Source organism: Pleurodeles waltl, chromosome 9, assembly GCF_031143425.1.
Source record: "Pleurodeles waltl isolate 20211129_DDA chromosome 9, aPleWal1.hap1.20221129, whole genome shotgun sequence".
Classification (NCBI taxonomy): domain Eukaryota; kingdom Metazoa; phylum Chordata; class Amphibia; order Caudata; family Salamandridae; genus Pleurodeles; species Pleurodeles waltl.
The window spans coordinates 1,130,808,358-1,130,880,446 of NC_090448.1; positions in this window are offsets into that span (position 1 = coordinate 1,130,808,358).

A 72,089-nucleotide genomic window follows, 5' to 3' on the forward strand; every position below is an offset into this window, starting at 1 on the left:
TGATCCATGCACTGCCCCCCCCCCCCGAAATGGCCTCCTGTATGGAGGGAAATGTGGAAGTGAGGTAATTCCGCTGATGTTGCGTAGCGAGAGACGGTCAGGATCCGCTGTGCAATGCCTCATTGGATAATATTGGGCCCTATGGGGTACAGTGGCCAATGGTGATGTACGCCGGCGGTGACGGTATGCACCGCCGTGGACGTCACTACCATTTTCTATCTGTTCACTCACTTGCTACCTGACCTTCAACAGGAGAGGACCTACACTGCATGTGCTGCTGTGACCTGTGTCTGGAACCTACCAAGGCCCATGTGACTGGGGAAAGGGCCCCTGCCTTAACTTCGGATGAGTTGGAGAGACTAGTGGTACACAACAGGTGAGTACACTGTGAGCACGATGCATGGGGCATGAATGCATGGAGTGCTGTGTGTGAAGGCCTCATGTAGGGGTGGGATGGTGGATGGGCCCTGGGCAGCATGCAGCATGTATGCTGGGCAATGTCTGTGTGTAAGGGGATGGGAAAGGCTTTGGTGGGCCAGGACGGTCTAACTAATACCTTTCCCTGTGTATATTTCGTCTGCAGGTCAGCGCCCATCAAAAGAAGTGTATATGGCGTGCCATCGCCAAGGACGTGCGGACCCTGGGGGTCTACGGCAGGCTGAGCACCCACTTTTGGAAACAGTGGGAGAACCTGAGACGCTGGGCAACTAAAGATGGCGAAGGCCCAGCTGGGGATGGCCTCCCAATGAGGAAGGTGTGCCCTTCGAACCCTGACCCCTCTGATGGCCCTCATACTGCCAGTGGCCTATCCGGAGCTGGATGGGTGCTTGAGGGCATCACAGCAGCCACAAGGGGGTGAGAACAGTGCCCATCATTACTACTTACGCATGGTGGGGTGGTATCCGGGTGGGAGATGTGTGTCTGTGTGTGCTCCTCGGCCAGGCCTGACATTGCCGATTAGGTTCCATGTGGGGCATGTATCTGATATGAAATTCTTCCAACCAAGCTAGTAGGCATCCACTACTGGCAGGGCTGTGTGGGTCCCAGGTATGCTGCAATTGGTGCTATGTCTCCCTTCCCATGCCCTGGTGACTAGCATTGTTACTGGTAGTGCATTGCATAGTGCATAGGGCTGTTCCATGTGTATGAGGGTGATGTGTATGCCAACAGTGGTGTAGGTGCAGCCATTGACCCAGTGTATCCTTTGTCCCTCCCCCCGTTTTTTTGTTTCGTCATCCTGTCCTCATGTGCATTAGCATCATCTGGCGGAGGAGCAGAGGCACAGGACCCAGGAGGCAGAGTCCACCGACGGTGAGGGCACTAGCGGGATGGAGGGTGAGGGGAGCACCACAACGGAGTCAGGAGGGGACAGTTCGGACACAGATACCTCCTCCGATGGAAGCTCCCTGGTGGTGGCGGACACCTCTGTGCCCACCGCAGCTACAGGTACAGCCGCCACCCCCCATACCAGCACCGCCCTCCCAGCAGCCCCTCATTGAGTTGCCCGTGCCCGATCACCCAGGAGAGTGGGCATCTCCTTCACCCCAGGCACCTCAGGCCCTGCCCCAGTGAGCCCTGCTGCCTGAGCGAGGAGGCTAATTACCTCCTGCGATCCATCTCTGTTGGGCAGTCAACCATTGTGAATGCCATCCAGGGGCTGGCAGCCCAAATGCAACAGACCAATGCATTTCTGGAGGGCATTCACACTGGCTTGGCGGTCCAACAGAGATCGATCCAGGCTCTGGCCTCCTCTCTGATGGCAGCCACTGTCCCTGTTTCCATCCTCCAACTTCCTCTACCCAATCCCATTCCCCGCAACCCCAACCTATCCCAAGCACACAGGCAGACCAGCATGCACACATGATAAAACACAAGAGTGGCACAGGCAAACACAGGCACCACACTTCATCCCACAGGCACTCACACAAACACCATCCCTATGAGGACATACCAATATCCACTGCCTCCACTGTGGACCCCTTCTCATCCTCCTCCATCTCCCTTCCAGTTGCATCAACACCCACACCTGCATGCACTACATCCTCATCCACTACCTCCATCACCAGCACACCTATCAGAACACACACCTCACTGGAAGTCACCACCCCAACATCCATGCACACATCCCCTGTGTCCTCTCCCACTGTGTCTGCCCCCCCGGTACACAAACGCAAGCAATCAGACACCAAACAGCCATCCACCTCACAGCAGCATCCAGCCCATGCACCTGCACCTGCACCCAAACACAGCAGACAAACACCTCCTACAACCACTCCCTCTTCCTCCACTCCCAAACCTTCTTCCTCTTTCCGCCCCAATGTCCCTAAGAAGCTTGTCCTCCCTGCCTTTGACCTCTTCCCTACCCCTCCCCTCTATCCTTCACGTCTGGCCAGGGTGGGTAAAACCCAGGCAAGCACCTCAGCCACCCAGTCCAAGGGCCCAGTAGTGTCCACAGCAACTCGTGGTGAGAAAGGATCCTGGGCACCAGGCAGCCACATGGAAAGGGTGCCTACCCCAAGTGCTGCCAGGAAGGGCAAGCAGCCACCCCCAGCTGCTGCAAGGAAGGGCAAGGTGCCACCCCCAGCTGCTGAAAGGAAGGGCAAGGAGCCACCCCCAGCTGCTGAAAGGAAGGGCAAGGAGCCACCCCCAGCTGCTGAAAGGAAGGGCAAGGAGCAATCCGCAGCTGCTGCCAGGAAGGGCAACGGGCCTGCACCAGCAGGCGGAAAGGACAAGGGGTCTGGTGCTGGTACTCAGTCGGAGCCCCTACCACCAACCATGGTGGTGCAGCTGTCCCGCTGAGGTGCCTGCCTATTTTCGAACTGATGCCCCTGCAGTGTTCTCTCCATGTTGTTGCTGTCGTCAAGTGGGGTCTTGGACTTTGGGATGTGGCCCTGTGGCCCACGCACATTGAGGACTGGGTAGTGTCCCTTGTTTGTACATATGTATATACATTTTGATTGCATTTTCGTATTTCTACTTTATTTATATTATTACATTCACTTACATCTATTCCTGTGGTCCTTGCACTATTCCTGAGAGGTACGGAGTATATCTGTTATGTTACTGCATCTGTTTGTGTGCATGGTGTTGGGGATGGGGGTGTTGCGTGTTGTGTGTGTGTGTCACTCTCTTTTTCCTCTCCCCCACCCCTTTGTGCAAGGTGGCTGTACTCAACGTGGTTGTCGTCGCCATCGTTGGTGTTCGTGGTGGAGCAGGACGTAGAAAAGCATTGGGAGGATCTGCAGTTGGGGCTCCATGGTGGCGTGGTTTTTCCTTGAGTCTCCAAAGGTGAGTTGTTTCCCTTCTGTGCAGTGTTTCCTTCAATCTTTTGATGTCAGTGGTACCGCCCCGGAAAAGGTGGTGGATTGGCTGTCATAATACAGTGGGCGGAACATTAGCTTCCACCTGGCTGTTGGCGGCAACCGCTGTGGTGCCTGTTGATTCTGCCCTGGCGGTCGGTGTGATAAAGTGCCTGTCTGTCTGAGCTCTTTCCGCCATAGTCATAATTTGGCAGTATTTACCGACAGCCTGTTGGCGGTATTACCGTCGCTTTATCACCGACTGTCAGGGTTGTAATGAGGGCCTTAATCTGCCTGTGCTCAAATTGTAAATATGAATGTTGCTAAAATGTTTAGTGCAAACATGCCAAGTAATGCACAACATCCCATGGGACTCCTTTGAGTAAAGAAGCCTATTATAGTAAATAGAGGATTCTATACAGCAATTGAAATCATTCAGTTTCAACTTAATTGATCAATAACAGCTCTGCATGTCCACTCTTAAAAGAACAAACTTAATGTAACTTCAAAGCAGGAGTACACAGATGAAAAAGCTGGACCAAAAAAGGTTTCAATGATACACGTATTACATTCATACATGAATATCTCAAGGTGTGACAGTGTGAATCAGTAGTGCAGACAACGCAGAATACATTAAACTGTTTCAACGGACTGCAATCCTTTTAAAACAAACACTGTGAGTTCCCAAAGGTTGTATGTATCTCAGAGTTCAAACGAAAGTGATGGGGCTCAAGGAGTTTAGCCACTGTTGCATTTCCATTAGGGATGGCAACCAATTGGGAACATTGTCGACATTTCAACCCCAACCTATCTCCTCAGGACGTCGTCATCTAACGACCACACCAAAGATGGTCTTGTTTGCGGTGTCTGATTTCACCAGATGGCTAGGGCTAGGGATGGTGATATCGGGCTTGCACTGAAAAGTCGCCACGTCTTTCACTAAGACTGGGAACTCAACATGCTCCTTTCATTGATGTGCTCCAAGCACCTGCATACAGGGACCAAGTTAGGCCCACTGAAAAAGAGTACATTAAGGGCCAGATGTAGGAAGCCTTTCGCGCCTCGCAAACTGCTAAAAACGCAGTTTGCGAGGCGCAAAAGGCTGAACGCGATGAAGAATCACATTTTGCGAGTCAGTACCGACTCGCAAAATGTGATTCAGACTCTCAAATAGGAAGGGGTGTTCCCTTCCTATTTGCGACCGCATCACGATGTAGAGTTGCTTTGTGACCGTGAAAGCGGTCGCAAACCAACTCGCAGTTTCCATCCACTTGAAGTGGATGGTAACTCATTCGCAAAAGGGAAGGGGACCCCTTCTCCTTTGTGAATGCACACAAAAATATTTTTTCAGAGCAGGCAGTGGTCCTATGGACCACTGCCTACTCTGAAAAAACCGAAACAAAAAGGTTTCGGTATTTTTTCTTTTTGCAGCTCGTTTTCCTTTAAGGAAAATGGTCTGCAAAGAAAAAAAAAAACTGCTTTATTTAAAAGCAGTCACGGGCATGGTGGTCTGCTGTCTAGACTCGCTATGGGGTCGCAAACTGTGACCCACCTCATAAATATTCATGAGGTGGGTCTTTGCAACCCCATAGCGAGTTGCAGAAGGTGTCTGAGACACCTTTCTGCATACCAGTTTGCGAGTTGCAATTTGCGAGTCGGAAGGACTCGCAATTTACAAGTCGCAAATTGGTTTGTAACTACATCTGGCCCAAAATCCTGATTTCGGAGCATTGCAAGATTCCACATCGAGGATGCATCACACAGTGGCGGCTCTGACAAGCTTCGAGGCTTAGATGCAAAGTCTTGCTTCATCATCAAGGATACAGTCGACGAGGTCCTTGTGAAACAAAATCCTACATCAAATATGCATCGCACACCAGTGATTCTGAAGAAGCTGCGGGGCTGTGATGTGGAGTTCTGCGTCATTGCAGAGGATGCCATCACCAAGGTACTTGTGATTTGAAACCTTGTGTCAAGTAGGCATCGCTGCGGTTCCTTGGAAACTGCAGGCTGTGTTGTCAAGTCCTGCACCAGGGATGCATTGCACAGTGGTGTTTCAGAAACAGAGCTGCAAGGAGGTGCGCTGTGGTGTTCTTCCCACAGGACCACAGCTACTCTGGCAGAGAATCTTCAGGTCCACTTCCAATGGTCCAGAATGAGGGAGGCACCACTTGGGGGCAGGACTCACAGCAGACAGAGTCCAGGTGCTAGGTTCAAGGTGGTTGGAGCCTTTCTCGTCCCTGAAGCTTCAGATCAGGAGGCAAGACAACTATGCCTTGGGGTAGCTCTGGTGGTCCTCGGATCAAGATGCAGGTCCACTTCTTCTTAATGAGGCAGCAGGGCAACAGAATAGCAGTCCTTCTGGCACAGCAGCTCAGCAGTTTTTCTGAGTATTCCACAGGTCCAGCAGTATACTGAAGAGTTGGGTCTGAGGGTCCAATATTTATACCAAGTTCCAGCTTTGAAGTAGGAGAATGCTCTGGAGGTTTTTACCCCCAGAGGTGTTTAGAATTTTCTTACTCCCTGTCCTGGTCCCAGCTTGTTTGAGGTCACAAAAGGCAAGTGGCAAATCCTTTGTGAGTGTGCCCATGCAGAGCCCATGCAATGTGCAAGTGTGGCAGGTGACAACTCACCCCCCTCTTCATATCAGAGATAGCCCATCCTGCCAACACCTAATGCTCTTTATTTCACTGTCTGGGAGCAATACACAAAGACTGCCAGCTACAGATAGCTAGTTGACACAGGATGCAGGCTGCAGACGCCAAATGGTTGGGACAAGAAAATGCCAACTTTCCAAAAGTGACTTCAAATCTAACTTTACCATTAAAGAAGACTTTACTTTACAGCTCTTTAGACACCAAACAGAAAAGTAAATCTTAAAAGTAAATATTCCACTTTTTTAGCACACTACACCATGCCTTATGGCTGTTTATGGCCTGCCCTAAGGATGGCTTATATGTATTGAGAAGGATGGATTATGCCTGGCAAAGGCTTTTTGCCTGTCCGAAATGGCAGCTTAAAACTGCACACACAGCCTGCAATGGCAGGCCTGAGACATGTTTAAAGGGCTACTTACGTAGGTGGCACAATGTGTGAAGCAGGCCGACTACTAGCATTTAATTTACAGGTCCTGGGTATATGTAGTAACAGTTTACTAGGGACTTACTTGTAAATTAAATGTACCAATTGGTGGTAAGCCAATATCACCATGTTTAGACGAGCAAGCACAAGCACTTTAGCACTGGTTGGCAGTGGTAAAGTGCACAGAGTCCTAAGGCCAACAAAATCGTGATCAGCAAAATTGGAGAAGTAAGGCAAAAAGTATGGGGGAAGGCCACCCTAAGGCTGACAGGTCTAACACCTAGTTGATTAGTAATAGTTGAATTTTCAGAGTGAACAGATACATATTTAAGGTTAATTTAAATCGTATCAAACTTGTGCTCTCTCTTATCAGTGCTATAGTTCTACATTCTCAATCTAATGATTTCAAGCTTGCTTCTCATACTTCTGAAGTTCCAGGCAAGAAATAGGATTACAGAATCTCAAATGAACCTTTATAAGTACTAATGGTATTGATCCACAATTGGTGTTACCTTGGCAGTCCTTAGGTAGTACACTGTGAGTCGGAAGGGTATATGGGAACAATGCCTGACTCGATAGTGCTTTAGTCATGTTTTGGTTGGTTCCAAAGGTGTGGATAGCTGATGCCTTGAAAACATATGAATGTATTGTTATGCCTTTCATCTCCATGTTGGGTAATATGGATTTAAGGCTATTCCATTGTTCATTTCACTGTAATTCCATCCAGGAAGAGTGGCGATTCTTTCTGGAACTTTCTTGACCTTTTCACAGCAGTAAGACATGGCTAAAGCCATCTATCTTGACAAGGCCTTTCAGGATGATAAGGGTGACCTTCCCCAAACTCCACCTTACCGGTTCTCAAACTAACTGAAAGCAAGCAGAATGAAGCTGGAAATTGGTGCCACATTTACTAATCATCAAAGATAAGTTCAGACTTTAAAGCAAACAGCTAGAATGCTGCAACCTAGTAAAAAAACCCAGCCTTAAAAATATCCTCTTACCAAATGACAGTGTTAAGCAACAACAGCAACAGAATACAAGAAAGAAGAACACATGAAAGAGACAAGGGTATGACGTGATACATGAGGATAAATGCAACATAGGCAGCTTACTGGAAGTGTTGTGGTGTAGCTCTTACACGTTTTATTCAGCTTATTTATTACATTGGGCAGTTTACTACCACAACCTGTGAGTACGTTTACTCCATCTTGACTTGACTGAATAACATAGTGAATATTAGAGTGTAAGAAAAATGTCTCCTTTTTATGAATACTTTCATGAATACTTCCATTACTTTTTTTGATCATTAAAAAATAATCATAAAAGCACAAGCCATACATTAAAAATACAAATACATTTAAAAAATAAAATTACATCTGTGTAGTGTCATCCGACTATGTGCATTAGGACCCCTGTGGTTCTAGGCAAACTCAGCAAATGAATTATATAACCTGCTGGGAGATGTTAATCATTTATTAATGGTTATGCCATAACCAAAGTGCAGTGTGTGATCATATTCTGAGGGATAAGGACATCTGTTATGGAGCTCTGTGTTTGGCATGTTTATTTGCATGATCCCAGACTGGGGAGGACGCTACAACTGGAGACGAGTAGGGAATACGTGCCCTGAATAAATAGGACTGCTCCCCCTGAGAATTTGCAATGATACAGCAAACTGCTTGGATGAGAAGCAGTTCAAAGTTGGCGTATGTGGGGTCAAAGCCCTGATCCAGCCCATATATAGCCCTCAAAGAGGTTAAAGGAGGGCAGCATTCGAAAAGCCTACCAGAATCTGCTGGTAAGGCTGAAAAACTGTGTTGTGCTATAACACAGAGCCATCATCGATACAAAGAGAAACGCTAAAGGCAGTGACAACCACGAATGATGCAAAAAGCTAAATGCAACAATGATCAAGTTTCAGAAATGGAACTGTTACCCACCCTCAAGAAACAAGACAATGATCTGCGACCTCAGAGCAGGCATGATGACCCAAGTGTGAGCACCTTCTGCAGGCAGGTCGCTCCCCGCTCCTCCGCCCAGCGCCACCTCCTCACCGTCCTTTCCCTTTTCTCTTTTCTCCTTCCAAATTTCCTGCCACTGCGTCCCCTGCGGCCCCTCCCGCCTCCCCCCCTCCTCCTCACCGTCCGTTTTCTGATTTCCCAAAGGAATCCCCTGCTGCTGCGTCCCCTGCGGCCCCTCCCGCCTCCTCCTCACCATCCGTTTTCTGATTTCCCAAAGGAATCCCCTGCCGCTGCGTCCCCTGTGGCCCCTCCCACCTCCTCCTCACCGTCCGTTTTCTGATTTCCCAAAGGACTTCCCTGCCGCTGCGTCCCCTGCTGCCCCCCACCCTCCCCAGCCTTCCCATTTGTCCAGCCCTCCCTCCTCCCAGCTGCCACTCCCTCCCCCCCATTTATGACAGCCACGGCGCGGATGCGCCGCTGGCGCGCCAAAGGCAAGCCCATCTGCGCCCCTCCGCGCCAAGACCGCGCCCAGCGCCAGTCCCCCTGGCCTTCTCAAATAAACCTTCTCCCCCCTCACCCTCCACTCACTCAACCCAGGCCCTTGCCCCACCTGCACCCTTTCCAGCCCCACACACACTCACGGCCCCTTCACCTGCCTCACCTGTCATTTCTCCTGCTCCTCACCCCTCACACCACACACCAAACATAGCGACCCCCGACAACAAACACAACACCCCAACACAATACACACCTACTCTGCCCCCACCCCACCAACCAGCCCAGCCACACACCACCCCACAACCAGAACACACCCCACAACAACACCCTCATGCACCACACCAACACCACCCACCTCAACTGCCTGCTCCTCAACACCAGCTCCCTTCTCAAACATGCCATAGAACTCTGGGTCCTCATCACATCACACTCACCTGACATCATCTTCCTCACGGAAACCTGGGCCAACCCCTCCTCGGAACCCGACATAGCCATCGCCACCCCCAAGGGATACAAACTCCAACGCAAAGACCGCCTCAACAGGCCAGGGGGTGGCATTGCCATCCTACACAGGGACACCATCAAGGTCACCACCAGCTCCCAAGACACTATTGACAACACAGAACACATACACTTCCTAATCCACATTAACAACAACTCCACCCTCAGAGGTACACTAATCTACAGACCACCAGGACCACGCCCGCCTTCTGCGACACCATCACCGACACCATTAGCTCGCTCGCCCTCACCTCCACAGACTACATCCTCCTCGGTGATTTCAACTTTCACTTGGAGAACCTACAAGACAACAACTCAACATCCCTCATAGACAACCTCACCAACCTCGGACTCAAACAACTGGTCACCACACCCACCCACTCAGCAGGACACATGCTCAACGCAATTTTCATCTCAAGCCAACACATAGCCTACACCCACACCACCGAACTCCTCTGGACTGACCACCTGTGCATCCACTTTGCCTTCACCAAAGCCCCCACACACCACCATCAACACACCACACCCTACCGCATGTGGGACAAGATCCCCACAGAACGCCTGAACTCCCAACTGGCTCACAACCCCCCCCACACCAACAACCCCAACACAGGAGCACACAACCTCTCGAAATGGATCACTTCCTGCACAGACACACTAGCCCCCGTCAGAAAACACATCGCCACCCGCAACATCAAGAACGCCCCATGGATAACCCCTGAACTCCAAGACTCCAAGCACAAATGCCGCAAAGCGGAGAAAATATGGCGACAAGAACCCTCTACAACCAACTTCTCCACCCTCAAAGCCACCATTCGCACCCATCTCCAACTCATACGCACCGTCAAAAGAGACCACTACAAGACACTCCTTGACAACAACTCTCAAAACAGCAAAGAACTCTTCACCATCATTAATGAACTAGCCAAACCCAAAGCCAGCAACATAGACCCTTCACACACACAGCCCCAATGTGACGCCCTCTCCAACCACTTCCACCACAAAATCCTGGACATCCACAACAGCTTCATACCACACACACCCACCACACCCACCCCTCACTCACCCAACTCAACCCCCACTCATGATCCCCCCACCACACTCACCACCTGGGCCCCCACCACACACGAAGAAACCAAAAAAAACATGAACTCCATCCACTCCGGATCCCCCTCCGACCACTGTCCACATCGCATCTACAACAAAGCCAGCCCAACCATCGCCCCTATACTCCACGACATAATCAACTCCTCCTTCGACTCCGCCACCTACCCAGACCCCTGGAAGCACTCTGAAATCACCGGTCTCCTAAAAAAAAAAACAAAGCCGACCCAGAGATCCTCTCCAACTATCGCCCCATCTCCCTCCTCCCTTTCACCGCCAAGGTTGCCGAGAAACTAATCAACACCTGCCTATCCCACTACCTCAAAGAAAACAACACTCCTGACCCCTCACAATCTGGGTTCCGCAAGAACCACAGCATGGAAACCGCCATCATCGCATGCACTGACGACATTAGGACCAAAGTCGACAAAGGCGAGTCCGTCGCACTCATCCTCCTGGACCTCTCCGCAGCCTTTGACACTGTCTCCCACCACACACTCCGCACACGCCTCCACAACATAGGAATTTGCCATAAAGCCTTAGACTGGCTCACCTCCTTCATCACTGACCAGACCCGGAGAGTCCGCCTCCCACCTTTCCACTCCACCACCACCAAGCTCAGCTGCGGAGTCCCCCAAGGGTCCTCTCTCAGCCCCACACTCTTCAACATTTACATGATCCCCCTAGCCAACAACCTCCGATCACACGGAATCACTATCCTCTCCCACGCAGATGACACCCAACTCATCCTCTCCCTCACCCGCAACCCCACCACCGCCAAAACCAACCTACACGCAGCTCTCCTCGACATTGCCAACTGGATGACAACTAACCACCTCAAGCTTAACTCCAACAAAACCGAGATCATCATCTTCGGCCCCAACAAAACCGTTGGGACGACTCCTGGTGGACCACCACCCTAGGACCCGCACCCTCCCCAGCAAGCCACGGACGCAACCTCGGCATCATCCTGGACCTCTCCCTCTCCATGACACAGCAAATCAATTCTCTAACCTCCTCCTGCTTCCACACACTCCGCACTCTTAAAAAATCCTTCAAATGGATTCCCCCAAAGACCAGGAAGACAGTCACCCATGCACTCATCAGCAGCAGACTAGACTACGGTAACGCCCTCTATGCTGGCACCACACTCAAACTCACATGCAAACTCCAGAGAATCCAGAACACAGCCGCACGCCTCGTCCTTGGCCTCCCCCGCCACGAACGAATCGCACCACACCTCAAAACCCTTCACTGGCTCCCCATAAACAAGAGAATCACATTTAAGATCCTCATCCATGCACACAAATCCCTCCACAACACCGGCCGTACATACCTCAACGAAAGAGTGAACTTCCACACTCCCACCCGCAACCTCCGATCATCCAACCTCGCTCTAACCACAGTCCCCCGCATCCAATGCACCACCACAGGAGACAGGTCCTTCTCCTACCTCGCCCCCAAAACCTGGAACTCCCTCCCCATCAACCTCCGCAAAACCAAAGACCTCCTGCTCTTCAGAAAGAACCTCAAAACATGGTTGTTCGAACAGTGAGCCTCCTACACCCTCCCCCAAGCGCCTTGAGACGCTCATGGGTGAGTAGCGCGCTTTACAAATTTTTTTGATTGATTGATTGATTGAGTGCTTGCAGAACTCACAGATCCAGGTAAATAGCGGCAGCCATCTGAACAGCGAATACTCTCAACGGTAGCAGAAAAGAGTGCAAAGTACAATGAACTATGTTTCTGAAACCACCACCACCATTCAACACTGCAAAGAAGCAAAATATTGGAACCAGATGTACTGCATGGTTCAAGATGTTCAATTATTTCTTAGATGCCCTATAAGAAGTAGATGATAAGAAAATCATTAAGTATTTAAAGAACATTGCCAGTGATGGAGTGAAGGATGTGCTGAAGAAAATTTCACGGACTGATGCAATGATGCTGATCACAACAGATCAAAGAGGCATTGGGTACTAAATTCAATCCGATGAAGAATGTTGACTATGAAAAGTAAATTTGTAATGAAGTGAAACAGCAAGCTGGTGAAACGATGGATGAGTTTGTTGAAAGACTTGATGTGATTATTAAACACTGTAAGTTTAGTGAATGTAATGTTGAAGAAGCCATACAGCTCAGAGTCATTGATGGCTGTCTTTCAGACTCTTTCAGAAGACGCATGTTGAGAGAGACAGTCAGATTAGAGAAATTATTAATTAGATGAAAGAACAGATGGACAAGCTGCTAATATGGAAGCTGGAACAGTGAATAAGGAATCAGCGTTGGTCATGAAAAGTAAGCAAAAGTACAAGGTAGATGGTAGATGCATGCAAGTCGACGCCTTCAAAGAAGAAAACGTTGTCTTTCCGATGTGGATTTTCATTTTACCATGAACGTAAATGTGTAGCCATATGACAGACGTGCAAAGGTAGTGGGAAAGAAAACCACTTCAGTTTGCAAAATGAAAGAGAATCCAAATACATTACAGTGAGAAGAGAAAATGGATGCAAGAAGGTTCCCGAAGCATTCTAGCCAGGCCCACAAGGCCAAAACAACAGCACCAGTTACGACAAGTAGAAACCAGACAAAGTCAATAGTCGGTAAGCTCATCCTACAAAGGCTCTTCAACATCATCATCAAGCACCAGTGAAGAAAAGGGATGTGCGATGATGATATTGACCAAGGAATGAGAGGCGCCTGTCAGTTTGGCTGCTTGCAAGGAAGAACAAAAGACAAAGGCAAACAATCAAATGAAAAAACTGAATTCAATTGGACACTGACCAAAGATTACAATACAAGTCAACGGTTGCTGTACAACCTTTATTATAGACAGTGGTGTGTCGAATAACATCATGCCAGTTAAGAAATTCAATAGCCTGTCTCCTGTGCCACACCTCAAACCATCAAACATGAAGGTGTACACGTAGACTTCTTCTAAACCTTTGCAGAGTCAAAAGTAATTCACAGTGACAATGCAACAGTATCAGTGCAAGCACCAAGCCATGTTCTTTAAGGAACTTCGTCCAGTGCATGCCTACTCAGTTTTGCCACTGCAGCTAACATGGGACTGATATCTCTCAATTACAACCTCCTCACACAATCTGAAATTGTGAGTCAGTTTCCATTATTGTTTCATGGGCTAGGAAGAAACAAGACAATGAAAGTGCAACTTCACATTAATGAGGACATTTGCCCTGTTGCCCATTGGCACCACTTGCAAGAAGCTGTTGAGAAAGAAGTAAAAATGCTGCTGAAGCATGACATAATTGAGTGCTCCGCGGTCGTAGACCATGGGGTTTACCCATAGTGGGGATGCTAAAAAAGGACAGTAGAGGTGCAATGACCATCTGTGTTGAAATGCACCAGGCCAACAAAGCAATCGACAGAGAAAGATATCCTGGTGCACACATTGTGGACATGATCATGCAACTGAATGGTGCTAAAGTCCTCTTCCATCTTGACCTGAAGGAGGGATGTTATCAACTTAAGTTGGAAGAGAACTGCAGCTACATCACTACTTTTGTGACTTATGTTGGTTTGTTCAGAAACAAAAAGTTGAGTTTTGGAGTGTCGTCAGGTGCAGAAATAATTCAGGCTGTTATACGATGAATAATTCAACCTGTCACTCATGCTTTTAATTACAGTTATGACATACTGATATTTGGAGAAATGAAAAAGAGCATGAGAAGGGCCTTGCATAAATGTGCCAGTTACTCGCTGATGCAGTTCTCACTCTGAACACAGATCAAACTTAAATTCTTTGGGCACATATTCACTGATGTGGGAATGACTTCTGACCCAGATAAGGTGCAAGCACACTCAGCTACTTGCCCCCCACAAGATGTCACCAGGCTGAAAACCTTCTTAAGCATGGCCAGGTATGCTCATGGTACATTTGCAACCTTGCTAGACTTGACAAAATGAAATGTCCCTTTCCAGTGGTCTGCTGAATGTGATCAAAGCTTCAAAGCATAAAACATGTGATTGAGAATGCAACAGAGATAGCCTATTTTGACCATGTGTTACATACTGAGATCATAGTAGATGCAAGCCTGGTGGGGCTGGGGGAAATCCTCACTCAACATTATGGTCATCCGAATATTCAGAGACACATTGTGGCCTTTGCCAGTTGAAGCATGTCTGACATAAAAATGTGCCTATTCTCAGCTTGAGAAGGAAAGCTTGGCTATAGTGTGGCCTATGAACACTTTCATGTGCTTTGATACAGAAAACGTTTCACTGTCATTATAGATCACCAGGCGCTGCTCACTATTTTTGGAGACCCAAAAGCTAAGATGGCCCCTCGCATTGAGAGTTGGAGGTTGCGACTGCAAGAGTATGACTATGCAATTGTAAACAAGCATAGTAAAGATTAGAACCATGCTGATCACTTTTCACGAGTACTACTACATCATCACAGTGCGACAGCCAAAATGACTGAAGAGTACTTCAACTTCATTGGGAGATTGAGCACACCAGCAGCCCTATCCACTGAACAGATTATTGCTGCAACCATTGCCGGAAGAGGATCACTCATCCTTTTGCTGCCAATGTTAAATTTAAAAAAATCAAAAATGTACCAGATGAACTGTCTCTGACCAAGGAAGGTGTTGTATTGAGAGGCTTGAGAATCGTCATACATGAGAGCATAAGATAGCAAGTCATTGAACTAGCCGATGAAGGACATCATGGCATTGTGGACACCAAAAGAGCACTAAGAGCCCGAGTGTGATTCCCGTGGCTAGACAAGTGAGTTGGAGGGAACTAAAAGAGTGCCATATTTGCAACTGCCTTTCCTTCAAATTGACACATCCATTGACAATGTGTGACCTTCCTAAACAGTTTTGAAAAGAGTTGCAGTTGACTTCTTTGTGCCCTTAGGAAATGGACATCATCTCATGGTAATCACTGATAAATAGTCATGCATTCCTATAGTAGTGGAGCTATCATCAACAATCCATGACAAGGTCATTGAGCAGCTGGATGATATCTTTGCAGCGTTGGATATCCCTGTTGTTCTCAAATCTGACAATGTCCAGAGTTCATTAGTAAAGAATTCAAGGAGATTCTAGGCAAACTAAATGCCAAGCATCACAAGAGTACACCTCTGTGGCCCGAGCCAATGGCGTTGTGGAATGATTCATGGGTACCCTCAATATAGTCTTACAAAGAGCATTGATTGAGGGGGTCAATTTAAACTAAGTCCTGTGTCAACCCCTCCGTGCTTATCATTCAGCTCCTCACTCCACAACTGGTGAGAGTCCTATCACTTTGCTATTAGGGAGAGCAACCGGAACCACACTGCCACAGTGGACAGTGGACTGACCCTTGAATGTTGATAAGGTTTGTGTCACAGACTCTTCTTGAAAGTGCAAAATGAAAACATATAACGATCAACATCAGGAAACAGTCTTCGATGGAGGTGACTGGGTCCTGGTCAAGCAGAAATAAAAGTGAAAAACAGACACTCTGTTTGCTGTTGATCTTCAGAGGGTGGTGATATGCAAAGGGCACATGGTGACGGTGCATCTTCCTAGAAAGACCATGACACGGGACTCATCACACTTTAAGCAGCTACCTTGTCGTTCATCAGCTCATGCAATTATGGGTGAGACGATCCCGCCTGTCAGTCCAGATCAGGAATCAGAACCTGTGCCATCGATGCACAACCAAACTGCATCTCAACCACTTCAAACCACTCAAACTGGCTGACTAGTGCAAGTGGCTCAGCGAAGTATTGAAGGAATTTAATGTTACTGTTGTTTATACTTTTTATTTAACAAAGGGGGAGATGTAGTGTTGTGAGACTATGTGCACTGCCACCCTTGTAGTTCTAGGTGGACTCAACAGAGGAACTACGTAGCCCTTTGGGAGGTGTTCAGGTGTGGTGATTAATGTTTATGACATGATCAAAGTGCAGTGCATGATTGTATACTGAGGAAGAAAGACATCTGTGATAGAGCTCTGTGAGTGACGTGTTCATTTGCCTGCTCCTGGGAAGCGGAGGACGCTACAATCTGATCAATAGTATATACAACTGGTGGCTTTAAAACATGAGTGATTATCTTTCACACAGGGCTTATACTTAAGAAAAGAACGTACACTAAAACAGACCACAGGTGAATTGAGCTGTGTAAAAAAAAGCAACGCACGCTTGCATCAAGGCAGCTCAGAGTCTCTCAGAACACAGAAATTAAATATCTTTTCATGTAAAGTTGCTAATAATTTCTAGAGAACATAAAATGCAGTAAACTCAGGGCAGTATACTTGTCAGAAGGACAAGTCAAAATGAAGCAGGAACTGTAATGGCCAAGAGGGAAACATAAAAAAACATCTGAGAATCCCTAATCTAAATCTAGTTAGGATTATTCTATTCCAACTGTTACACACCAAATCGATTCTAGATATGGCAGCACCTCCACTCTTTCCAGGAGATCGAATCAGGACATATTGAGCTCTGATAGGTTTAACTACTTCCGTAGCTTCCTTCCTGCCACATGGATGCCAAACATCGTCTTTCTTCACCAGCTACGATCCAAACCATTTAAATCATTTGGATTTGGGAAAATTGAATATCTGCCTTACCTATTATAGACCTGTCCAATGTAACAAAGCCACAAGATCTGTGGGCCCCATCACAGGACAAACAGTCCTTTATGACCTCTGGTAACGCGTCCAGCCCTTATAAATTACCTGTACCTGGACACGTTGGAGGTCAGTGAATCTTTTAACCGAGTCGGGCTCTCCTCATCCTAAAATAGTCGAGTCACTCAGATCAATAATCAATAACTACTGTAATCGGTAATCAATACCCAATTAATAGGTCAATATAGCACATCAGAAATCAATAACAGTTTGTATTTCGGCGCACCATGACCTTTCAGTCATGAATAACTACACCAGTTTATTAAAAGTTAGTGAATTTATTTCCCTATATTAACAAAGCTAGCACGATATATATATGTCTCAACACCAATTGATATATGTATATGAACATTACTAGCTGTCCATAACGGTGGAAGAAACGCAATCTACGCAAAATCTGGATGATGATACACTCTGTTATAGCAATGCAAATCACCAATGTGACTAACTGTATTTGACTAATTGCATACATTCGGTCAGCATAACAAGATTTCAATTCTTCATGATACATTGAATGAATACCTCGACTAACCTCTAATTAGCATTGGCATGTGGGGCTTCATGCGAAACGAATTTAGTCAACACAAATTTGGAAAACTTCTAGCTAGGGCCCTGTCAAAATAGCAGTTGGTACCTAAAAGGAAAAACACAATGCATAATACATTTATCCTTTCATATTTACCAAATACAATCAGCATTCAAGAAAAGTCTTCGTCCTTCAGGTACCGGTTGATCAGCATAGGGCAAGTTTCGAAGGGGCAAAGTTAAGGGCAAGTTTCCTTGCAGCGGCAAGGAGAATGGGGCAAAGTTACTGCATAGGCAAGACGGGGCAAATCAAAGTTAAAGTCTCTAGGGTGAGAATTCTTAAGTCTCTTTCTCTCGAATAGAGAAAAGGGTATCAGGGTGTCGTCCAAAATGGAGTCTGGCATCAGGCTTCAAACTGGCATCGAGGAAAATGGCTGACTTCTCTTGGTCCGGTGGGTTTAAGTAAGAAACATTCCAAATTCTGCAGGGTCTTCCATTGGAGGGTTCATAGGTTGGCTTCAAATTGTCCAATGAAAAATTGCCTTTTACTAGAACTTATTTGTGCATACATTAGCCTTGGAGCCTTGGAACACAAATTGTCTCATGGTTTGCCAATTATTTTACTATCTGTACCTTCATTGTCCGCACCTGCAGAGACTGACCTTGTCTCAAAGGGGATGTAACCGGCCTAGCACGAAACCTTGGAGATAAGTGTACCAGCCAGTTTCTACTGGAAAAATACAACTTCAAGCAAGACTATATGTTTCATTAATTCAAGGAAAAAAAGAATCACGCAGTTAGAATTTGAAGCCAAGCAACTAGGCCAAAGCCTATACTAAATTTAAGCTAAGCAAAACAGTTTTCAAACAAGAAATCATGGCATACATTTGCGATTATGACTGATTACTACATTTTCAATACTTCATGATTAATAAAGCTCGTTTACAATGATGGCGAACTACCCCGAGGGCACATTTTCCCTTGTATATTATTTCTTTTACTAACATCACTCTATATTATATGTTTGATTATGCAATATGTATGAATATATGTAGGACCCTCTTTTTCTGCGTCATCAATCCCTCCTCTGATGACTAATTATGTCATCACATCAAGTCTACCCACAAATTTTATTCCATTAAAATTCTGTATAGTAATTTGGCACTTCGGTCAATTCCCTTTTTCTTTTAGTCCCTTTTGATTTTTCTCTATAAATTTCCACCATTTTGTTTTCTATCTTCTCCTCTCTCTTTCTTTTGTTCCTTGCTTTTATTATTTTAATAACTTTCCTTATTCCCCAAGGACCTAATAAACAAATTAATACTATTAATATTCCCTTTACTATCTTTAATAACAATCCGTTCCAAACGTTGCTGAGCCAATTTCCCACAGAAGCAAATCCCTTTCCAACCTTCTCCCAAACTCCGGGCTCTTTCAATTCCTTCAAATCTACGCTTTCTTTGGTTAAGTTCGTAAGCATTTTTCTAATTTTTCCACTACTGTCTGGTATATAAGTACAGCAGTGACGTGTACCAAGCATTTTGCAAACGCCGCCATCCTTTGCTAAAAGAATGTCTAAGGCAAGCCGATTTTGAAGAGTCATAGCTCTTTCTGCAGCAAGTTCAGCATCCATCAGGATTATAGCTCCTGAAAACTTTGTCAGCATGTTATCCACAATAGTAGACAACTTTCGTATTTTGATTGAATTCAATATGACTCCTACTGAAGGAATCAATGCTCCAAATATGTCTCCTACCACACCAGAAGCTGTCTCCCTTTTCCGAACACGATGTGATTCAGACAGCTTTGGAAATTTCTTTAAGTCATCTAGTTGGTAAACCTTTGGGAACACTATTCCCAAATAACACCTCCCATACCATCCTTTGGGAAGACGATAATCGGCGTTGAGTCCACAAATATAATATACTCCAGGAATAACTGGATCTTGTCCATTCAGCATGAACGTCCACTTAGACTGAAATGCATATGTATGTTTACATTCTCTCGTTCCCACAAAAACTGTGTCATAATATGATGGAAATCTATGTATACAAAATCTGCCTACATGCAATGTATCTAAAGCTATTTTCCCTTGTGTTTTTATTGCAGCAAAAGCATAATTATCCACAGACGTCCTTTCGTGTAATTCCCTCTCTAATTTCTCCTTCATTTCATTCTTCCTATCATCAGTGCGATCTAAAAATTCTATTTCTACTGGTGAAAGCAAGCATGTAAGGTTCTCTCTATGTGCGTGAGCTGTGTGAAAAGGTGACATTGGTTCAAAGAATTCCCTCATTAATTTGGCATACCAATCTCTAGCTATTTTACTCAAATGCCCTATTATGGGGACATATGCAAAAGTAACATCATAATTAGTGTAGAAATAATGAATATCCTTTTGACCATAAAATCTGGAAGCTATAATACTACATGTAATTCCATATGTAAGAGGCATGCTGTGATATGTTACCCCTTCCACTACTGAGGTAGGTATTTGCGTACACACATAACAATCTTTCGCATCCATGGTCTCAACATACTCACTCAGCAAGCGATAGAAAACGTTAGATGAAAGTTCCTTTTTATCATGCAAGTGTCTCTCGTCTTGTTCGAGTCTTTTCAGAGCGGTTAATTCAGTAACAATAGTAGGTTTAGAAGTAGTAGCATCATTCGTCTCTTTCTCATTCTTCCCATGCATTCCAAGAGCTATTACTACGATGATTAGTACGCATGCAATTAATAAACCTATACACATGTATTTACAATACTTCATTTTACGCCCCTGTGTAGTGTAACTAGTCATGATCTGTAAAGAATCAGAAAGTTGAAGGCACTCTATCAAAGCGGTTTCGCAGATATTTACAAAGCTGAACGAGTTCAATGTTCACACAGTTTTCTTTAGCAGCTTAGTCTCTTATCGGTTAGCAGCGTTGTCTCAAAATCGGTTTCAAAGTCAATCAGGTTAACAATGTCTTAGCCGGTTGAAAAGTCAATCAGGTGACCAATGTCTTCAATCAACAGAGTCCATAGAACTTTTGTTTCCAAAGTGTAGTTCTGCTTCTTCGTTCTCGAGACTAAGGGATACGAATTCGTCTGACCAGTCGTTATTGGCTATGTATGCCCACTCCGGACCGGAATACCTTCTGCTCGGTATCCTTTTTCTTTTCAATTTTGCATCTCTCTTTGATTCTTTCTCACTGGTACTTTCCTCTTTGGCCAAGTCCTTTTCTTCACTTGGTGTTGGTACTACGACAGACACTTCCTTTCTTTTCTCTTTCACTCTTGGCCCTTCACTGTCGTTCAACGCTTCTCTAGTTCTTAATTTTACTGGCGATATGCTTGGTCTTCTTTTCGCACTGGGTCCACTTGATGGACCTGCAATCTCTTCTGAAGGATTTTGAGCAGTTTTGTTCTGTTCTGCCTTGTCCCCTCCTTCTGGGGAGTCAATCAGGTTTTCCTTTTCTTTTTCTGTATCGTCTGCTTCTGGGAAAGCCCTCCTCTGATCAGGCTCTCCTGCTTCTTCACCTGTTTCGAGCCCTTTGTCACCGTTACTTTCTTCAGGCTCTTTGTCACTTTCAGCTGCTTCAGGCTCTTTGTTACCTTCAGCTGCTTCGTCGCTTTCTGAGGCTCCTCCTTGGTCTTCCCCAAGGGAATCAGTTGCTTCGTCCTCAGAGAATATTTCTCCCTCCTCTATTTCTGCCTGTTCGCTTTTAGTTCTTTGTCGCTCTGTCTCAGCGCTTGGCACTTTGTTATCAGGTACTGGTAACTTCAGCGCTTCAACTTCCTCGTCTGTGGGACACAATACCCTCTTTGTGTGACTGGTGTGAATCCAATTGGGAACTCCCGCACACTTCACAGCAGTGGTAGTCGTCAGAATCACTTGGAAAGGTCCTTTCCAACGGGGTTCCAAACACGACTTCCTCACGTGCTTCTTTATCACGACCCAGTCACCTGCTTTCAGGGTGTGTCCTGGACCTTGGATCGGTGGCAAGGTGGTTGCCTCCACCTGGTGAGAGAACCACATCAGCTAGACCTTTGCAGTAGTCTAACACCATATCATCTGTAATATTCAAAAGTGCATTTGCAGGAACTACTGGAAGTCTCATAGCTCTGCCCATGAGAATCTCGTGTGGAGACAGTCCAGTCTTTCGGTCAGGGGTGTTTCTCATTGACATTAACACCAAAGGCAATGCGTCGGGCCATTTCAAGTTTGTTGATGCGCATATTTTCGCCATTCTTGATTTCAATGTGCCATTCATTTGCTCCACTAGACCTGATGCTTCAGGGCGGTAGCTACAATGCAGCTTTTGCTCAATGTTCAGTGCTGCACAAAGCAATTTTATTACTTCATTATTGAAGTGACTTCCCCTATCTGATTCTAAAGAGATCGGGAATCCAAAACGTGGTATTAGCTCTCTCAAGAGTAGTTTTGCAACTGTGAGACTATCATTTCTGCGTGTAGGGTATGCTTCAATCCAGTGACTAAAAATGCACACAATCACCAACACATACTTCAAGCCTCCATGCACAGGCATCTCAAAGAAGTCCATTTGCATCCTGCTGAATGGACCCCCTGCTCTTCCAATGTGACTCAAATTTACTACGGTTCCCTTCCCTGCGTTCATCTGTTGGCAAATGACGCAACGGTGGCAAACTGCTTCAGCAACTTGACGGAATTTGGGGTTAAACCAATCAGTTTTAAACAACCTAATCATGGCATCCCTCCCAAGATGAGCTTGTCCATGGTAAAATCTGGCTATCTGTGTCAAAAGGCTATTTGAAAGAACGAATTTCCCTTCACTTGAAACCCATAATTCATCTAGTCTCTTTACACATTGTGATTTGGTCCACGAGAGTTTCTCATCCTCACTGACATCATTCTGTAAGGATTTCAATTCGTCCATTGTATCTATAACCTTTAGAGCAAATATTTCGCTTTGTTCAAGTTCTGGTTCACTTATCAAATTCCATTCATCCCTGAGCAATATACAGTTCAATGCGCAAAACCTTGCGACTTGATCCGCATATCCATTTCCCAGGGAAACATAGTCTTGTCCCTTCGAGTGTGCACTGCATTTCACCACTGCTACTTCCCCTGGTAACTGAATGGCATGTAACAATTCTCTTATTCTTTCACCATTTTTCACTGGTGACCCTGAAGAGGTTATGAAGCCTCTCTGTGACCACAATTGTCCAAAATCATGCACTATTCCAAACCCGTATTGGCTGTCAGTGTAAATAGTAACTTTCATCAATGCAGAAAGTTGGCAAGCTCTAGTAAGGGCTACCAATTCTGCTACCTGTGCTGAGTAAACCCCTTGAAGCCAAGAGGCTTCCAGAACACCTGTTACAGTACATACAGCGTACCCTGCTTTCAATACACCCAGTGCATCTCTTAAACATGAACCATCAACAAAAATTATTTGATCATTTTCTTCTAATCTGGTATCTTTGATATCAGGCCTTGGTTTGGTGCAAAATTCAGTCACCTGAAGACAGTCGTGCTCGATGTCTTCAGCGTTCTCAATTTCAGCATTTTCACTGGGAAACAAGGTTGCTGGATTCAACGTAGTGCACCTTTTCAGCTGCACATTAGGTGATCCCAGAATTATTGTTTCGTACCTTGTGAGTCTAGCACCAGTCATGTGCTGTGTTCGGGAACGTGTCAAAAGTATCTCGACTGAGTGAGGGACCATGACTGTTAAAGGGTGTCCCATCCCTATTCCTTCACTCTGAGTGAGGCTGATACCAACTGCGGCTACGGCGCGCAAGCACCCTGGCAGTGCTGCTGCGACCGGATCCAAAGTAGCTGAAAAATATGCTACTGGTCTGTTTACGCCACCATGGGCTTGGGTCAAGACAGACAAGGAACATGCATCACGTTCATGACAAAACAATGTGAAAGGTTTTGTGTAGTCAGGCATACCTAAAGCTGGAGCCCTGCACATGCATTCTTTCAATTCAATAAACGCATCCATCTCCTCTCCTTTCAGTTCAATTTCATCCAATGCATCCTTCTGGGTCAGTTTCAGTAAAGGTTTTGCTAGAGTTGAGAAGTTGGGAATCCATTGGCGACAATAACTCACCATTCCCAAAAACTTCCTCACCTCCCTCCTCGTCTTTGGGGGACTCATTTGAAGTACACTTGTTATTCTTTCTTTCATTATTCTCCGTGACCCTTTCTCTATTTGGTGACCCAAATACTTCACTTTCTTCCGGCAGAATTGTAATTTTGAAGGAGACACCTTGTGTCCATTTCTTCCCAAATGGTTCAATAGGGCAATGGTGTCAGCTGTGCAGTCACTTTCTGTCCTGGATGCAATCAGTAAGTCGTCAATGTACTGTACTAGGGTTGACCCGAATGGTAATTCCAACGCTTCCAAATCTTTCTTTAGAATCTGATTGAAAATTGACGGTGACTCCGAAAACCCTTGAGGAATTCGACACCAACTGTAAACTCTGTCTAAGAATTTGAAACAAAAGAGAAATTGGCTGTCCTCATGAAGAGGCACCGAAAAGAATGCTTGTGACAAGTCGATGACTGAGAACCACTCGGCATCACAAGGGACTTGAAACATTATCACAGCTGGATTTGGTACTACAGGGCAACATTTTATTATTATGTCATTTATTTTCCTCAAGTCCTGCACAATTCGGACCTTTCCACTTGGCTTTATTAGTCCCATAATTGGTGAATTACATGGACTGCTTAACACTTCTTTCAGTACTCCCTGTTTCACAAACTCATCAATGAGTTGGGCGACTTTCATGAGGGTGTCTTGTGCCATATGGTACTGTGGGGTCTGGGGAAAGGTTACATTGGGTTTTACAGTCACTTTCACTGGTTCCACTCCTTTCACCAATCCTACCTCTTTTCCTGTCATATCCCACACTTCTTTTCCGACTGTTTCCTGTAACTCAGCTGGAATATCTGCTTCAGTGATCATCGGAAAAAGGGTAATCAGAGGATACTCTTCATCGACAGTCTCCATCTCATCCCCTTCTACACTGTCCTCCTCTTCCCCATCACTGCTCGTCTGAATTCTAATTCCATTGTTCGAACACATAATCGAACATCCCAATTTGCACAATAGGTCTCTCCCTAACAGTGATATCGGGCTCGAGTCACATACCACAAAATTATGTGACCCTTGATAGTTGCCAATTCTGACTTGTACTGGATCTGTGATTGGGTTTGTCAGGTACCTGTTTGCTACTCCCACTACTTGAACTGTTCTCCCTGAAAGTGGCAGATTTGGCACTTCAATGCTCCTAACAGTGGAACGTGTAGCTCCTGTGTCAACCAAGAATGAAACGCGATGACCCATAACTCTTCCCTCCACATACGGACCCTTTTGATCAACTTCCAAAGATGCTGCAAGCACACAATTTCCCTCCTCATCTGAACTTCCACTCTCACATACATTGTTTATTCCGTTCTCGCTGTGTAGTGGGAATTGGTGTACTGTGTCATTTTGACTCATTCCCTGACCCGTGACCTGTTGAGGAAGCATTGCTTGCTGCTGATTCATTGGTGCTAAGGGTATTTGCATTTGCTGATTAGGTACCATGGGAAACTGCTGTTGCATTGGCTGCAATTGTGTCATTTGCACACGGGGCATTTGCACCTGCTGCGGTTGCATGGGTTGTAGACCCTGCATCTGGTTCATATTGTTTTGAAAATTTGGGTTCGGACCTCTCAGTTTCGGTCCTCTCATAGTTTGAAATGCATTGACATCATTGTTTTGCTGACCTACACCTTCCTGCACCATCATTGGGCACTCCCGTTTCCAATGCCCGACAATTCCGCACGTGTGACATGGCATCACCTTCTTCATTGCCTGTATACCATTTGGAATCATAACGGTATTCAAATCAGGACCATTATTCACAAAACCTCCTCGGCCTCTGCCTCTCATCTGCGGCTGAAACATAGCATTTCCCTGTTGCTGCTGCTGCAGCATCTGTTGTTGAAAACCTTGCAAACCTTGTAAACCTGTCTGAGCTGCTCTGAGCTGCATCACCATCACCTTTTCCTTCAATCTTTTCTGCTTTGTCTCAATCTCATCACTGCAGTATTTTGCATAATTCAACACTTCATCGATCGACTTTGACTGCCAACAAATCAAATGCGATTTAATCATCTGGCTAATTTCAGGTCTCAGCCCTTCCACAAACCTGAACACAAAATGAAGCATGTCCTTTGGCTCAATCGTTTCCGTGCCACTGTAATTTTTAAACGCTTTCAACAACCTCTCATAATATGCGTGTATAGATTCTTTAATCTCTTGGGCGGTCCTGTCAATCCTTTGCCAATCCACATTTTTCGACGCAACCTTGGTTTTCAAGTGCTCGATCAACTTGTGGTACAAACTCATTACCGTAGGTGATGGCGCACCTGTGTCCCTATCTCTCTCTGGTTCACTCGTCGGCCAACCTACAGCCCTTTTACAATCTTCCCACAAATCAGCCGGAACCACAATCTCGAACAAGGTATTCAGGTCTTCCCAGAGACACTTCGCGAGTTTCACAAATCTATCTGTTTGTTGATACCACTCGATCGGTTTTTCTCTCAATTTGGGAAAGTCGTCCGTAAAGGATTGAATATCGCACCTGTGCCATGGTACATGCACAAGTTTTCCCCCTGCTGTCTCTCTCATTGGTAATATGGTTATCAGATCGTCATTCTGTTGTTTTTTCTCACTTCGTTCCGAAGTATTTTCCTTCTTTTTATCCTTTTTCTTGACCCACCTGCTTTCCCACTTGTCTAAACATCTCCAGACCTGTGCACTCTGCAGTATCTCTTTAAGGTGTGTTTTCATCCCTGCGGATCTCATGTGTTCAAAGTCTTTTGTGTCGAAGTCTAACCTGTAACTCATACTCAGGTGTTTAGTCTTACCTATATCAATCTCGTGTCTGTCTGCAATTTCTTGTAATTTCTTATGTATGCTGCTCACTTCTCTTGTAATCCTAGGGCACATGTATCTTAGTTCTTCCTCCGTGTATGATTCTAATCTGTTCAAACCCATTGTTCCCTCAACCAGTTCATCTGCCTCCATACCCAACCTTATTTTATTCAGGTATTCTTCTCCCTTCCCGCTGGATACACTCTGTGGGGAGTTCAAGCTGTTGAACCATTGTGTTAGCTGTTGCGCGTTCAGTCCCATCAGTGTAGCAGTTACATCAACTGCCACTGACGGTTTCTGTAATGTTTCAGTCTGTGAGGTTAATGGTACTAATAGTGGTGGATGTGACCTTATCACGGTTGACGGAGCACAAATTGGAATTGGGCTAAATTCCGACAAGGACCCAGATCCATTTGGCAGTGCCGCTATCGGAGTTGTCTCTGGAGTGGTTTCTATGCATCTTCTCCCTGTCCCATTCTGTATTATTAACCCTTGGTCGCTGGTGCTTGAATTTGCCTGTATATACAGTGGTACTGGTGGACCTACAGTGATAGGTAGGGATATTGCATCTGGATTCTGTCTGTTCCCCGAATTCTGTGGCATGTTAATCCCCACATTGTGGTTCATCATTGCTGGCATACCTAACTGGCTTTCTACTACTCGCACTTCTTGTGTCTGCTTTTGGGGCATCGAGAACTGTGTTGATTCAGCTTGAATCAATGTCGGTCTCTGATAGTTTTGTCCTCCCTGCGCCATTGAATCGGAAGTCATTCCCATGTTATGCTCATCACAACAGTGCCTTTGAACCTGTGGCTGATAGTTATCAGCAGGTTTCAATGCTGGCACGTCTGGGTACATCCTCTGGACCCGTGGTATTCGTGGTGAGAAAGGCATGTCAGAACTGTTCGGCCTCTGAGATCTTCTCAAATTTGGCGTTACATTACCCTGTATTGGTTCTGGAGGGGCAGTACTAATGCTTGAGCCTTTTTCGCTTTCCACATATGGCGGTGGGCGATCATTCAGCAATTGTATAATGAACTCCTCATCATCTGACTCGTCTCCCCTTTTCGAGTTTCTATTGCTCTCTCCCTCTCTGGACTGACTCCTGTTTGTCTTACAGGTGGCTTTCCTTCCTTCCGTCTCCGCTTCCTCGGCAATCGCTGGAAACAATTTAATTCCCTGCAATACATCTGATCTCCAAACCTTTTGTGTGCTGTCCCATCTAGCATCCGCTAGTGTCTTTTCTACTTTTCTTATTCTTGTCTCAAATTTCTTTTGTTGTTGGTTTCTAGCTATTAGCTCCCAAATTGCCAATGCCTCAAACTGTGCTGGCCTTGGGGGTACTTTCATGTCGTATAGCGCAAACCTCAGATTTTCTAAAACCCTTAGGTTAAACGACCCGTGGATAGGGAACGCTACACTTCCATGTTTTTCAGTTAATTTGCACCATTGCTTTAGCCAAAGACATGGCGCTACACCCTTTTCTTCAATGACAATGTAAGCTGGCGTACCCTGAGGCGGTGTTTCTTCTCCTACATTTGCTTTAATATAAACATCTCCCCTCATGGCACTCTTAAATGCTTTGAAAAATTTCATCTTTCCGTCTTTTGTTTTTCTAAAAATATGTAATCAATAAATGACTTTAATTCCCGGAATACTCTTCGCTTGCCTTTCCCCTTCCAATTGCGCTTCACGGACTGCGTCCAATCCGTGCGCGACCCTTCTCACCAACCGACCTATCCCAGCGCGGCTCCTAGTGACGTCACACTCACACACTGCGGCTGACAAAGTCCAGAGGCTTGTCCTCTTTTCATTCGGCTTCACTCATAAACTAATTTCTGCAATATAACGCGAGCACTTAACCAAAAGAATAAAACAGATCTGTCGGTTTACTACAGGAAGGGTAACACAATCGCTTCAGAAACCTTAGGGATTTTTCACTAGCCTCGGCAGTTATTCCATCTTTCTCGGTTTCCCACTTTCGCAAGCAAAATTTGACCCGCAAACTTTACTCTCAACTGATCAATGAACTATTCTAGTGCACTTTAGAATTCGTCAAATCTCAAAGTCGAAATTTTCTTTCACTCTGCAACATTCATACCAACTTGTTGACCACGCCCGATCAACCTATTAAACCGACCAGATCACAACATCAAACAAGTGTCACATACACTTTTCAACATACTCCGGAGTCTCTTGACCTCGCAGGGCCCGTCTCAACATCAACAACCACGTGGACAATTTTTCTCTGCTCAAAGCGCTACACACACGTGAAGTTCGACGACTTCCCTACTCTCACACCTTTGGAGGAATAGTCCTCTAATATCTTTTAACCCCTTAAATCCTCACAAACTTCTCAATTAATCTGCGGCGATAAACTGTGCAAGCGCGAAACCCTAACTTCACTCATACCGTCACTAGAAACGCCGAGACCATTCTCACACCTCCATGTCCTCCATTCGCAAGCTCCGAGATCCCGGGAAAGTCATTGGGGACTTAGGGCATCATCATCCCTCCGACTTCTTTTATCAAAGAAAATTCTAACTTGACTCTGTCTATTGTTCGGATGGGGTCCCAAAGGGCAAAACCATCAATCTCTGCTACCATCTACTGGTAACGCGTCCAGCCCTTATAAATTACCTGTACCTGGACACGTTGGAGGTCGGTGAATCTTTTAACCGAGTCGGGCTCTCCTCATCCTAAAATAGTCGAGTCACTCAGATCAATAATCAATAACTACTGTAATCGGTAATCAATACCCAATTAATAGGTCAATATAGCACATCAGAAATCAATAACAGTTTGTATTTCGGCGCACCATGACCTTTCAGTCATGAATAACCACACCAGTTTATTAAAAGTTAGTGAATTTATTTCCCTATATTAACAAAGCTAGCACGATATATATATGTCTCAACACCAATTGATATATGTATATGAACATTACTAGCTGTCCATAACGGTGGAAGAAACGCAATCTACGCAAAATCTGGATGATGATACACTCTGTTATAGCAATGCAAATCACCAATGTGACTAACTGTATTTGACTAATTGCATACATTCGGTCAGCATAACAAGATTTCAATTCTTCATGATACATTGAATGAATACCTCGACTAACCTCTAATTAGCATTGGCATGTGGGGCTTCATGCGAAACGAATTTAGTCAACACAAATTTGGAAAACTTCTAGCTAGGGCCCTGTCAAAATAGCAGTTGGTACCTAAAAGGAAAAACACAATGCATAATACATTTATCCTTTCATATTTACCAAATACAATCAGCATTCAAGAAAAGTCTTCGTCCTTCAGGTACCGGTTGATCAGCATAGGGCAAGTTTCGAAGGGGCAAAGTTAAGGGCAAGTTTCCTTGCAGCGGCAAGGAGAATGGGGCAAAGTTACTGCATAGGCAAGACGGGGCAAATCAAAGTTAAAGTCTCTAGGGTGAGAATTCTTAAGTCTCTTTCTCTCGAATAGAGAAAAGGGTATCAGGGTGTCGTCCAAAATGGAGTCTGGCATCAGGCTTCAAACTGGCATCGAGGAAAATGGCTGACTTCTCTTTGTCCGGTGGGTTTAAGTAAGAAACATTCCAAATTCTGCAGGGTCTTCCATTGGAGGGTTCATAGGTTGGCTTCAAATTGTCCAATGAAAAATTGCCTTTTACTAGAACTTATTTGTGCATACATTAGCCTTGGAGCCTTGGAACACAAATTGTCTCATGGTTTGCCAATTATTTTACTATCTGTACCTTCATTGTCCTCACCTGCAGAGACTGACCTTGTATCAAAGGGGATGTAACCGGCCTAGCACAAAACCTTGGAGATAAGTGTACCAGCCAGTTTCTACTGGAAAAATACAACTTCAAGCAAGAATATATGTTTCATTAATTCAAGGAAAAAAAGAATCACGCAGTTAGAATTTGAAGCCAAGCAACTAGGCCAAAGCCTATACTAAATTTAAGCTAAGCAAAACAGTTTTCAAACAAGAAATCATGGCATACATTTGCGATTATGACGGATTACTACATTTTCAATACTTCATGATTAATAAAGCTCGTTTACAATGATGGTGAACTACCCCGAGGGCACATTTTCCCTCGTATATTATTTATTTTACTAACATCACTCTATATTATATGTTTGATTATGCAATATGTATGAATATATGTAGGACCCTCTTTTTCTGCGTCATCACCTCCCTGTTAAATGTGGCATGGGGTTTGTGCCAAAGTGAGCACCGTAACATTAAGGGAGCCAGGTTTCCGTAGTCTTCCCCACTTGGTAACCCAAGCTCCTCATCCATAGGAAAAGTGGAAGAACAAGCTGCGATAAACAAAATTTGTTTGCAGATTCTGTTTTCTGCTGTCTGCAGAGCACCAACCTTTTTACATCACCACACTGCCACATCATTTGTCAAAACTGGCAAACACTTCCTCTTATGCACTTCCAGTAGTGGCATAACAGGTTTCTTGCCAATCTTAGCTGTCGAATTAAACAAAAGGACAACAGGAGTATTACATTCCATCCTCCTCATCACTAATCACAGAGCCCAGGATCTCAGTGAATCAAAAATGACTCCCAAGCAGTGCTTAATTTGTGCTTGTTGTTTCCAGTGCTGAGCACCGGCACTTATATTTTAGGGCCGGGGCTTATTCTTCGGCCTCAAGCATTTGCTGCGAGCAAAAGACACATATGGGAAAGAAGGAAGAAGGGAAAAACGAAAATGCGTCACAAAGGAAGAAAGTAGAAAGCTGCAAGAGTGAGCTGAAGGGGCAGGGAGTAGCTTTAAATGGATTGAAGAGGCCCGATGTGTCTTCAGGATTACGCCGCCTCAGTACTCCCTGCTCACAGAATTAATTGCAGCAGCCGCATGTTTAAGATGAGGGCTTTGGGCACTGGAACGTCTTTATTTACAAATTAAGCACTGCTCCCAAGTAGGAAAATTTGTGGAATCTGACAGTCAATTTCCCCTAGATGGCGAAACAGCAGGATTTAAGGTTCCTTGGATCACACCATCATAAAAGATTTAGTAAAATTGTTTTTCAAACATAATTGATCCATAAAATCAACAAAAGCACCCAACAAAATGTTTTGCCCACTGGGACTTCTCGATAAAAGAACAGTGTTGTCTGCATATAATAAAACCAGCACCGGCCTGCTCCTAACTGTGCATATATCCTGACCCTGCGTAATCAAGGCTGCCCCAAGCTCATTAACATGCAATAAAATAATACTGTGGCGAGCTCACAGCCCTGGTGGACACATCAGGCGAGGCCAAAAAAGTAAGTACACTAGCCATTCTCCCCAAACCTAACAGAGGCATGTATATCATAATGGAGGGCTCTTAAGAATGAAACAGGAGCCTTGTCTGCCTCCTGGGTTTCCAGTATCCATCAGAGCTTGGACCTGACCACACTACTGAAAGCACAAAACAGGAACATGAAGGCCAGGTGGATGAAGCTACATTTTACAACAGTGTGTTTGCCTGTTATAAGATGCAAATTAAGGCACTGCTCCATCGTACCAAGCACATTTCTCTACTCATACTGCACAATTGACAACACAGAATTGTCAGATACCCATAGGGTCAATCTACAAGGACGGTCCTACCTACAATTTTTATCACCGAGTCTCAAAGGGAAATCAGGCATTGGCAGGTAGGACTTGACTGATTCCCTTTCTTTAAAATGGGAACAATAATATTTGATCTCCATGCCTGGGGAATTTTATTTCTGATGAGAAGTTATTATAGTTTGTCAGTAGTAGAGCCCACAGGCGTTTGCTTGTATAAATCTATAGGAACCCGTAAAGGACAGGTGCATTTCTAGCAGGGCTGTTATTTTATGCATCAGTCACCTTATCAAGGGAGAACACTATATCAACAAGACAAATGCTTGGTTCTCATTATGTTATTGGTCCCTGAACAGAAATCCTTTGTAAGTGGTCCACCCACGCATTTGGGGCACTACTCACACTCACGCACCTAACACCAGAACAAATTAGTTTATTATGGTTAAACATATGCCAGAAGATAGAAGTATCTCTGAGTCTACAGAAAACAACCAAGTTACCCTAAATATCAATCTGCAAATCAAGTTTCCTTTTCCTCAGGTCTAACTTGTATTCCCCTATACATTCTGCAACCGCCTCTCTATTGTTTCTGATTTGGCTCAGTTTTTGGGTGGGCAGAACTCATGGAGTTTCACTCCACAGAATTTCACAGAGTTACATAAAAACTTCACAGGAAACTGTGAAGTTCAGCCAACAGGCGGAAAATAAGCATGTCACACTGCAATTTAGTGTCGCTACTGCAAACAGCACTGAAAATTCAGCGTGAACGGCACCATGCGTTGCCCAGTAGTGTGCAGCCATTCCAGGTGATTTTACTGCCGCTCGAGTAGAAAATCTCCTCAAGCTGCAGCATATCTACTTGAGATGCAGTCCTCTGACTGCAACTGCCTTCGTTAGAAAATCGTCTTAGGGGATGCCAAATCTTGCTCACACTCGCCAGCTTGCATTTCTGGAGCCCCGCAGTAAAAAATTCCACCATGCGATCATTAGCAGAATTTGGCCAGTACTCTGCGTTACAAGAGTAATGTGGAATCGCCAAATTCCACCAATTCTGCAGGTGGAATGAAACATTCCACCCCCCATATATAATGCACTTACTTATAGTGTCTTTTAATCAGCCCCCTTCTTCCATTGACTTGTTGTGTCACTGAAACATTTCTTCTGCCCATTACTACGTACAATATGGCTCAATGTGCCGGACCACTTCAGCCATTGGCTAACTTCACTGTGAGTGATGGCATTTTGCATTTTCACAAAGAACACATTCACACAAATTAACTAACACACACACACACACACACACACACGCACACACACACACTTACAGTGACTCCTATGTCAAAGTGTGTTGTGTGAGGTCAAATGTATTTTTGCTTTTGGCCAATTTTTTATTTTTATATGGGCAAGAGACCTCAAAAATAAAGTTTTACAAACAACATGAGAAAATGAGCATTGATAAACCCCAAAAGCTAGTGGCCAATGTCAGTACTATTGGCTTTTCCAATGCTTCTTTCTTCATTCAGGATTAACATTGAGCTAGATGCTATTGGCGCTGGACAAATCTAACAGTCAAAATCCCAGATTCTCAAAGGTTTAGCATCGCTTTTGTAACGCTTTGCTTTTGTAACGCTAAACCGAAACCTGGCAAAGTAACACAAAGCAGTGCTAAATACTGGTTTGCATTATTAGCATCAAGGGAGCATTACAAGGGTGTACATGGCCGTACCTGTGCTACCACCCATGCTTTTTGACACTAAACCCTATTACAAAAATGAACACCTTTGAAAAGCAGGTGCTAAACCGACAAATGTTTTTATTTTTCCCTGGTTTTCCGACTTTGCATGTGTTAACGCTGATCGCAATAATTATATTACTAATGAATATTCATGTATTCTGAGTGTTGAAGTTGAACAGAAAATGAAGTAATATAGAGAAAAATAATACACGTATTTGAAAGTGTGACCACATGAGTGGCCGCCAATGTACACAAAGTGTACTTATTAATGGCTTATTAATATGAAATGTTGAGCTTTTGTTTGATTAATGTAGTAATATGTCATATATATAGCTTTATTAATTGAAAGTCTTAACTTAGCGGAGGTCTTGGCCTAGTTGCACGAACTCATGTCCAGCTGTATTTCTTAGGCGTTTAATAAAATGTCTGCTTAGAGAATTAAATTGTGATTTCACTGTGCTGACCTAATGTACTTGTAGCTAAAAGTCTTTCTCATGAGAACTGCTTGCTAGAAGATGTTATACTAGCTAATGCAACATTGTTTTTTATAATGTGTGTAAGACTGACTTTCTCAGGAGAACATAATGAAGACACTGACTGGTGTATAAGCTGCAACAATATTGTTACCTGAGGAGCCAGATGATGAGCACAGTACGAAAGGAAACAATCATCGAAATGTGAACAGTGAACTAGTAGAAATGTACATTTGAAGTTTTCGTTTTATTGGACAAAGTGTGAACATGCGATCCCTTGACCAATAGGGACTTGGGAATTAGTTTTAGGAAATCTAACTTAGCCGAACTGCACAGAGAAGAGACAGCCCATTTTGCCTATTTTTCGTCCTGAGAAGAGAAGTGATTAATTTTATTGCTTAAAGACTTTGCCGTTTCTGAACTTTGATGCTGAATCTTGATGCCTTGCTGACCAGACTGATGTCCTGAGGACGAAGGCTGTCATAGCTTGCTGACCGAAACTGAGGATAGGTATATCGACTATGATTCTGTTTGCTATGTCTGTTTGCTTTTGTTTCTAGGTACCAACCGCTATTTTTATAGAGCCATAGTTAGATGTTTTTCCAAATTTGTGTTGTCTAAATTGTTTTTGCATGAAGCCCAAACATGCTATTCTAATCTGGTGTTAGTTAGGATTTTCACTAATGAAGCTTAATACATGGAGCAACATGAATCTAAATGTATGTAATATAGTTTACGCAGTTATTCTTGCTATTAATTTGTACTGTAATTTTAAAATGTGTAGTAGCCCAAGCTTTGATTAGATTGCAATCTTTTCGTCGTTTCGGTCAGCCAGTGTTGTTCCTGTATGTTTATCAATTGATTTTGGGATTAACCTACATTAAATTAGCTTTGCTAATATAGGGAAATAAACATTCTAACTTTTACATAAAGGTGTGGTTATTCATGACTGCAAGGTCATGGTGTGTAACAATTACTGACTCCTATTGATTATTGTTATTGATTATTGATGTTAATGATTAATTATTTGTTATTGATTGGTGTTGGTACGGGGTTTATTTGGTGGGAACATCTTAAGCATAGTCAAAAGGTTCATCAACCTATTCACGTCCGCTTGTAAGTTTACTTATTAAAGTTAGATGCACTAACATGTGTGCTGTGCTGTACAGCACACATACAAAGTAGGAAAAGCATTTCCACTTGTCTTGGCATAGTATTTTGTATAGGAAGGTAACCCTTCCTGTACAAAACCTATGCTAGACTCACGCACATGCCCTAACACTGTGGAGCTAATGTGTGTGTGTGGCGCACAGCAGTTGAAATCAGCGCTGGCGCTAGGGAGAGGGGTGGAGAGCGCCATATCTATGTGAATATGCGTTCTCCTGCTCTCTCTTTGCCACGCAGCGCAGCACAGCTTTTTTGGCTGCTGCCCTGCGCTGCGTGACAGCTTTTAGAATCTTGGCCGAAGGGGTCTATTTACTAAGTTTCAGCACCATGTTTGCATCACAAAAGTGACAGAAAACGACGCAAAAGAATCCCGTAAAAGTAACGCAAAGCAGTGCATATCGCTGCTTTGAATTGCTTATCGTCAAAGGTTCGTTCCATGGGTGGTGCATGGGCGTTCCCACGCAAGCACCCAAGGTTTCTGATGCAAAACCTTATTTACTAAATGAAGGAGACAAGGGCTCAGATTCTCAAAGTTTTAGAGTTGGTTTAGCATCACAAAAATAACGCTAAACCAACGTTCGACTTTTTTTGAGATTCACAAATCAACACAAACTGGTGTCAGTGTTGGTTTGTGTGTGAAAGTAACACAAAGCAGTGCGAAATGCTGCTCTGCATTACTTTACATCAAGGGGGCATTACATGGGTGATACATGGGTGTACCCTTGCTAACCACCCATGCTTTTTGACGCTAAACCCTATTCTGAAACATCAAAACAAAGGTTTCAAAAAGTGGGCATTAATTGATGAAATGTTTCATTTCTCTGTGCTTTTCCGGTTTTGCATGTGTGCTGCACTGTACAGCACACATACAAATTAGGAAAAGCATTTCCACTCGTGTAGGCATAGTTTTTGTACATCAAGGATACCCTCCCTGTACAAAAGCTATGCAAAACTCACGCAGAAACACCCTAGCACTATGGCACTATGCTGGGTGCTAATGCGCGTTATTGGCGCACAGCAGCTGAAACCATACCCAACGCTATGGCGATGGGAGGAGAGTGCCATTTCTATGTGAATATGGCACGCTCCTGCTCCCTCCCTTTCACACAACACGGCGCAGTAACTTTGGGTTCTGCGCTGTGTTGCTTGTCACCTTCCAGAATCTGGGCCAGGGTTTTGCATCAAAAAATAGCGCCCATTCCATCTAGGTGCAATCACGGAGAAATACTTTCATTTCTATTTTCTTTTATGACGTTGCATGCGTGCTGCACTGTACAACACACATACAAAGTGGGAAAAGCTTTAAATGTGTCTAAGATAGTATTTTTGTTCAGGAAAGCTATGCTAGACCCACGCTTGCAGTATGGTGCAAAGGTGTGTGCGTGGCGCATGGCAGCAGAAAGGGGATCAGAGTGCCCTATTTGTGCAAATATGGCGCTCTCCTGTTCTCTCCTCGCGCAAAGGGGCACAGCGTTTTTGCCTGCTATGCTGCGTTGCATGAGATTTCAGTAAATCTGTCCCTAAATGTTAACTTCTAGAAGGCTGAACCTCACCCTATTAGAAAAGGAGTCACGGTGTTTGATATCAGATTGGGACTAGGTTATAAGCAATACTTTTTTGTATTTCAAATTTCAGTTGAAACGTGTTTTAATCAGGTAAACAGCAGGAGTGGCGATTTCCAGCGACCATCAACAGATTGTGATGTCGCCGCTCCACCGAATGAAGCCCCTCTCTACCGAATGCTGCTCTCATTTCCACATTTGTTTTCACCTAGACTAATGTGTATGCAGAGTTCTTCCCTATAGAGTGATTGCATTTCTGGGACCTCGAATGTCTCTCAGGGATACGCTCTTTATTGATTTATGCTGCGTGGCCCATTTAACCCTTTCGAGGCTTGTTTTCAATTTTGCACGTCAGATGGAAAAATACTGCGAGCAGGGGCCCCATTAGGACACTCGTTTATCAGTATCTCATTTGCATGCAAATGACACAGCTCAGTTGTTCAAGATAAACAGAATTGGCACAGAGGCAACACCTCACAATGCTGCAAATGTGTTTTTGCTTTTCATAATTACCACTTATGTATCTAGGTTTTCTTGCCATTATGCAGTGGTGGGAAACAGTTGACCTTCCGAGTATCTGATTGTGAGAGACGAATCTTTGCCAGCCTATCAGGTGGCTGCAGAGGGGCGGAGGGCAAGCAGCCAAATGGGCGTCCATTAACATCGCACGGAGAAATTGGACTGCCTGTTCGCCTATTGCAGTACGATGCCTGTTTTCAATTATTCAATGAAAATGATTATTTGCAGAAGGGGTAAACTTATGGAAATGTCCGCGCGCCGCTTTGGAACTCATTGTTTGGATTCATTATGCGTAGGTGAATCGGGTGCCTCAGCCTGGCTACCAGTGGCCCTGATGGAAATTCATAAACTCAGATTGTTCGCAGGTGAAGTTAATGAGAACGCTGGGTGGCAGTTTGCCCTGAGTGGCCATGACACATCATTAGAACAGAATCTGGCTTCAGTTTCATAATTACCCAATTATTTGTGTCATGTATGAGTTCTTCCTCCATCTAAACTCTCAAGTAGTGTTTTTTTATGGAAACACAAGAAAGCAGTGAGAAGAAGTGACTTTATTGTTGCATTCTGCTGTGAAGAAGAACATTTCAGAAAGCATGAGGAGGACGGGAGAAGGTTCCAGGTTTTGTTCATGAGCCCTAGATTAGTCATGGTGTTTAGAGATCACCACCAGCTACATGACTTAATCCCATTTAGATTTATTGTGTAAGGGAATCTAATTTGGTTATTCAGAAATTCTGGCTTAATTTGGCTTTTGGGTACTTCCTGTATTTCTCCTAGACAGCCACACAGAATAGAGAACTCAGGTGTGCCTGAATGAGGCATCACCGGCAGGATGGGAGGGCGGAGTACACTTCAATAGGCTGTGTCCTGCCTCTACACCAAGGGCCGTATACCCCCGTAGTTAGTCTGGAGCTAGGGCAAGGGAGGCTGAAAACCTATGCACTTCAAAGGAAATCCTCTTGAAGTTTCTCCCATTTCACAAGAGGCACCTGGTATGAATATTGAACCTTAGACACCAACTCTTCAGTGCACTTCTGAACCTTTGGAGACTATGAGGGTCATTCTGACCCTGGCGGCCGGTGGCCGCCAGGGCCACCGACCACGGGAGCACCGCCGACAGGCTGGCGGTGCTCCAATGAGCATTCTGACCGCGGCGGTTCAGCCGCGGTCAGAAGCGGAAAGTCAGCGGTCTCCCGCTGACTTTCCGCTGCTCATTGGAATCCTCCATGGCTGCGGAGCGCGCTCCGCAGCCATGAGGATTCTGACCCCCCCTACCGCCATCCAGTTCATGGCGGGAAAGCCGCCATGAACAGGATGGCGGTAGGGGGGGTCGCGGGGCCCCTGGGGGCCCCTGCTGTGCCCATGCCAATGGCATGGGCACGGCAGGGGCCCCCGTAAGAGGGCCCCAAAATGTATTTCACTGTCTGCCTTGCAGACAGTGAAATACGCGACGGGTGCAGTAGCACCCGTCGCACCTTCCCACTCCGCCGGCTCGATTACGAGCCGGCATCCTCGTGGGAAGGTCGTTTTCCCCTGGGCTGGCGGGTGGTTTAACTGGAACCGCCCGCCAGCCCAGGGGAAAACTCGTAATACCCGCCGCGGTCTTTTGACCGCGGCGCGGTAATTTGGAGGGCGGGATCCTGGCGGGCGGCCTCCGCCGCCCGCCAGGGTCATAATGAGGCCCTATGTGAGGAAGATGGACTGCTTTGTTGCTGAAAGGACTGCCACTCTGCTGGACTGCTACCTTGATGGAATACTACCTTGCTGGACTGCTGCTTTGCTGGATTGCTTCCCTGTTGTCCTTCTGCCTGAGTCAGAGGAATTCGGCCTGCGCCTGAACCCATGAGTCCCAGCGTGACTCCAAGGGCTAATCTTCTGGCCTCCTGTTCAGAGCCAGAGGGACATAAAAGCTCTCATCTACCTGAACCAGCACCCAGATAAAGTTGGAGCAAATCCCTGACCCCCCAATAGGGGCCCCTCAGGTCATGGAATACTGGTGTGGCCTCAGTGGAGCTGAGTTGAAGTTTTTGGTCTCCTTGCAACTACAAACCAGCCCGGTGGTGCTAAAAAATGTTGTCGCTCGTAAGGTCCACCAATGCAAAGTCCTGTCAGTCTGACTTTTTGCACTGCAGTGTTGACGGGGAGCGCCATCGTGAAGCTCCAGCCCAATAGCCTGTGATGACAAGAGGATCTTCATGCTTCAGCGGCGACCTTCCGCAATGTCAGGCCTACTCTTTACGCTACATTGACAAGTGTCCATAATGCTTCCCTGCTCCTCACGGCCCCCTCCACCATGAACAGGACTCTTTGCGCTGGACTGAGAAAGTAACTTTTCAGTGGGACTAACCTCGTCCCTCTATTCACCCAGCGCTTCATTGAGATCAGCCTGAACTTGTGACTTTCTCCCAGTCTCACGTGACCAGATAGCTGTGAATGACACCTTGGGATTTTTCAGGAAAGGAAGATGAAGTTGTTACTGTATGAACAGTAGCCTCCCAGTTTCTATGGCACTTTCTTCCTGTTTAAAAAAAAAAAAAAGAAAAAGTGCATTTGGTACTAAACAAAATACCCAAATGGTCGGCTCAGTTAAAATATCTACTTGAAAATGCATTTCGAGTTAATTTTTCAGTGTTTCGAGTAAAAAAGTCCCCCAAAAAGCTGATCGGCCATTGCCCAAGTTAAAGAACTGCCACTCATGTTCAAAATGACCGCTGAACATTCTGATTGTGCTGGCCAAAGAAGATGAATATGAGCCTTCATTCTAACATATTGTTTTAGTGCTTCTTTTGGTCCAATTTTCCCCAAATGGAGGAAGCAATTATGGATGTGGCATTATGGCATTAAAATTGGTATGTATGCATCACTACAGTAACACTACATTACCAAATTACTCCAATTACACCAGCATAATTAAAATTACGCCCAGGCCTAACACATCAACCCTGACACTCAAGACCCCGACAACTACATACCTATAGTAAAAGACAACTCCTGGATAAACTTATTGAATGAGCAGCCTTTGCCCATATGTAAAATTTAATTGAAAACAATTTCCTACTTTCTGAAACCCAAACTGGTTTCCGTCCAGGAAGAGGCACTGAATATGTGCTAACCACAGTTTGGGATCACCTTAAAACACATTAGACCAGAACGGGGTTGCTGCCCTTCCTCTTTTGGACATTTCATCTGCCTTTGACATAGTTGATGGTGACACAATAATCCAAAGGCTTAAGGAGCCCGAAATTGAGGGATCAACTTTGACTTAGATCACAATCTATCTACACAAGAGATCAAGGCCCTCATTACAACCCTGGCGGTCAGTGTTAAAGCAACGGTAATACCACCAACAGGCCGGTGGAAAAAAAAATGGAATCACGACCATTGCGGAAACCGCCAACATAGACAGCCACTTTAACACTCCGACCGCCACAGCGGTAGAAACAAACACTGTGGTGGTCACCGCCAACAGACAGGCGGAAGACAAAGTACCGCCCACTGTATTTCAAGACGCCTATCCGCCACCTTTTCCGGGGTGGAACCAACGCGATCCAAAGCACAGCGGAAACAGTACACAGAAGGGAAAACACTCACCTCTCGACACCCAACAAGGAACCAGGACGCCATGGAGCCCGAACTACAGGTGTTACCAATGTTGGTGTATCTTCTCATCTACCAGGAGTACGAACGGTGGTTGGTATGACCACGGTGAGTACTTCACCTACAACGCAGGGGAGGGGGGAAGAGAGTGACACACACATGCAACACGCAATACCCCCACCCCCACCCTCACCCTCACCCACAACTACATACACACAAATACATGCAGCAACATCACATATACACCCCCCTCCCCCACCCCCCTGGAAGAACGCAAGGACAAAAGGAAATTATTGTAACCAGTGTAATCATGCAAAATCAGATAGTCAAAATTCAAAGTTCAGTATATACAAATATGTACACCAACTACACAAGTCCGGATAGTGTACCAATCATTGTCTGTGGACCACTGGGCCCAAAATGCATGGGCGAAGCCCACACTAGATACCTGACTAGAAACGGAGAGAACACTGCTGGGGCATCAGGCCGAAAATATACAGGCACCTCAGGGGTAGGGGGAGGGGGGGCACCTCAGCCAGATGAAATCACGACACCACTGCTGCACGAGGGGGCTCCATGCCCATTGCTGTATCCTGGGGAGTGCAAAGCCGCAGTCTCACAAGTCTCTCCAGTGGGTGGTTTGCCCACTGCTTTATCCTGGGGAGTGCAAAGCCACAGTCTCTCAAGTCTTCCAGTGGGTGGTTTGCCCACTGCTTTATCCTGGGGAGTGCAAAGCCACAGTCTCTCAAGTCTCTCAAGTGGGTGGTTTGACCACTGCTTTATCCTGGGGGGTGCAAAGCCACAGTCTCTCAAGTCTTTTCAGTGGGTGGTTTGCCCACTGCTTTATCCTGGGGAGTGCAAAGCCACAGTCTCTCAAGTCTCTCCAGTGGGTGGTTTGTCCACTGCTTTATCCTGGGGAGTGCAAAGCCACAGTCTCTCAAGTCTTTCCAGTGGGTGGTTTGCCCACTGCTTTATCCTGGGGAGTGCAAAGCTACAGTCTCTCAAGTGGATAATAGTCTCCACTGGATTCTGGAGGGGGCTTGGTGCCAAGAGTGCTTCATCCTGCCAAGGACTGAGGTAGTGGATGTATCTCTCCACTGGTTCTGGAGGGGGCCTGGTGCCCAGAGTGCTTCATCTTGCCAAGGACTGAGGTAGTGGATGTCATTCTCCACTGGTTCTGGAGGGGGCATTGTGCCCAGAGTGCTTCATCCTGCCAAGGACTGAGGTAGTGGATATATCTTTCCACTGGTTCTGGAGGGGGCATTGTGCCCAGAGTGCTTTATCCTGCCAAGGACTGAGGTAATGAATGTATCTCTCCACTGGTTCTGGAGGGGGCATTGTGCCCAGAATGCTTCATCCTGAAAAGGACTGAGGTAGTGGATGTATCTCTCCACGGTTCTAGAGGGGGCCTGGTGCCCAGAGTGCTTCATCCTGCCAAGGACTGAGGTAGTGGATGTCATTCTCCACTGGTTCTGGAGGGGGCATTGTGCCCAGATTGCTTCATCCTGCCAAGGACTAAGGTAGTGGATGTGTCTTTCCACTGGTTCTGGAGGGGGCATTGTGCCAAGAGTGCTTCATCCTGCCAAGGACTGAGGTAGTGGATGTATCTATCCACTGAATCTGGAGGGGGCATTGAGCCCAGAGTGCTTCATCCTGCCAAGGACTGAGGTAGTGGATGTATCTCTCCACTGGTTCTGGAGCGGGCCTGGTGCCCAGAGTGCTCCACGTGCAGTGTGGCCAGTGCAATTCCCTCACCTGGGTGTGTGTGCCACAAGATTGGCGAGGTACAGGTAGCATGATACACCATGGAGCCAGAGACATACCCCACACTGCTGCGGCTTCGCCTTCCACCTGCAGGTGTAAACAGTGATGGAAGTCATGCCTCATGGAAGCTGCCCAGGGTCCAGGAGCTCTCCTCCAGCCTCGGATGACTGACCATTGGGGATGGTAGACATGTCAGCGGTGGTGCCACTGTCCGAGTACATCGCGGGGCCTGTGACGGTGCTTACGGCGGTGTCTGTGGCGGCGGTGCTGGCTGCGGTACATGGGTCAGCACCTGCTGAGGGACACAGCAGGATGTCCCCTGTAGCCTCGGACGGCTGCCCACTGGGGAAGAGGCTGGGGACTGTCGCTGAGGCCGTAGACGTGCCGGTGGTGGTGCAGGTGGCGGTGCAGGTGGCAGTTGTGGTGGCGGGGCAGCTAGCAGTGTTCGCCGCCGTACAGGTTGATGTGGTCGTGGACAGAAGTTGTGACACTGGTCCCTCAGTCGGTGCCAACATGCCCTCTCCTGACCTGCTCTTCTGCTTTTGGCCCTTCCCCACCTTTGATGGTGCCGCAGTTGTCTTGCCACTATCCCCTTTTATTTTTGCTGAGCCCTTGATGGCTGGTAGTTTCAGCTTCTTCTTCTTGGATGTGGGCACCTTTTTCACCTTGGCAGGTGACGGAATGTCCTTGCCCTCACTATGTGGCACACTGGCAGCCCTGATGGGTGGCGCACTTTATGACCCCGCAGTTGCTGGCACGACTATGCCTGAGGATTTTGTGGCTGAGATGCTGGGCTGGGGCATGGAAAGCCAGGCCCTAGGGGAAGGACGGGGGAGGAGGTGAAGGGAAGAGGTCAAAGTTTGCCAGGAAAAGTTTTTTAGACACATTGGGACGGGAAGATGGAGGGGGGTTTAGGAGTGGAGGAAGAGGTAGTGGTTGTAGGAGGTGTACGTCTGCTGAATTTGGGTGATGGTGCATGGGCCAGAGGCTGTTGTGAGGTGGATGGCTGTTGGGTGGGTGTGTGCCTGCGTTTGTGTAGTTTGGGAGGAGGGCTCACAGACACACTGGGAGAGGACACAGGGGATGTGTGAATGGTAGTGGGGTGGTGATTGCACGTGAGCGGTGTGTGGTGATGGACATGCTGGTGATGGAGGTAGTGGCTGAGGATGTAGTGCATGCAGGTGTGAGTGTAGACGAGACAGGGAGGGAGGAGGAGGACGTGGAGAGGGGACATAGTGGAGTCAGTGGATGTTGGTGTGCCTGCATGGAGATGGTGCTTGTGTGAGTGTCTGTGGGATGTGTGGGGCTTATGTTTGCCATGTCCACTCTTGTGTGTTGATGAGTGCGCATGTTGGTCTGATGGTGTGCGTAGGATAGGCTGAGGTACAGGGGACTGGGTCTGGGTGGAGGAAGTTGGAGGGGGGAGGCTGGACACAGGGACAATGGCTGCCATCAGTGCTGAGGCCAGAGCCTGAAATGCTCTCTGTTAGGCTGCCTGCCCAGAAGGAATGCCCTCCAGGTATGCATTTGTTTGTTGCAAATGCCTCTCAACACCCTGGATGGCATTCGAAATGGTAGATTGCCCAAAAGTGAGGGATCTCAGGAGGTCAATAGCCTCCTCACTGAGGGCAGCAGGGCTGACTGGGGCAGGGCCTGAGGTGCCCGGGGCGAAGGAGATGCCCACCCTCCTGGGTGAGCGGGCACGGGACACAGAGTGAGGGGCTGCTGGGAGGGCGGTGCTGGTGGGGGGGTGGCGGCTGTACCTGTTGATGCGGTTGGCACAGAGGTGCCCGCCACTGCAAGGGAGCTCCCATCAGAGGAGGAGTCGCTGTCACTGGTGTCTGCTTCTGTCCCCGCCGTGGAGCTCTCCTCGCCCTCCGTCCCACTGGTGGCCTCAGACTCCGTTGCTTCACCCTCCAGGGCCAAGTGGGTTGCAGCTCCCTCCTGCTCCGGTGCCAATGCTTCTCTGCCTGATTATGCTATTGCACACAAGAACAGGGAGACCACAACAAGGGGGGGGGGAGACAGAAGAAAAACATGTTCAGTGCATGCAACACCACTACCGTTGGCTGACACAACACACAGGGAGCAGCCCTCTGCACTACGCCATGCATTAACAGTTCCTAGAAATTTCACCTGACCATGGGGTACGAGGCCTAAGCCCAATTGCTGCACACCTGGAAGTCACAGGAGCCTGACTAGGTGTAGATGGCTCTTACCACCCATGGGGTTGGGGTACCACATAGCCTGCCTCACAAGGGACCTGGCCTACCAACTTCACCCTGGCCTAGGGGAACCCAGTGCCCACCTCCCCCACCCAGACACCTCGTTATGAGCGCAGTCAGCTGAATGAGAGTGTACTCACCCCCTTTTGGCTGCTGTGATGCCCTCAAGCTCCCATCCAACTCCGGATACGCCACCGCCAGGATCCGGGACATCAGGGGGGTCATGGTGCGACGGGCACCCCTTCCACATTGGGAGGCCATCCCCAGCTGGGCCTCCGCCGTCTTCTTGCTCCAGCGGTGCAGGTCCTCCCATCTTTTACGGCAGTGGGTGCTCCGTCTGTGCTAGACCCCGAGGGTCCTGACGTCCTTGGCGATGGCACGCCAAATACCCTCCCTCTGGTGGGCGCTGACCTAGAGGAATGGTACAGGGGGAAAGGAAATTACTCACCTGTCCGGACCGTCATAGTCATTGCTCACCAGTTCCCACCCATGCCCTGATGCACATACACTCACCATCCGCACATGCAGGCCTCAGCCCCCCATGTATCTTCCATCCACACCACTCAAAGCAGGCATTGCCCATGCAGCATGCTCACAGTGTACTCACCTGTTTGTCTGGAGAACCGTACAGTTGCGGGTACTGGGGGAGGGCCCCATCCACTAGTTTCTCCAACTCCTCCGAAGTGAGGCAGGGGCCCTTTCCCCAGACACTGTAGCCATCGTCGCTTCCAGACACAGATCACAGCAGCACTTGCAGTGTAGGTCCTCTCCTGTTGAAGGTCAGGTATCAAGTGAGTGAACTGACAGAAAATGGCGGTCACGTCCACGGCGGTGCGTACCATCACCGCCGGCGTACATCGTCATTGGCCCCTGGGACCCATAGGGCCCAATGTTCACCAATGCAGAATTGTGCTGAGGTCTTCGACCCCCCACTGCGACGGTGTACAACGCCAGCGCAGTTACCTCATAACCTCTTGTCCCAGCTTACAAGTCAGGCAGCTGGCATTTCAGGGGGACACATGGGATGGATAAAAACTGTGTCACACCTATCTAGGCCGGGAATACAGACAGATACCGGCACATAGCGGATTACTAACGTTTCTGCAAATAACACATTGTGATAGCTCAGTGTTGGATGAATCTCTGCTCGCTGTTCTCCTACATAGGGCACGTCTGCTGGGGCAGGTGATGAGATGGCGGCATCCTCCGGAGTACAGACCCCTGGTGGACCTGTCGACAATGGAACAGAGACACATCATAATCACATACAGACTTGATCGTGCAACAATCCTGGAACTGTGTGCCCAGTTGGAGCCAGACCTGATGTCAGCTATCCGCCATCCCACAGGGATTCCCCCTCTAGTGAAGGGCCTGTCTGTACTCCATTTCCTGGCCAGTGGGTCTTTTCAAACAACAGTGGCCATGGCATCAGGGATGTCCCAGCCAATGTTCTCTAACGTGTTGTCCAGAGTGTTGTGTGCCCTGCTGAAACACTTGCGCAGCTACATCGTTTTCCCTCATGTGGAGGATTTGCCCACAGTGAAAGGTGACTTCTATGCCCTGGAACATATCCCCAACATCATTGGTGCCATTGATGGTACACATGTGGCATTTGTCCCCCCCCGCAGGAATGAACAGGTGTTCAGAAACCAGAAGAGCTACCATTCGATGAATGTGCAGATGGTGGGGGTCATTCTGACCCTGGCGGTCACCGACCGCCAGGGCCAACGACCGCGGAAGCACCGCCAACAGGCTGGCGGCTTCCATGGGCATTCTGACCGCGGCGGTACAGCCGCGGTCAGAAACGGGAAACCGGCGGACCCGCTGCCCCAGGGAATCCTCCACGGGGATTCCAACCCCCTTACCGCCATCCTGTTCCTGGCGGCTTTCACCGCCAGGAACAGGATGGCGGTAACGGGTGTTGTGGGGCCCCTGGGGGCCCCTGCAGTGCCCATGCCAATGGCATGGGCACTGCAGGGGCCCCCTAACAGGGCCCCACATTGATTTTCAGTGTCTGCCAAGCAGACACTGAAAATCGCGACGGGTGCCACTGCACCCGTTGCACGCCTTCAACTCCGCCGGCTCCATTCGGAGCTGGCTTCCTCGTTGAAGGCGCTTTCCCGCTGGGCCGGCGGGCGGCCTTCTGGCGGTCGCCCGCTATCCCAGCGGGAAAGCCAGAATGGCCGCCGCGGTCATTTGACCGCGGTGCGGTCATTCGGCGTCTCCCGCCGGCCGTGCGGTTACCGCCGCCAGCGGGAGTCGGAATGACCCTTGTTTGTGTGTTTGGCAGACCAGTACATCTCCCATGTCAATGCCAAGTATCCTGGCTCTGTGCATGACGCTTACATTTTGAGAAATAGCAGCATCCCTTATGTGATGGGGCAACTCCTGAGGCACTGTGTGTGGCTAATACGTGAGGCCAAGGTCCCAATACAGTTGACATAGGTGTCTGGGTATGGGGTTGTCCCTAAGGGTTAGTGTGTGTCTAACAGTTGTCCCTCGACATTTGCAGGTGACTCTGGTTACCCCTACCTGTCATGGCTACTGACCCCAGTGAGGAATCCCAGGACAAGGGCAGAGGAACGCTACAATGAGGCATATGGGCGAACCAGGAGGATAATCGAGCGCACCTTCGGCCTCCTGAAGGCCAGATTCCGGTGCCTCCATCTGACAGGTGGTTCCCTATACTACTCACCGAAGAAGGTGTGCCAGATAATCGTGGCCTGCTGTATGCTGCACAACCTGGCTTTGAGACGCCAGGTGCCTTTTCTGCAGGAGGATGGGCCAGATGGTGGTCTTGTGGCAGCTGTGGAGCCTGTGGACAGTGAAGAAGAGGAGGCAGAAGAAGAGGATATCGACAACCAAAACAACATCATCATGCAATACTTCCAGTGAGCCACAGGTAAGAAGATGTAACTGCTTCCCACATCTCATACTATTGTTGGAGCTAGCATAAGTCTGTCATTTTCACTCAGTGTATGGACACTGATTTGACACTTTGACTTTACATTTAACAGATCTGGGTCCCACTTTGTGCCCTCTGCTATGTTTACTCCTGGTCTACAGCTGTGTTACATTGGCATGTGAACAAGTAAATTGACATTGCTATATTCCATAGATTTTGCAATTACACATTTGTGAAAGCACAGACTGACTCCAGATTGTTTTGTGATTGAAGTGTGTTTATTCCTGTGCAACTAAGTGGAGGGGGTAGTAAAATGGGCTGGGGTGATGGTGGAGGTATGTCCATGGCAGAGTCCAGTCTATTTGTTTCACAGGTGCATTGTCCAAAGGGGCATAGGAAGTGGAGCAATGGCAGTTTAAGGATGGACAGGGTGACATAGTGGGACAGAAGGGTGACATTCAGGGGGTTCTTATTTCCTGGCGGGGGACTTGGCAATGTTCTCTGTCTTGTTCCTGGATCTCAGGGACCGTTTGCGGGGTGGTTCTCCATCTGCAGGGGGTGGGATTCTGGTGTCCTGTTGTTCCTGTGGCGGTGCCTCCTGTCCACTCGCGCCGGCGGAGGTGGAGGGCTGATCATCGTCCAGGCTAGTGTCAGGGGCCCGTTGGTGTGCCACTGTGTCCCTCCTGGTGTTGAGGAAGTCTGCCAGCACCCCTGCAATGGTGACCAGGGTGGTGTTGATGGACTTCAAGTCCTCCCTGATCCCCAAGTAGTGTTCCTCCTACAGCCGCTGGGTCTCCTGAAACTTGGCCAGTACCGTGCCCATGGTCTCCTGGGAATGGTGGTATGCTCCCATGATGTTGGAGAGTGCCTCGTGGAGAGTGGGTTCCCTGGGCCTGTCCTCCCCCTGTCGCACAGCAGTCCTCCCAGCTTCCCTGTTATCCTGTGCCTATGTCCCCTGAACCGTGTGAACAATGCCACTGCCCCCAGGTCGCTGATCGTCCTGTGTTAGTGGGGTTGCCTGGGTTTCCTATAGGGGTGGACACACCGCTGATTGACGTGTCCTGGGGACAAAGGGATGGGCCCGCTGGGTGGGTGCTGTGCTTGTGTTTCCGGAGGGAGGAGGCTCTGTGGTGGTTTGTGACTGTGTCAGGGGAACCGACTGTCCCGAGGTCCCTGATGGGCCGGGCTGGTCATCTTGATCCAGGTGTGCAGAGCTGCTGTCATCACTGTGGGTCTCTTCTGTGGGGGAACTGGATATGTCTGGCACCTCCTGTCCGGCGATGTTAGGTATGGGTCCTGTTGGGGTGTAAATGCATAGTTATTGTATCTGTGTGTGCCATCTTGTGCAATGGGTGAGTGACCCTCTATTTCTGTGCTTGCATTATTGGCTTGGTCCTTGTGTGATTGGTGATTGTGGGGTATGAGTGAGTCTCTGTACTGGACATGCTTTGGTGATGGGTGTCCATGCATTGGTGTTACATGCAGGGCTTGATTTTGGGATGTGTGGGTTGTGTTAGTGGGGTATCTGTGGGTTGTTGGGGTGATGGGTGTGAGGGTAAGGGTGGCGGTATGTGATGGCATGCAGGTGGGGTGTCGGGGATTAAGTAGTAAAGATATGTCTTACCAGAGTCCAGTCCTCCTGCTACTCCTGCGAGGCCCTCAGGATGCATAATTGCCAAGACTTGCTCCTCCCATTTTGTTAGTTGTGGGGGAGGAGGTGGGGGTACACCGCCAGTCCTCTGTATAGCAATCTGGTGTCTGGATACCACAGAACGTACCTTCCCAGTAGGTCGTTCTACCTCTTCCTGATGTCATCCCGTGTTCTTGGATGCTGTCCCACTGCGTTGACCCTGTCGGCAATTCTGCGCCATAGCTCCATCTTCCTTGCAATGGATGTCTGCTGCACCTGTGATCCGAATAGCTGTGGCTCTACCCGGACGATTTCCTCCACCATGACCCTGAGCTCATCGTCAGAGAATCTGGGGTGCCATGATTTGGTGTGGGTGATGTGTGAGGTGGTGTCTGTTGTGAGGGGATGTGTTGGTGTGTGTTGTTTGAGGTGCGTGGATGTTGTGTAAGTGATGGTGTTGTGTGTCTGTGGAAGCTGGTGTTGTTTTAGGTAGTCTCTCTCTCTCTGACCTTCTTTCAAAATTTTGGTAGTAAGGGTTGATGGGTGATGTGGGTGTGGGCTTTATATTGGATTGGGTGTGTGGGAGTGGTGTGTGTATGTGTATCAGGTGTGTGTATTTCGAATTGTCCAATGTGGTTGTGTTTTGTAAATGTGTGTGTATTTTGAGCGCGGCGGTGTGTACCACCAATGGAATACCGCGTTTGAAAGACCGCTGCGTTGATTCGTGGGTCGTGATACTGTGGGCGTATTCCTGTTGGCGTGACGGTGTCGGTTTTGGTATCGCCAGTTTATCACTGACCTTTGGTGTGGCGGACTTTTGTGGGTGTCTGTATTGTGGCGCATTCCAAGCTGTGGGTCGTAATACCTGTAGCGGAATTCTGCAGCCGCAACGGTATGTTGGCGGTCTTCTGCACTGCAGAAAGCGGGATTTACCGCCAGGGTTGTAATGAGGGCCCAAATGTCATCCATACTCCTCCATTCTCTTCAAAACCACACAGCATGAAATCAAGAGTCCCTTGAGGCTTAATCATCTCACCCCTGGTTTTAACATCTACAGAAACTCATTACCAGATCTCCTCAATGGTTTTGAATTCAGCTTCTAGAACTACTCAGATGACACATAGATACTTCTGAAATTGGAAAGCCAAAAGGGTATTGGAACATCCAAAATGTTATCTTGCCACCAGTCCAGGGACCAATAGGTGACCTGGAGCCCCCTCAAATTGAATGCATCCATAACTGAAATACTCACCTGTGGTATCTGGAAAACCTTGGACCCCTTTTGCCCCTGGTCTGATGTTCTGAGAATACCACCAATAACCAATATCTAAGGAAGTAAGAAACTTCAGAATCGCCATGGACGCCAAGGTGTCTATGAATGCCCAAGTGGATAAAGGAGCCAAATCAAGATTTCTTATAATGAAACGACAATCTCTCTTGTCCTATCAAAACTGGATTACGCTAATAGTCTATATCACGGCTCACATTTATCAACTGCAAGAAGATTACAGAGAATTCAGAACTCTGCCACTAGACTACGTCTACATTTAAAGCAACAAGGACACATATCCCCTGCCTTGAGGGACCTACACTGGTTGCAAATTGCCAGAAGATCCACCTTCAAGCTGGTTTGCATCACCCACAAATCAATACATGGCAGATGACCAGTTCTCATTGAGAAGAAACACACCAAATACATACAACAAAGAAACCTATGCTCTGGGACGGCACTAGTCTATGTTAGGACATGTAGGTTTAGGGACCCCCAGCCTAGGTGGTGCACCAATAAGTGCCCTGCTGAAGTGCCCAATGTCATTTTAAAGGCAGGCCTTCCTTGCAGGCTGCTATTAAAGTAAAGTTCTATACAAATTTGACTTTGGAATTGAGAGTACTTCCAAAGTCTTAAACAACCTTATTTTAACATATGTCACCCCTAAGGTGTGCACTAGGTGCCCCCAGGGTTGGGTGCAGTGTAACTGTAAGCAGGGACCTTATAAAATATGTTTTATAAACCCAACCCTTGTGAGGAAAAATAGGTAAATTTGGTTTTCCCCCATTGGAGTGAATAGGCTCCATAGGCTAACATGGGGAGACTTTATTTTAATTAATAAAGTCTCCAAAGGAGCTAGATATGGTAAGTTTGGTAACAAACTGATTATTATGATAAATACAACAACTTGCCATTGTTGTCTTTAATATAACTAGTTCAGGGAAAGAGTTTTAGAACTCTTCCTAACAGTTACCAGTTTTAGCTCAGTAGTGCCGTTCTCTGATAGGTCATGCTCTAGCATAGTGGCCAGACTGCCTTGATGAGGTGTGATGTGGCCTCGGCTGAGCAAAGGAAGTGCCCGGAGGAGGAGGTCTGCCTCAACAGCTGGTGAAACAGGATGGGGGGAGAGCAGCCAAACTGGTCTTCAAAGGAGGGGAGGACATTTGGAGCAGCTCAGGACCTCCCCCATTTCCTGCAAACCCAGACAACCAGGTGCCCTCTTGATTAGATTAGGAGAGGGCAGGAGAAGGATGTGTTAAGATTTTTTAGCCACACAAGTGGGTGGGCTCAGCCAGACCTAACCTCCAAAATTCAGTTTCTGCCATTTTTGATTTTTAAGGAATGTTGCTCCCTAGGAATGATTGATGCCACACTTCCCAGGAAGTGGTCATCCAAGAGGGTAGTGGCCTACCTCTGATTGGACAGTTGCTCCCCCTGCTTTTCATCCCAGGAACAAGGATACATTTGGCAAAGCCACACCCATACCTCAGATCCCTACAAGGAACAACATCAGAAGAGCAAGGACTGCCCTGCTGGACCCTCAACCTGCGCCTCGACACTGCACTCTGAAGGACTGCACCGGCTGCACACTTGGGCTTCACCACTAAAAGGACTTTGCCTGTCTTCAACTGGTTCAAGAAGAAACTCCATTCTTGCTACAGTTGAAAGATATCTAACCAGAGTCCCCAGCATCAAAACCAGAAGGAACTGACCAGCTGACCAGTGGCTCGTGGTCATTTTTGGATCTGAAGCAGGTGCATTCTGGGAGTTGAAGTCCTAACCCTCAAGGAGCTACTCAGAGCTTCTGGAACCTTGGGGTGAGTTGTGGACTCCTAAAGGACCTTCTAAGACATTCTTTCAAGATGTTTGGAGATGTTTTGGAAAAAAGTGCCAGGAAGGGACTGAGCTGCCGTGGTAAGTCAAGCCGGCTTACTTCAACCGCGACCCAGCCTGACTTGCATGTTAGTCCCGCTAAAAAGCTCCAGAGGCCCAGACTTCCAGGATTTCACCAGAGGCTCTTCAAAAGATGATCCAATGACATTGCATCGAAATCAGCTTGCTGTGGAGGGTTGATGCCTGTCAGTAGGAAAAATCTCCAAGAAAGTGACAAAGTCCAAATGTAAAAAGTTCACCGGGACTTCCTGTACAGCGTATCTGAAGAGGGCTCCATGGATGATGGATCAAGATTCGGCTTTGGCCTGTACTAAGATTTCTGTCCTGAAAAATCGTCTAAGTCCGAAGGTAGAATTCTTCATGGAGGTCTCCTGCTATGCGCATCCGAAGAGGTAGGATTGGATTGGTGACTTTGTCCCGCTGAAGAAAATCTTCAACAAAAAGACTAAGGGGGTCATTATGATCCCCGGCGGTTCAGACCGCCATGCCGGCGGCGGGTGAAAAGACCGCCACCGTCATGGTGGTCTGAACCGCCAAATAAAGAACACAGTGAAGCGGCACTCCTCCACCACCAGGCTGCCTCCGACAGGCAGTCTGACGGTGGAAGGAATCATTATCCGACAGGGCAACGCTGCTGCCCCTCGGATAATGATCCCTTCTACCACTAGCCTTTCCCTGGCGGGTTCCCCCACCAGGGAAAGGCTGGTGGAAGGGGTGCTCCGGGGCACCTTGGCATGGGCAGTGCAGGGGCCCCTCTGCAGAAAACTATGTGCATTCTATGTGCTAGAAAACATTAATTCTTTAAAAATTCATATCTGTGGTTCCCCTTATCCAATTTTAATCACTTTGGTGTCATTTTAATGATAAAAATAGTTTTTTTTATCAATTGGTGTTGGATTTTTATTGTGTTTTGTGTTTTACTTATTTACTGTTTTGTGATTTTTAATTGCTTTACACACTTGTCTCTGAAGTTAAACCTTGACGCTTGTTGACAAGCTACCAAGGGTTGAGTTGGGTTTACTTTTATTGAGACCTAACTGGACCTAAGTGGGGGTTAGTGACCTATTGCTAAGTGGTAGGTGCCCTTACCAATAATCCACTTTCCAAAACACCAAATGTGGCAGAAAGGTATCTCTTGAACTCGAAAGTGCCCTTTTTGTTAGTTGATGTAAATCTGTTCAGTAGTTTTTGAGAAAATAAAGAAAATCCAAATGTGTATATATAGGGACACGAAGGCTTTGTGAACCCTTCTGATGTCATGTTGAGATCTGATTGGCTGCCAAACCTAGCCATGTTGGGACTCGGCCCCAGCCGAGTCCCAGAAAAAAGTGTAAAAAAAAAAAAAAAACAGGTCAGGGTAGAGTCACCTTGACCCCTTAGCTCTGATGCTGGGGTCCCCCCTCCGCCCACAACTAAAAAACATTAAAAAAAAAATGTTCACCATGATTTGCGGTGGATCCAGCACATTTAAAAAAAAAAAACAAGTGTGGGCTCCTACGCTTGTTTTGTAATAAGCCTCCGGGTGGGACAAGTCCCCAGGGCATTCCCATTTTAATGCCTGCTGCTCCTCCGCTGCCCCAGGGACCGCCACCTCCCGGAGCAATAAAAATTACATGTGTGGGGCCACCTGGGCCACCGCAGCCCTGTGGAGCCCTCCTCCCTGGATCTTTATGCTAATTTGATGCGAGGGGGGCCTCATGGCCCCCTTGCAGCCTCGGAACTGCCACCTCCCTGGGGCTTTAAAACAAAATGATGTGGGATGCGCACCTCCCCTCGTATCCCTGGGGACCACCACCTTCTGGGGCTACAGTATAAAAGTGAAAGGGGTCTGTTTTCAACCCGCAAGCCGCAAGGACCACCATCTCCCAGGGCTGTGCTTGATGGAGGGGGTTCAGGAGGCCCCTCTCGAGGAGCCACTGATGGCTCTCGGACCGCCACCACCACAGGGTTGGCTCCTGCTATGTCTCAAGGTGCCCACCCCCAGGAAATAGCGGTTTGCTTTTGCTTGGTGGGAGCTGACAGCTGCCACAAAAGCAAACAAAGTCTGGTTTCTGCAAGAGAGAGCTGTGAAATAGCTCTCCCTTGCAGAAAATCAAGTTTTCATCTGTCTTTCCTGCACGCAAATATGCATGCAGGGGAGATGGATGAAAACATTGCTCCCACAAGCAGGGAGCTGCTTTTAAAAGCAGCTTTCTTCTTGAGGGAACAATGCCAGCTCCCAGAGGACGCTGGGAGCCGGCTAGGACTGCGAGTGCCGTGAGGCTCCCCCCATGGTCTTTTACTCTCTCTCTCTCTCACACTCTCTCTCTCTCTCTCTCTCTCTCTCTCTCTCTCTCTCTCTCTCTCTCTCTCTCTCTCTCTCTCTCTTCCATCCCATAATAGGAGGGAAGAGAGAAAAAGTGTGAGAGAGAGAGAGCAGTAAGCAGTCACCTGTGACAAACTGGTTAAGGTCACAGATGCTCACACTGAAAGTTGAGGGTTCTAGTTCAGGTTAAATCCCTATTTTAATTCATTTTAAACTTTCAAAGTTTAACGTTCATACTGAAAGTTGATCTCACTCTTTTTAACTTGACAAATACATTTTCCTTTTCTATTTGTTCAGAAATATCTCATTCTAAGTATATCATTCACCAAAGCCTAAAAAAAACAATATCTCTCTCCCTCTCACTTTCCTTCTCTCCCTCAATTTCTCTTTCCCAATCGCTTTCTCCCACTCATACACCCACTCAGACCCTTACGTACCCACTCACAGACCCGCTCAGACACTCATGCACCCACTCACAGACCCACTCAGACCCTTGTGCACCCACTCATAGCGCAACTCACACTCTCACGCACCCACTCACAGACCCTTTTGCTCACTCACCCACTCACAGACCCACTCAGACTCTCACACACCCAGTCACAGAGCCACTGAAACCCCCAAGCACCCACTCACAGACCCACACAGACACTGACACACCCACTAAGGTAATGATGCACCCACTCTCACACCCAGCCAAACACTATCACAGCCACTGTCACCCCCAGATACACCCCCAGATACACCCTCTCACACCTATTCTCACACCCAGAAAGACAGGATGTGGCACTTCCGACCACACACGGCCAAAAGGCCGTGCACAGCATGGGGTTGGGGGGTTAGGGGGCTTTGCTGCAGGCCAAGCCCTGCGGCCAACCGGCGGTGTGCGACGGTGGTCGAGTTAAAGTATAGTAATGAAAGTTACTTTACGTTAGAAAAAACATAGAAATTCACTGAAAAAACAAACGTTACAGGGATGCTATAGTTAGGAAATTGAAACTCACCTGTTATAGTTAGTGTTATCTCAAGTAAATATAACTCGTGCCCTCGCCATGCACTGCTAATTACCCCACAAATGAAGACACTCATGACAACTTTCATAACATCACTGATAATATCAATTAAACATGTGCAGTAAAATTTATGATGAAAAACTGTGTATGGTTTTGTACTTTTAAAATGTGAGCCTAACTATAACATCCCTGTTTTTTAAGTGAATTTCCATGTTTTTTTAATTCAATTTCCCAACTATAATGTCCCTGTAACCTTTGTTTTTTTTCAGCAAATATATATATGAATAAATATATATATATATGTATATATAAACACACAAGAATGAATATAATAGAAATGTGTTGAGAGGCGTAACATGAAAATGGCTAGGGGCACTTAGCTGGGAGTTGTTCAGTTCATCAAATAGCATAATTGCTATAATTGTGATAAGCAAAATTGCATCTACATAAGATACATCTCCATGCAATTGAATTGCATTACCAACACATATGTTTTTTTTTAACAGATAGTACTTAGAAACCATGAGCCCATCATGATTAAGAGTTCATGGACTGAAACTTTGCATTCTGCTAAACGTTCTTAAGTTTGTCTGCATTTAGATTTTCTCGTAGTTTGTTTTTACTCACGACGATATCCAGAATGCCTCATGGTTGGCAGGATGGATGTTTTGTATATAAAGGAAAATAGAAAAGGGACTTACTAACCGTGAGCAAGACTTGCAAAAGTTGAAACGTGTTGGTGGTTGCTAAGGCTGAAATAAACACGTTTAAATTTGGACATTGTGGAGTGCGGTAAATTTCTCTTTGATTAAAAAATTATCCAGGGTGGTCTCCTTCATGACTGGCACCAGCATAGGAGTGGGCCACAGAGACTTAAATATATATATCTTTAAACCTTGCATCCTTGGCGTGGTCGTCCCTGTCTTTGTTGCCTCTGCTTTCCATGTTTTAACTGTGTGCTGGACTCTAATCTGGGCACTTACCCCTGCTGATCAGTGCTAAAGTGCAAGTGCTCCTGTGTAAATTGTATGTGTAATTGGCTTTTCCATGACTGGCATATTTGATATACTAGTAAGTCCCTAGTAAAATGCACTGGATGTGCCCAGGGCTTGTAAATCAAATGCTACTAGGGGGCCTGCAGCATTGGTCGTGCTACCTACATTAGTAGCCCTGTAAACCTGGCTCAGACCTACACTGCAGTGTCTGTGTGTGCAGTTTTAAACTGCCAATTCAACATGGCAAGTGTACCCACTTGCCAGGCCTAAACCTTCCCTTTTTATACATGTCAGGCACTCCTGAGGTAAGCCCTAGGTTGCCCCATGGGCAGGGTGCAGTGTATGTTACAGGTGGGACATGCACTGATGTGTGTTACATGTCCTGACAGTGAAATACTGCTAAATTAAGTTTTCACTGTTGCACGGCCTATCTCTCTCATAGGTTAGCGTGAGGGCTGCCTCTAAATATCCTTAAAGTGCAGATTCCCTTTGAGAGCGGATTGAAATGTGGAGTTTGGGGTCTCTGAACTCACAATTTAAAAATACATCTGTTAGTGAAGTTGTTTTTTAGATTGTTAGTTTGAAAATGCCACTGCTTTAACCAGTCTGTGACTCTGTCTGTTTGTGGATTCCCTGTCTGGGTCAGACTGACAGTTGGGCTGTTTGCCAATTTCCTCAAGACAGTGACACAAAGGGAACTGGTTGTGTAGCCTGCACATCCTGATGAGCCATCTGAGATAGAGTGGAGGGAGGAGTGGTCACTTACACCTGAATGGGCTGTGCCTGCCCTCACACAATGCAGTCTCCAACGCCCTGGTGTGTGTCTGGGGCTAGGCCTGGGCAAGGCAGTATCCTGTGAACAACAGAGGCTTTCCTTTGAAGGTTGCCTACTTCAAAGGCAAAAAGGGGTATAATTAGTGGACCCAATACCCCAGACTTTCGATTTTCTTCAAGATCACTTCTGGAACCAAGAGGAACCTCTGCCAAGGAGAAGAGCTGAAGAGCTGAGGAGAAGTGCTGCCCCTGCCTGTGACTGTGCTTTGTTGGCTATCCTGCAGTTGCTGCTTTTGCCTGTGAAAGGGGACAAAGACTGGACATTGTTGTGCATTCCTGGTTGAAGAAGAATCTCCAAGGGCTTGAACTGAGCCTGGCTGCCCTATGCAGTCCCTGGGCCCTTGAAAGGTGAAGTTGGCAGACAAAGAGCTGAAATCCATGCACAGAACGCCGTGTGGGGAAAGTTTCGACACACCATCTGCAAAGCAGCTTATAAATGACGCGTCACCTGCTTCACTGCTAAAATCGATGCTCCACCTGTATTGCAGCTGGGCGATTGCGCATTGCGGCTGGAGAAAACGCAACACCCGCTTGCCGCTGCTGATAGCGACGCAAACCTCACACAGCGCAGTTTTCTAACACCGTGCAACCGGATTTCTCACGCATCGTCCCTGAGTGTCAAAGTCATTGCGAATTGACGCGGAACCGACGTGCCCTGTCCAGAAATCAATGCATCGCTCTCTTGCGAGGGAGAAAAGGATGCACGGCCTCACTTGCGAGTAAGGAATCGACGCATTGCTGACTTTTCCGACCCATGCTCGCCCCTGAGGCTTTATTTTTGATGCAAACCAGGAACTTTTTGTAAAATCAACACTTCCACTGTTTTCCATGGAGCAAGACTCTTAGGGGGTCATTACAACCCTGGCGGTCGGCGGAGAAGCGGCTGTAAGACCGCGAACAGACCGGCGGCAAAAAAAAAAAGAATTTGGACCGCGCGGTTACTGCCGCGATCGACCGCCACTTCACCACTCCGACCGCCACAGCCGTAATGACCGCTGGGCTGGAGGTTGCGGTCTCTGGCCCGGCGGTCGTCACTAGACCGCCAACGGTATCAGGACCCTGCATACCGCCACGGTTTCTGGCAGTTGGGAACCGCCATGAGAACCATGGCGGTAGGCACTATCGGTGCTAGGGAATTCCTTCCCTGGCACTGATAGGGGTCTCCCCCACCCCCCACTACCCCCCACGAGTCCTCGCCCCACGCCCCCTGCCACCCCCCAGAGGTGGTACAAACCCCTCCCCACCCCCACCCCAACATGCACATACACGCACCCCTACACGCACACACCCCCAACATGCACATATACACACCCCAACACACACATACACAACGAGGACACATACCTGCACACATACATGCAGACATGCACACCGGCCGAACAGCACACATTTCCCATAGACACAGCAGCACCCCCCGCACGCATACACGCACTCACACACCCCCTCTACACACTCACACGCACACCCCATGCACACACACAACACACAACACCCCCCCACCCCCTCCCCTAACGGACGATCAACTTACCTTGTGCGTTGGTCCTCCGGGAGGCGACGGGATCCATGGGGATATCACCGCCACCAGCACACCGCCACCAGAACACCGCCACACAGAATCGTGGGATGTGATTCTGTGGGCGGTGTTGTGTTGGCGTGGCGGTGGAGGTTGAGCAGTCTCCACTTTCCCGCTGACCGCCAGTGTAGCTGCTGCCGGATTTCCGTACGGAAAACGTCGGTACGCTGCCAGCGGTCAAAATATGCAGAGCGGAAGACCGCCACGGCTGGCGGTCATCACCGCGGCGGTAATTTGGCGGTCTTGCGAAAAGACCGCCAATGTTGTAATGAGGGCCTTAGGCCCTCATTACGACATTGGCGGTCCTTTTACAAGACCTCAAAAGCTCGGGGCGCCGGAAGACTGCCAGTGCTGGCAGTCTTCCGACTACCATATTACGAGTACTGCAGAATTTCCATCACATTTTGGGTGGAAATCCTGCAGTAGTCGTGCTGGTGGTCGGAGGTGCATGGGTGGTTTCACCACCAGCCCCGCCCTCCGAAAAGACTCCACCAGCCGTATTATACCCTATAATATGGCCAGGCATGTCCTGATGGCGGGTCCTACCGCGATGGAAACCCTGGTGGAAAGCCGGCTCATAATACCACCAGTGGTCTTAATAGGACCGCCGGGTCAGATATGCTAATCTCCGGCCCGACGGATCAACTGCCCTGGCGGTACAGTGGGGATATGGCGGGTTGGCAGAGGACAACCCACCACACTCATAATGTGGAAAACTTCACTGACAGCCCGTCAGTGGTGAAACCGCCACAGTGGCCCTGGCAGTCAGAAGGCCACCAGTGTCATCATGAGGGCCTTATTTTTTTGAAAATTCATATCTTGAATTGTGTATGTTGGATTTTTGTTGTTTCAGTCTTGTTTGATTTAGATAAATATTACCTATTTTTCTAAACTGGTGTGGGGTCCATTTTGTAGTGTTTTCACTGTATTACTGTGTGTGTTGGTACAAATACTTTACACATAGATTCTGAGATAAGCCTGACTGCTTGTACACAGCTACCAAGGGGGTAAGCAGAGGTTATCTAAGTGTGTTTCTCCATTGCCCTGACTAGAGTGAGGGTCCCTGCTTGGACAGATTGCAAACTGACTGCCAACCAGAGACCCCATTTCTAACATATATATACACACATATATACATATATATTTATACACAGATCCTCTGGGAACAAATGATGCTCTCCCCAGAAACACAGACGTGCACTCCAGCAGCTTGTACTTGAAGTAAGTCTTTATTTTAGTTCCATCATAAAGTGGAGGGATGCAAACACCCTACCCATTTCGGCGCTACCAGTTCTTTTGTCACAGGGGACCTGCCTGCATGTGTATATTTTATAGATGTGCGCTGTTGGACCTGGCCCTTTTTGCAGGGCCATCCCCAAACTTTTTGCATCCTTCCTCCTACTTTTCCTGACCTGTGTTTGTTGGATTTTGAACTCTGAGCGCTTTACCACTGTAACTAGTGCTAAAGTGCATTTGCTCTCTGTGTAAATTGTATGTAATTGGTTTTTCCATGATTGGCATATTTGATTTACTAGTAAGTCCCTAGTAAAGTGCACTAGAGGTGCCCAGGGCCTGTAAATCAAATGGTACTAGTGGGCCTGCAGCACTGATTGTGCCACCCAACAGAGGAGCCCTGTAATCATGTCTCAGACCTGCCACTGCAGTGTCTGTGTGTACAGTTTTAAACTGTAAATTCGACTTGGCAAGTGCCCCCACTTGCCAGGCCTAACCCTTCCCTTTTTCTACATATAAGACACCCCCAAGGTAGGCCCTAGGTAGCCCCACGGGCAGGGTGCAGTGTATGGTTAAAGTAGGACATATACTTTTGTGTTTTATATGTCCTGACAGTGACATACTGCCAAATTCGTTTTTCACTGTTGCAAGGCCTATCTCTCTCACAGGCTAACCTGGAGGCTGCCTTTAAACATGATTAAAGCGTAGCTTCCCTTTGGGAGCAGATAGACATGTGGTGTTTGGGACCTCTGAACTCCCAATTTAAAAATACATTTTTAGTAAAGTTGGTTTTAAGACTGTGGGGGTCATTCCGACCCCGGCGGGCGGCGGGCACCGCCCGCCGGGCGGAAACCGCCCAAACACCGCCCCGCGGTCAAATGACCGCGGGGAGCATTCCAACTTTCCCGCTGGGCCGGCGGGCGATCTTCAAAAGATCGCCCGCTGGCCCAGCGGGAAAGCCCCAGCAAAGATGAAGCCGGCTCCGAATGGAGCCGGCGGATTTGCTGGGGTGCGAGGGGTGCAGTTGCACCCGTCGCGATTGTCAGTGTCTGCCAAGCAGACACTGAAAATCTTAATGGGGCCCTGTTAGGGGGCCCCTGCTGTGCCCATGCCAGTGGCATGGGCACTGCAGGGGCCCCACGACACCCGTTCCCGCCAGCCTCTTCCTGGCGGTGTAAACCGCCAGGAACAGGCTGGCGGGAAGGGGGTCGGAATCCCCATGCAGCGCCGCCATGGAGGATTCCCCGGGGCAGGGGAAAACCGGCGGGAAACCGCCGTTTCCCCTTTTCTGACCGCGGCTTTAACGCCGCGGTCAGAATTGCCCCGGAAGCACCGCCAGCCTGTTGGCGGTGCTTCCTCTGCCCTCTGCCCTGGCGGTTAGAAACCGCCAGGGTCAGAATGAGGGCCTGTGTGTTTGAAAATGTCACTTTTAGAAAGTGGACATTTTCTTGCTTGAACCTTTTTTGTGACGCTGCCTGTTTGTGGATTCCCTGTTTGGGTTAGTTTGACAGTTGGGCTGTTTGCACCTCTTTCCAGACCGTGACACGAAGGGGGCTGGGGTGTCGCCTGCATACTCCAATGAGCCATCTGTGCTATGAGGGAGGGGAAGAGTGGTCACTCGCACCTGAAAGGGCTGTGCCTGCCCTCCACAATGCAGACTCCAACCCCCCGGTGTGTGTCGGAGGCCTTGCCTGGGCAAGGCAGGATTTCACAATCAAGTGAGACTTTCCTTTGAAGTAAGCCTACTTCAAAGGCCAAAATGGGTATAAGAAGACCACCCAAACCCACAGACTTTAGACACTTCTTGGGGTAGATTCTCTACCTCACAGACACTTCTGGAGAAGAAACTTGTAACAAGGACCTGCATCCTGCCAAGAAGAACTGCCTGGCCGCCCAAAGGACTCACCTGACTGCTTTCTGTGAAGGACTGCTGCCTTGCTGTTGCCCTGCTGCCTTGCTGCTCTCTGGCTGAGGTAAAGAAGTGATCTCCAAGGGCTTGGATAGAGCTTACCTCCTGTTCCTTGAAGTCTCAGGACCAAAAAGACTTCATCTCTTCAAGAAGGACTCCTTGTGCGGCGAAATTCGACACACAGCCTGCCAGAAACGATGCACAGCCTGCACCGCGGTGAAAATTTCACTGCATGCTGAACCGGAACGACGCAGCCCGACTTCGCAATTAGAAGATCGACGCAGCGCCAGCGTAGCGACCGGAAATTCTACGCACAGCCCACTGGATCGACGCATAGCTGAGCCTAGAGCATAAAGCTCCGATCGGGGCTATCTGGTAGCACTAGCCCAGGTCAAATCAGAAAGTTCAGGCCAACCGATATGACGTGCGGGTCAGATACAGGGCCTAGCCTTGGCCTGCTGCAAAAGTACCTTGTTTGCGCCAACATCAAGGGAGATGCGAGGGTCAGAGGAGGAAATGCGTAGTCATAGATCCTTGGGATGGAGACGATGCATCGGTTTTGAGTCACACAAAGTCAGAGATGCATTGGAAATTGAGGCGATGCGTTGCTTAGTCAGCGATGTGCTGCACTTGATCCTTGCAGCAGAAGTGATGCCTAACATCAATGGAGATGCACCGGTTCTGAGCCATGCAATGGTGTCAATTTGGGGATTCTTGTTGAAGCAGTGCTTTATATCCAGTTCCAGGGGCCTAAGAGTGGATTGGCATCACTTGGCAGGGCAAACCTCACAGATGGTAGAGTCGAGGTGTGGTATCAGGTAAGTTGGAATTGTTTTGTGTCCCGAAGACTTCATTAAACAGGAGACCAGTCAGCTGGCCCTTGGAGTCACTGTGGGTGTTGGGCTCAAGTGATGTGGGCCCAGCCCTTTTCACCCAGGCAAGGATGGAAGCAGGCAGTAGGTCAGCCCACCAAGAATGCAGTTCTTCCAGAGGAGCAGTCCAGCAGAGTGGCAGTCCTTGTAGCAGCACAGAAGTCTTTTCCTGGCAGAGTATCCACAGGTCCAGAAGTGTACTGAAGTGGTAGTGTTTGAGGTCCAATATTTATAATTTGGTGGCCTGGTTCTGGAAGTTAGGAAAAGCTTCTAGACAGTGAAGTTGAAGTGCAGGGAATCTCATTCTCCTCTTGCCCTGGCTCCAAGCTGGCTGGAGTGATAATACATGGTTGTTAGGCCTATTGTGAGGCAACAGGGCACAGTCTATTCAGGTGCTAGTGGGGCTATGCCTAGCTCCAACCTCCTATTAAGCCAGTTAATGGCCCATCAAGGCCCATTAAGTCACACCTAAGCTCCCATTGTGTGTGGCTCTCTAAAGGGAATGCGCAAAGCTGATACGTGTACGGGGAGAGAGTTGAGTTGGAAAATGTCAACTTTCTAAAAGTGTAATTTTCAACATTGTAACAATAAATCCGACTTTACCATTAAATAGTATTTATCATTACCATTCCATAGGTACTGAACATGACAGGTCTACCCCTTGCCAATCAGGAATTACAGCTTATTAAATATGGTAAGGACTGAAAAATGAATGCGAGTTTTTTTCACTACTAGGACATGTAAAGCTTAAAAGTACATATCCTACCTTTTAACTACACAGCAGCCTGTCCTATGGGCAACCATGGGCCTACCTTAGAGGTGACATATGTAATAAAAGAGGTGTTTAACCTTTGGCATGGGGTTTTAAATGGCAAGTTAACATGTCTGGTGAATCTGCACACACATGCTCTGCAATGGCAGGCCTGAGACATGTACGAAGGGCTGCTTAAGTGGGTGGCACAATCAGTGCTGTAAGGCCAGTAGTAGCATTTAATTTACTGGCCCTGGGCCTAAATCGTGCACTCTACTAGGGACATATAAGTAAATTAAATATGCCAATTGTGGATAAGCCAAAGGAACCATGGTTTAAGCAGAGCACCCATGCACTCCAGCATTGGCTAGCAGTGGTAAAGTGTCCAGAGTCCGAAGGCCAATAAAAATAGGTCCAGCAAAAATGGAGGAGGAGAGGCAAAAAGTCGGGGGGAAGACCACCCTTAGTCTGACAGGTCTAATACAGGTTAAGTGTATTTCTTTATGGGGAATATATTTTTGCCTGTGGAAAAATCCATTCCTCTAAACCTATACGAAATACGAGGATTTTCCTTTCCAGTTTCCAATCTGGGAAGGCCCGTACTCCTGCATTTTAGAGGACTACATTTCCTTACTATTAGTGCCTCAAAAACATAACTGTTAAATGTATTTGACTATCTCTAAAAACATGGCATTGGTAGTGTTTACTGGATATTGCAAGTCATCTCTGTCTATAAGGCTCCTTTTCCTGCACCTAACGATAAATGTATGAGGGAGAAAATCCACCAAAATGGTGAGACTGACATCCTCATATGTGTAATTCACTCCCGAGAAATTCCACACTGTATGGACCTGGATCTGACGATCGCTGATTGCGGTCTTGCTTCATTAATTACCACTTAGTTGCTGAATAGTTTGATAATCTGGTCCAAAGAGAAGTTTAACTATTTTAAGGAAACACGAGAAAGCACATTTCAAAAGGTTTGAAGTCTCTTGTGTATGTCTGTTTAGTGCACATTGTCTAATGTAAACACTCCCAGGCATCAGAGTTTGGGGTAATTGAATTGTGGGCAGAACTTCAATTTGTTGGGCTGCTGTGAAACGGTGCTTCAGATAAACCACTTAAAAGCAAACACATTTGCTGCAGTTAGAGCTTCCCCCGAGTAAAACCTACCACATTTACCTAAACATAACAAGATAAATCTATGACCTGCTTCGGAGAACTCATGGCGAAAATGATGCAAATCTCTCTAGTTTTTGTTGACAGAGTGATAAAAGTAATTTGGCCAGAGTCTAGAGTACAACCTTTGGCACATCCATTTGTCTGGAGAATAAAGTATTTCAGTTTCCTCGGTGGGTTCATTTGTTCTCAAACCCACTAGACATGACATAATACATTTTACACAAAATGTCATTATTTTTCTGTATCATATCCCCTTTTAAAGAGCTGTTGGCCGGTGAAAAAAGCACATAAGTTATATTAATGTTCCATCCGAGTGCATCAACAGGACTCCGGGTACCATTTTGTATGAAAGATTACGTCCTATAAAATTGCAGTTTGAACACAGTATCAGGGTAAGCAAACACACTGCTGTCTGCACAGACTGCAACAGGTACACCATATCCTTTTGAACAGACAAGTAAACAGGATACAGTAGGCGTGGGTAGACATAAAGAATAACACAGAAAACTTTAAAAAATATTAAACATTCTCTAATATTGAATTCCAAAATGATGATCAGCCAGAGGGAACAAGCCCCAGGCTAAAAGTGCATTACAATATATAGAATGCATTTTTAAGTAAAATACGAAGGCCTTTATTTCATTTTAAAATACCGGAATATTGAGAGCTCAATTGAAGACAATGGAGTAGCTCAGGACATAACATGGTTAGTGAAGGCTTTCTGCTTTAAAATTCCATATTTGTCTTTCTGTTGATCTCTTTTTAATTTAAGGCATTCTACCAACAGTGAGTAAAATGTTCTAATAGCCATTGAGCCTTTCTCCTACAGGCAATACCAGTTGTAAAAGGCTCTCACCCTTGATGTAGAAGCTCTGTGTTTTCTTTATTTGTATTTGTATTTTGACTATTATAAAGCACGTTCCGGCCTTAGCATTGAAGCGCTGGAAAGAAAAGAGCCATCAGAGTCTGAGGGGAGGGACAAGGCCAGAGCAGAGAGAGTACGGCTTACGGGGAAACAACCAAGTTTTCACCAGCCTTCAGAAAAACAGAAAGTTGTCCTCCTTCCTAATATCCCCGGGGAGTGAATTCCAGTGCTTAGCTGCTGCCACTGTGAACGCTTTGTCTCCCCAGCTCGCCCTACGAGTATGACAAACTTGGATCAGGTTTGCATTTCTAGAACTCAGTTGCCAGCATGGATTGTACCATCGTAGTTTTCAAGCTAAGTAGTCTGCTCCACCTCCGTGCGCCACCTTAAATGTAAGACAAAGGGGGTCATTACAACACTGGCGGACGGTGTTAAATCGGCGGTAAGACCGCCAACAGGCTAGCAGTCTTTTTTTTAGTATTATGACCATGGTGGTTACCGCCATGGTCATCCGCCGCTTCACCGTTCCACCCACCAGGGCGGAGACGACTGCTGGGCTGGAGACCTGGGTCTCCAGGCCGGCGGCCGGCACAATACTGCCACCGGTATTTCGACCCGGCTTACCGCCGTGGATTTCCAGCGGTAGAAACCGCCATGAAATCCATGGCGGTAAGCCCTATCAGTGCCAGGGAATTCCTTCCCTGGCACTGATAGGGGTCTCCTCCACCCCCCACCCCCACCCCGACTCCCTCCCCTACACCCCCCACCACCCCTGCCACCCCCAAAGGTGGCAGAGCCCCCTCCCCACCCCGACCCCCAACATCACATAACACACACACACGACACGCACGCAGGCACCACCATCACACATACACGCACACACACCAACATACATGTCTACATCCACACACTCAGTCAGACACGCACACCCATATACATTCACGCACACATCCATACAGACATACATACAGACATACACGCATTCATTCCCAACACACGCAACACACCCGCAAGCATACACGCACTCACACCCCCCCTCTACATACACAGACGCACACCCCCATGCACCCACACAACACACAACACCCCCCCACCCCCCTCCCCTAACGGACAATCGACTTACCTTGTCTGTCGATCCTCTGGGAGGGGCCGGGAGCCATGGGGGCTGCTCTGCCGACACCACACCGCCAAAAGAACACCGCCGCGCCGAATCACAGGACGTGATTTGCTGGGCAGTGTTCTGTTGGCGTGGCGGTGGAGGTGGAGCAACCTCCACTTCCCCGCTGCCCGCCAGTATGGCTGTTGGCGCCTCTCCGTCGTAAAAAGGACGGAGAGCAGCCAACAGTCATAATACGCCGAGCGGCAAACCGCCACTACTGGCGGTCTTCCGCACGGCGGTCCCTCGGCGGTCTTGTTAAAAGACCGCCGAGGTTGTAATGACCCCATAGTGTCTTAAATATTATCCTTTTCGCAACCGGAAACAAGTGCAGTCGTTCAAGGCTCTTACTGGCGGATGCTGAGCGTGGGGGGTCAAGAACCAATCTGCCCGCGTTATTTTGGATTAATTGGAGCTTTCTCAGTGAAAGTTTGTCTAAGTCCAGCAATAGGGAGTTACAGTAGTCCAGCCTGGACATAACTAAAGCATAATAACCGTCACTCTTTCTTCCTGCTGCAAAAAAGGGAACATTTTTCTCAGCGTTTCAAAGTCCAGTAACTTGCTCTAACCATGCCATTTTCTTGAGGCTCAAAACTTAGGCAGTTATCAAAGATAACTCCCAAATATTTTGTAGCCGTGATAGGGACGGGAAGCTCTCCACATTCCATGGGCCACCAACGGGAGTTCCATAACTCACTACAAGCTCCGAACAGCACTATTTCAGTTTTATTACTGTTAAGCTTCAGCCAGTTCAGCGCCATCCAGCCATTAATCTCATGCATACAGAAACAAAACCCGTCAGCCACTTCCTCCCAATTCTAACCGGTATGATCCATTGGGTGTCATCCGCATAGGAGGTGGGCATGAAACCGTATGAGCGGATTAATTTGGCCAGAGGGGCAACATAGATATTAAACATTGTAGGACTGAGTGCTGAGCCCTGTGGGACTCCGCACGGTAAACAGAAGGCAGGAGCTTTAACATCGGCCCATCTCACCGTGATGGATCTGTCTCCTAAAAAGGATTCAAGAATCTTAAGGGCAGATTCTCTAATCCCTGATTGGTAGAGACGAGATACCATAATCTGAGGAGAGATGGCATCAAAGCTGCCGAAAGGTCTAACAGGACCAGAATAGCATCCTGCCCCTTATCCCGTAACCTGCAAATTTTCTGCCAGTGGGAAATCTCATTGAGAGTGGTAGACATCCTGCAGGGCACAGCACAATTCATGTGACATCCCAGGTACATGGTACTAATTTTCAGATGTATAAAAGGCTGATTTGACCCGGTGGGATTTGAACTTGTGAAGACAGACAACTGAAGTGGATGAATTAACCCGCTCATCCTCCGAATACATTCCCCATTCAGGACAACAAATTGCTCTTCTACATTGAGGCATGTTTGTCCTTGCAATCGTGATGTTGAGTGGAGGTATTTCATGTGTGTGGGTGGTGGCTTCATATTTGCATGGTGACGCATCATACAAATAATGACAATACTGACCAAGTGACAAGCTTCTGTGGCATTCATTTTATATACAAATTGCCCGCCCTGTTTGGAATTTGATAATTTGTCAGCAGAACCATCTATTGTAGGTTATGGGATTGGTCTCATTTCAAATCACTGAAACTGATTTGAAATACAATATTTGTAGACTTATGCTTCTTGCTTATGCTTATAGAAGAGAAAATGGGAAAGGTTTGTGAGGCGCGGGTCTCCTCAGCCGAGAACAACCCAGCCTAAAACACTGAACCACGACTACTTCAAGTGTAACAGTTACAGATTACACAAAAATGCTATTTATGTCACTCAGAAAGAGGCCTGTCTGATCTGAACAAACTGACAGAAAGCTCCACATCTGGCTTATGTGAGGCAAAGGATGATGAAATCCAATTCCTCGTCATGAAACACCCAGTACTTGATCTCTGTGAGGCTGCAAAAATGAGGTGCAAATTGGGAACCCACTAGTTTGCAATAGGGCAAGGTGCCCAAAATAGCCGGTGTGCATTTTGAGCCCAGTTGTGGGTTGAACACCTACAATGGTGAATAACACACCAATAGTGCATGGTATTCCCTCATTCTGAGCCGCTGTGCCATTTTCTCCGACGATTTGTGGCATGTTCCACCTGCAGGAGCCAAGCTATCATTGTGGAAGCTGATGCAATGGTACCAGAGTCCAGAGGGATGGAGGCTCTCCCTTCCTTGTATCAGCTGATGCTCTTAATACCTGCTGCTTTATGTGCTCTATAAGGTTTGGAGGGAAGCTGAGGATTTGCACAGTCACATTTGCACACAGTCAAAGGACTATTACAGGAGAGGCAAAAGTGATAAAGGATGGAAAAGAGATAATGGTCAAAGAATAAGGAGACAATAGGAATGATGGAAAGTGTAAGAATGTTGAGTTATTAGCTGTGAAGGATGTGAGTCCTTCACCAGTAACAGGGCCGTAATTGTCTTATTAGTGGGAACCAAGTACCTCATTGTAGCACTTAATCCTCTCAGTGTAGAGAAGAAGAGCCATCGAAGGCCTACTCAGGGGAAATGGTATAGGCTAGTGTTAGCCCTTGGCATGGTAATCTCCCAGACATTTCACCTTCACCCCCTATTTTTGCTAAAATTTGATTTTGTTGACATTAGGACTCTGTACTTTTTACCGCTGCTAACCAGAGGCAAAGTGCCTGTGCTGCCTTACTTACACATGGCAAAATTAGCATATGCACAGTTGGCACATTTTATTTACTTATATGCTGTTAGTAGATGGAACAGCTTGTATCCAGGGCCTGTATATTAAATGCTTATAGTGGCTGCAGCGCTCATTATGCCATCCACTAAATGAGCTTTAAAACATGTCTCAGGACTGTCACTGCAGCCTGCAGAACAGTTTTTAAACTGCAGCTTCGACCTGGCAAAATAAAGCTTTTGCCAGATCTTTTGCCAGACCTTTTGCCAGACCTACATTTTCAACACTTGTCAAACCACCCCAAGGTAGGCCCTAAAGGCTCACAGAGCAGAGTGCATGGTATTTAAAAAGTAGGTGTACTTAAGTTTTATATGTTCGGACAGTGAACAATCCCTAAAGTTGTTTCTCATTGTTGTAAGCCTATCGATTCCATAGACTAGCACCTTGTTACTCTTAATGAGTGACATCAGCAGTTTGGAAACTAATAGAGAAATGTTTCTTCTCCTCAAATGATTTGTAATTTGTATTCCTCTTTTTTCAAAGATTTGTATTGAAATTTATGAAACAAGGATATGTGAAATGATACAGGCAGTGAGCAATGCATCAGAAGACATATGGGGGGTCATTACAACCCTGGCGGTCGGCGGAGAAGCGGCGGTAAGACCGCAAACAGACCGGCGGCAAATAAAATGGAATTTGGACCGCGGCGGTTACCGCCGCAATCGACTGCCACTTCACCACTCAGACCGCCACGGCGGTAATGACCGCTGGGCTGGAGGTTGCGGTCTCCGGCCCGGCGGTCGTCACTAGACCGCCAACGATATCAGGACCCTGCATACCGCCACGGTTTCTGGCAGTTGGGAACCGCCATGAGAACCATGGCGGTAGGCACTATCGGTGCCAGGGAATTCCTTCCCTGGCACTGATAGGGGTCTCCCCCACCCCCCACCACCACCCATGAGTCCTCCCCCCACACCCCACACCGCCCTGCCACCCCCCAGAGGTGGTACAAACCCCCTCCCCACCCCAACATGCACATACACGCACCCCTACACGCACACACCCCCAACATGCACATATACACAGCCCTACACACACATTTACAACGAGGACACATACCCGCACACATACATGCAGACATGCACACCGGCCGAACCGCACACATTTCCCATAGACACAGCAGCACCCCCGCACGCATACACGCACTCACACACCCCCTCTACACACTCACACGCACACCCCCATGCACGCACACAACACACAACACCCCCCCACCCCCTCCCCTAACGAACGATCAACTTACCTTGTGCGTTGGTCCTCCGGGAGGCGACGGGATCCATGGGGACATCACCGCCACCAGCACACCGCCACCAGAACACCGACACACAGAATCGTGGGATGTGATTCTGTGGGCGGTGTTGTGTTGGCGTGGCCGTGGAGGTTGAGCAGCCTCCCCTTTCCCGCCGACCGCCAGTGTAGCTGCTGGTGGATTTCCGTATGGAAAACGTAGGTACGCTGCCAGCGGTCAAAATACGCGGAGCGGAAGACCGCCACGGCTGGCGGTCTTCACCGTGGCAGTAACTTGGCGGTCTTGCGAAAAGACCGCCAATGTTGTAATGAGGGCCATTATATATTACATCATATGAAATCAGAATAACTAAATTATTATGAAAGAGTATATATGTGAAAGGGAGACAATGCATGGCATAAGTGGATTAGATATAAGACAGGTGACAAATAGAAGGGGAACAATAAAGAGGGGAGGTGATCATTGGCAACATAGTACGATGTGAACACATAGGGGGGTATTACAACTTTGGAGGAGGTGTTAATCTGGCCCAAAAGTGACGGTAAAGTGACGGATATACCACCAGCCGTATTACGAGTCC